Raw genomic sequence first — 72,089 nt, 5'->3', positions numbered from 1 at the left:
GGACCAGAGTCTAGTGCAGAGAGCCCTTCTTCTTGGGACATGGGGCTCCTCCAGAAAGGCGCCCCCCCACTCACCTGACACTGCACTGCACATTCATGCGGAACCTGGTGCTAAACCATTCCTAGTCGACCTGCTTCTGGGTGGAGGTTTCTTTTGTAGCAGAGCAACTCCCTTCCTGCGACCTATTTTTGACACAAGGGTTTGTAAGAAAAAAAAAAATTAGAAACTAAAAAAAAGATAAAAGAAAAAAAAAGCCAAAACTAAAGATAAGTACATTATATAATATTAAAGTCATCAATACAAGAAGAGTACATAATAGTTGCTAACATGTAGGTGCTTAATACGGGCTTCCCACGTGGTGCTAGTGGTAAAGAACCTGACTGCCAGTGCAGGAGATGTAAGAGTCGTGGATTTGATCCCTGGGTTGGGAAAATTCCCTGGAGGAAGGCATGGGCTACCCATTCCAGTACTCTTGCCTGGAGAACCCCATGGACAGAGAAGCCTGGCAGGCTACAGTCCGTAGGGTCTCACAGTGTTGGACACTACTGAAGTGACCTAGCACAACACACACACACATAACATAATATAGGAACACCTGGAAAAGACCCCGATGATGGGAAAGATTGAGGTCAGGAAAAGAAGGGAATGACAGAGGATGAGATGGTTGGATGGCATCACCGGCCCAATGGACATGAGTTTGAGCAAGCTCCAGGAGATAGTGGAGGACAGGGAAGTCTGACATACCTGCTGCAGTCCGTGGGGTGGCAAAGAGTTGGACACGACTGATTGACTGAACAACAACAGCAGGAAGTTGCCGTTTAGCACAGGGAGCTCAGCTGGATGCTCTGTGATGACTTATAGGGGAGAGGGTGAAAGGGAGACTCAAGAGGAAGGGACATATATATACTTATGGCTGATTCACTTGTTGCATGGCAGAAACTAATACAATTTAGTTTCAGTACAACAATACAATACAGAAATTAATTACACTGTAAAGTAAATATATTCTAATTAAAATTTTCTTTAAAAAAAATCATGGTCAATCTTATTATATGTAGGTCAGCTGATTAGCAACCTTCCTCTCTCTACCAACTCAATTCCCCTCCTTATATAAAATAATATATTCTAAAGTTCTGGGGATTAGGATGTGGCCATTCTTTGGTGGCCCTTATTCGGATTATTAAAAAGTATCTTTCAGAAGTATAGTATTTGGAGTCACTTAAGTGCCCTTATATAAAAGAAACAACACCAAAATTTATCATGGCCTCTGGAATGAGTAAATATCATTCTTTCAAAATTACATGCAAAGGCCTTTTTTAGGTGCAAAAGGCTTAAAACTATCTACTCTAGATTTTAACAAAGGATCACAGACTTACTACCCAAAGAATGGTCCTCAGACCAAATCCTGAATGCATTATCATCATCCAGAGGCTTGTTAGAAATTCAGCATCTCAGGGCCAACCAGGACCTACTGAGTCAGAATCTGCATTATAACTACAATCATAGGGGATCCTTATGTACAATGACTTTGGAGAAGCATTGGACTAGAATAGGTATTCTCATCTTCTCCCTTAACCTTGGGGCATGATAGTTATTTGTTTTCTGTTCTATCCCACACATTGTGGGTGTTTAGCAGCACTTTTTCAGATATCACCAAATATCCTCAGGGGAAAAATGATCTCTGGTTGGAAACCAGTGGCCCACAGGGAACTGAGAATATCCTGACAGAATTCCATTAAAGGTTCCCATCCCTCACTCAATTTATATCTTGGGCAAGTCACTAAATTCCTCCAAGTCCAGTTTCTTTAGTGGAGTACATACAGTACATCATAGAATGAACTTTCATAAAGATTAAATACAATCTGCAAATACAAGTTATATGGCTTAAAAAGTGATCTAAATTTATCTGTTAAAATTAACAAACTTTTTTTTTTGATGAGAGACTAAATGACAGCTCTAATTTTACTTACTTAATTTGTGATACAAGTGTAAAAATCCTACTTGTTTAAGCAAAAGTTTCATGAGGCCAAAAGGTACAGTATTCAAAGTTTCATATTAAAAGAGCCCACTTCTTTGCTTTGTTGAAAGGGTATCAGCAATTTTCTGGAGATGTTAGGACTCCACCTATTTGTGCTGCCACCACAAATTAATGCTTTGAAGATCCAAAGGACCTAATCAAGACATGTTCCTCAGTCTTAGATTTTTGAGAAAATGTGGACTTATGGTGGAATAAGGTACTAGGAGGTTATACATCTAGATGGCACAAGAGTTCATGGAGAAGGATTCATATTAATAGTATTCACCTGATGTGTGACCTAGTCTCTTGGGAGCAGAGAATCATTAAGAGGAACTCCTGTCTAGACCAGTGCACGGGGGGAAATCACATGCTTGAGGCTGGAGTAGCAAGAGGGAAACATCCCTAATGACCAGATCTAGGCATCCATAAATATCTCCTGCAGTCCCTCAGCTTCTACATCCTTGAGTCGAAGGAGACATACTTGTTGTGTTGGAGTCCTGTGTCTGTAAAGGAACGGGCACTTCACTCTTTACTGCAGTCTTCTCTGAGAACATAGCTACAGACTTCGTCTTCAACCATGCAGGGAGGAATTCAGACTTCCAGAGACCTTCCTATCAGAATGCGTGTCCACATGAGCCTGGGAACACACAGCTCCTTCAGGAAAGATTCAGAGAGACTGTAAGCTGATAAATTTTACCTGAAAGTCATTAAGAGATTGTAATGAGCATAGCTCAGAGCCAAGACTTGGACATGTGTGTTGGTCAACTAATTTGTAAGTATATTATTAATATGCTAAAAATATACATGTCTTTTAGACTTAGCAATACAGAGATCATTCTTGACAATTAAGTGATGAGAATGGAATTAAGTGGGTAAAATTTGATTTGGAGGCATAAAGTGGTTCCAGTAAAATTAGAATACATTCAGTTCAGTTCAGTCACTTGGTAGAGTCCGACTCTTTGTGACCTCATGGACTGCAGCATGCCAGGCCTCCCTGTCCATCACCAACTCCCAGAGCATACTAAAACTCATGTCCATGAAGTCAGTGATGCCATCAAACCACCTCATCTTCTGTCATCCCCTTCTCCTCCTACCTTCAATCTTGTCCAACATCAGGGTCTTTTCCAGTGAGTCAGTTCTTCGAATCAGGTGGCCAAAGTATTGGAGTTTTAGCTTCACCTTCAGTCCTTCCAATGAATATTCAGGATTGATTTCCTTTAGAATTGACAGGTTTGATCACCTTGCTGTCCAAGGGAATATCAAGAGTCTTCTCCTACACCACAGTCATAATAGCTGCAGTGAATTGAGCAACTGTTTTGTGCCAGGTGATTTTCTATGAGCTCTGAAATTCTAAAAGTTTCATGAGGAATTTCCCTAGTCATGTAAGAGGAAACTGGAGAAGGAAATGGCAACCCACTCCAGTATTCTTGCCAGGAAAATCCCATGGACAGAGGAAGCTGACGGGCCACAGCCCGTGGGATCGCAAAAGAGTTGGACGTGACTGAGTGACTAAACAACAACAGAGGAAACAAGACCTAAAAGTTTTACTATCTGTCCAGAGGGAAATACTCAAGAGATGTATGTAAATTTGTTAAGGCAGAAGCAGCATGGCATTTGACCACCACATTTGATATTGGTCCAACATTTGATCACCTTACATCAGACATGATGTGAGTGAGAAGGAAGATTCTTGATGGAGAAGAACTAAAACGCCTGTGTTCATGTGCATGCATGCTGTATCCCTTCAATCATGTCCAACTCTTTGGGACTCCCTGGACTGTAGCCCATTAGGCTCCTCTGTCTGTGGGATTCTGCAGGCAAGAATACTGGAGTGGGTCGCCATGCCCTCCTCCAGAGGATCTTCCTGAGGCAGGATCAAATCCACGTCTCTTGTGTCTCCTGAATTGACGAGCATGTTGTTTACCACTAGCACCACCTGGGAAAATACCTCCACCTGACTCTAACAATGGACCACAGTCCTGATACTCAAAGACTCTTCCAAAGAACAAAACCTGCAACATCAACAACATCTGGGAGATTGTTACAAACACAGAATCTCTGGGCCACTCTAGTCCTGCCAAATCAGAATCTGTATTTAATTATAAGATTCCCCAGTGATTCATATGCACACTGATTTTGGGAGAAATGTCTTGTGAAGAACTGTGTTTCTCAACCTTACCACTGTTGACATTGTGATGGATACTTTCTTGTGGTGGGGGCTGTCCTGTACTCTAGTTTGCTGATCTGCATCCTTGAATTCAACCCACTATGTCCAGGAACACTTCCCTTTGTGGGAAAATCAAATATTTCTCCCCATATCCCCAAGGGTCCCCTGGAGACAAAACTATCTCTGATTGAGACCACTGGCCTGGTGCAAGAGAATTAAGAAGTATTTTGTATTTTAAACTAAGTGCATCCCTTACTCAGTTCATAACTTTGGAACAACTTCTGAACCACAATTCTGCAAATTTAGAATGAAGCTCATAATTGTTCCATCCCCATTGTTTGGGCTTTTGCAAAAAATGAATGAGACAATACATATAAGTTTCTAAGCTCACCTCATAGTGCATTAAAAGATCTAACCATGTCTTTAATGATTATCATTTTTTTAATAAATAGAGGACTTTATTTGCAATATAGAAAGTAAATAGCTAATAAACCCCAAAATGTATCCAGTATCCCAGGCAATAAAATCATTGCAAAGGAAAACTTTTACCATCTGCCTGTTTGCATAATAAATGCAAATCAAATGCCAACTTTTCATTTATATTAAAAGCATGAAACTCTTGATTGATGTATCAAAAACATCCTTTTTTGTTTTTAAAATCCTTATAAAACAAGAATTACTTTAATGATGATTTTATAGCAAAGGAACACAGTTCCTTTTGAACTATTTTTCTTATTGAAAAATAAATAAAACTTTTCTGGAGATATCAGGAGTTGTGGTCCTACCACAAGTCAATACTTCAGACTCAAAGGACCTAGTCAAGACAGGCTTCTCTGGCTCAGCTTTGGAGAAATCTTTGACTAAATATTGTAAATCAAATTGTTAAAAAGGATCCATGTTTCACCCTTGAAAGCCAGAAGAGTTCATGGAGTAGCAATAAGCACTGGATAGACATGACATCTAAACTAATCTGTTGGGAAGAGCAAATAAGCACAGAAAATTTCCATTTTGTCCAGACGTGCTCCCATAGGGAAATGTACTCAGGGTTGTAGTAATAATGAAAATGAGCAGATACAGTGAATATACAGAGCTTTAAATATTTCCACTGCTGCAATGAGTGAGCAAGTTCAACCTTGAACTGGACAGAGCATAGTTCTTGCATTTGGATTCCTAAATTAATCTCAGGTACCAGTGCTTAACTCCTTCCTTCTTTCTTGTCTGGAGACAAAGCTTCAGCCCCAGATGCTTCATCAAACATCCAGGGAGAAAATTGGACTTCCACATGGAGACCTTCCTCCCAGCCTTCCCATCCAGGTGAGTATAAAAGTCCAGTAGACACTACAGGAAAAAGTCAGAGAGGATTAAACCCAATATTATTTACCTGAGGTCACTTGAAAATCCAAACAGCTGACACAGAGCTGTGAGATCTCCATGTTTGTTTGCTTGATTGGCAAATTAATCTATTTATTTAGTGATAAGTCTCTATTGGACTCGGCAATACAAGAAATACTGCTCCCTAGTAAGTTTTGGGAATGAAAATCTGTTGGATGAGACTCAAGAAGAAACAGAAACTGTGAAATTTTCCAGAATTTTGCAACATGTGGGTGTAGGAAAATAGACAGGTAAGGAAGAATTTGCTTTTAGGTGAGAATATTCTATTTATTTTGTAAAATTTTAACATAGGGTGTATTTGATGATGTTCTGTATTTATTAGGAAGATCCAGACCAATAGAAGTAACTATGAAATTGCAAGTCCAGTTATTGAGATTCATATTTCATAGAGTCTTCTCTCACACTGAGTATTCACTTGGAAAAACTGCATTTACTATGCAAACAGGAAGATGATAAAAAGTTTTACTTTGCAATGATTTTATTACCTGGAAGACTGGATATATCTGAGGGTTTATTAGCCATTTACTTTCTGTACTGAAAATTGTCTATGGATGTTCTTTGCTTTACATGTTGGTGTCTGAGTGCTTTTACTTTTTCTGCTTTACTTTTTTTTTGGTATAATTTCCTTCATAACTTTTTTCATTTCTATCTCTGAGATAAAAGGCCAGGAATTGTGCTCCAACATAAGGAAAAATGGAAGAGTGTGATGTATTTTAAATATCTTGACAAGTCTTCTTGTTGGAAATAGAGATATGTGCCACTTCTCTCTCTCTTTTTAATTAATTTCTTTTTTTTTACTGAAGGATAATTGCTTTACAGAATTTTGCTGTTTTCTGTCAAGCCTCAACATGAATCAGCCATAGGTATATACCCCCTCTCTTTTGAACCTCCCTCCCATCTCCCTCCCCATCTCACCCCTCTAGGTTGATACAGAGTCCCTGTTTGAGTTTCCTGAGCCACACAGCAGATTCCCACTGGCCATCTACTTTACATATGATAATGTAAGTTTCCATGTTACTCTTTCCATACACCTCACCCTCTCTTCACTCTTCCCTTCCCCCATGCAGGTGTGTCAGGCACCATTTCTGTGACTCCATTTCACCCAAAGCTGCTGTAAGCTGTAATCACTTCCACTACCCAGGATTATCAATGCCTAGTCTCCTTTATTCTTATTTTTTTATTTCATTCCTTCAATTTTTAAAACAAGTGTGCTATTTGACATTTAAATCTTGTTTGTATATACAATGTGTGTGTTGGGTTGTGTGAAACTTTATGAATTTTGGGTAGTCAAATCTATCTATATTTTGTCCTCCGTTCCTTGGTTTTACAAGCATAGAAAGTTGTTCTACCTCCATAGTTGTGATAAACCACCTTTTAGATGCTTTGCCATCTTACCTCACATATGCTTTATTACTGTTACCTTTTGCCTTTAGTGATTAGATCTATTTTTTAAATATCAATCATTTGCAGCCATCTTGTGGAACCCATTCTTTTGAATTCAGTCAAAGATTGCGTGGGGGCTTCCCAGGTGGCTCAGTGGGAAAGAATCTGCCTGCCAATACAGGAGACATAGGTTCAATCCCTGCTTTGGGAAGATCCCCTGGAAAAGGAAATGGCAACCCACTCCACTATTCTTGCCTGAAAAGTCCCATGGATAGAGGAGCCTGGAAGGCTACAGTCCATAGAGTCACAAAGAGTCGGACATGACTTAAGCGACTTAGCAAGCATGCATGTATGATGCAGTCTGATATTTTGTGTTTTATTTATTCGATTCTACTTTATTCTTTTTTATTGAAGTATAGTTGATTTACAATATCATGTGGTTGCAGGTGAACAGCACAGGCATTCAATTTCACACACACACAAATATATATGTGTGTATTACATACACGCACATTCTTTTTCAGATTCTTTTCCTAATAGGTTATTACAAAATATGAGTATGGTTCTGTGCTACACTGTAGGTCTTTTTTGTTATCTATTTTATATATAGTAGTGTGTATATGTTAATCCCAACCTCCTAATTTACACCTTTCTCTTTGCAGTTTGGTAATCATAAATTTGTTTTCTGTATCTTTGACTCTGTATCTGTTTTGTAAATACACTCATCATTTTTTATAAGATTCCATGTATGAATAATATCATATGATATTTTTCCTTCTCTATCTGGTTAACTTCATTTATTATGATAATCTCTAGGTTCATCCATGTTGCTGCAAATGGTATTATTTATGGCTGAGTAATAGTCCATTGTATATATGGTCCACATCTTCTTTTTCTTTTTTTTTTTTTTCCTGTATACAAATTCTCAGAGCAGCTTTATTTGTAATAGTTGCAAGCTATAAACAGCACAAATGTCCATCAGCTGATGAACAGTGAAACAAACTGTGGTACATACGATGGAATTCTATTCAGTAATAAAAGGAAATGGCTTTCTGATACACATAACAATGCAGATGAATATCAAAATCATGCTGAGTTAAAAAAAGCCAGACCCAAATGAAAAGGACATAGGATAAGATTCCACTTACATAAAACTAAACATACAAACTCTGGACATTAAATGTTTACAGTTTTTTTGTATTTCAATCATAGCTCAATAAAGTGCAAAAATGCATTTCCCAGTGACTAAAAGAAGATCAGTGGTTAATTTGGGAGGAGGATAAGGTGGGGAGTCAGAGAATAAACAGGGCTACGGAAAAACTTTTGGGGGTATAATGCATGATATATATCTATATATATATATATATATATATCCATATACCTTTTGGGGGCTTCTCAGGTGGTACTAGGGGTAAAGAATCCACCTGCCAATCCAGGAATCACAGGAGACATAGGTTTGATCCCTAGGTTGGGAGGATCTCCTGGAGAAGGAAACAGCAGCCCACTTTATTATTCTTGCCTAGAGAATCCCATGAACAAGGAAGCCTGGCAGGTTATAGTCCATAGGGTTGGACACGACTGAGCAACTGAGTATGCATGCATGCATATATCTATATATCTATGCATCTATATATCTATATATATCTTGATTGTGATGAGTTCATGGGTATATACATATGTTAAAACTTATCAAATTGCATGTTTTAAATATGTGTAATTTATTGTATGTCCATTCCAGTTCAGTTATTGTATTTGAAAAACAGTTTTTAAAATTGCATTTGAAACCAGAAGAATGAACAGTATGAAATTGTGGTGCTGACCTGGGGGGAGCAGTGGTGGGCTGGGTAAGTGAGAACTCCAGGGAGAGACAACAGTGCAAAGTTTGAGGTGGAAGGTATGGCATGTTTGAGGAGTTCATAAAAGTCCTGTTTAGAAGGAATTGAGAGATCCAAGGGGAAAGGGGCAGGAGATGAGGTCAGAGAGGGCAGCAGATGCCAGATCACATGGGGCCTCACATTCATCTATTATTTCAGCAATTATTTGCTAATTGCTTATCACATGCCAGGGACTTCCCTGGTGGCTCAGATGGTAAAACGTCTGCCTACAGTGTGGGAGACCTGGGCTCAATTCCCGGGTCGGGAAGATCTCCTGGAGAAGGAAATGGCAACCCACTCCAGCATTCTTGCCTGGAAAATCCCATGAAGGGAAGAGCCTGGTAGGCTACAGATCATGGGGTCGCAAAGTTGGACACGACCGAGTGACTTCACTTTCACTTATTACAAGTCAGGAGTTGTTATAGGTGGTTGGGTTTATTTAAATTCACTAGGGCTGTGATAGCAAAGTACCACAGCTTGGGGGTGGGGTGGCGTAGACTTTTTTTTTTTTTAATTTATTTAGTTTAATTGGAGGCTAATTACTTGACAATATTGTAGTGGTTTTTGCCATACATTGACATGAATCAGCCATGGGTGTACATGTGTTCCCCATCCTGAACCCCCCTCCCACCTTCCTCCCCATCCCATCCCTCTGGGTCATCCCAGTGCACCAGCCCTGAGCACCCTGTCTCATGCATCAAACCTGTTTCACATATGATAATATACATGTTTCAATGCTATTCTCTCAAATCATCCCACCCTCACCTTCTCCCACTGAGTCCAAAAGACTGTTCTATACATCTGTGTCTCTTTTGCTGTCTCTCAAATAGGGTCATTGTTACCATCTTTCTAACTTCCATATATATGTGTTAGTATATTATATTGGTGTTTTACTTTCTGGCTTACTTCACTCTGTATAATAGGCTCCAATTTCATCCACCTCATTAGAACTGATTCAAATGAATTCTTTTTAATGGCTGAGTAATATTCCACTGTGTATATGTACCACAGTTTCCTTATCCATTCGTCTGCTGATGGGCATCTAGGTTGCTTCCATGTCCTGGCTATTATAAACAGTGTTGTGATGAACACTGAGGTACACGTGTCTCTTTCAGTTCTGGTTTCCTCAGTGGGTATGCCCAGCAGGGGTTTGCTGGGTCATATGGTGGTTCTATTTCCAATTTTTTTAAGAAATCTCCACACTGTTCTCCATAGGGGCTGTACTAGTTTGCATTCCCACCAACAGAGTAAGAGGGTTCCCTTTTCTCCACACCCTCTCCAGCATTTATTGCTCATAGACTTTTGGATAGGAGCCATTCTGACTGGTGTGAAGTGGTACCTCGTTGTGGTTTTGATTTGCATTTCTCTGATAATGAGTGATGTTGAGCATCTTTTCATGTGTTTGTTAGCCATCTGTATGTCTTCTTTGGAGAAATGTCTGTTTAGTTCTTTGGCCCACTTTTTGACTGGGTCTTTTATTTTTCTGGAACTGAGCTGCAGGAGTTGCTTGTATATTTTTGAGATTAATTATTTGTCCGTTGCTTCATTTGAATTGGATGCTTTTTGTTCATTTATTGTGTAATTCTTCTGCAGAAAACTTTCAGTGCTGTGTTGTATAGAACTAGCAAGAATGGGCATTTTTGTCTTTCAACTTAGGAGGAAAGCTTTTACTTTTCATATTTGAGTTTGCTGTTACCTGTGAGGTTGTCATATAATGCCTTCATTATCAAAAACTTTTGAGGTACATTTATTCTAAACCCATTTTGTTGAAAGCTATTACCATAATAGGGCTTCCTTGGTAGCTCAGCGTTAAGAATCTGCCTGCAATGCAGGAGACGCAGGATATGCATCTTTGATTCCTGGGTTGGGAAGATCCCTTAGGAGGGCATGGCAACCCACTCCAATGTTCTTGTCTGGAGAATCCCACGGACAGAGATGCCTGGAAGGCTACAGTGCCTAGGGTCACAAAGATTTGGGCATGACCAAAGCTACTGAGCGTGCATGCATTATAAAGGATGTTTAATTTTGTCAAAAATTTTTTCTCGGTCTTTAGTGATTATATTTTTTATTCTTCATTCTGTTAATTGGTGTATTACATTTATGGATTTATATATGTTGAGACATTCTTGAATCTCAGGGGAAAATCTCATTTGAATTCAGTGTGTAATATTTATCATGTGCTATGGAATTTTTTTTAAACTGGCATTTTGCGGGGATGGAATACTTTGCATCTATGTTTCCCAGGAATATTGTTCTGTAATTTTCTTTCCTTGTAATGTTTTTATTTGCTTTAGGTGTCAGAGTAATGTTGACTTTGTCAAATGACTTAGAAAGTGCTACCTCCTTATCAACTTTTTTAGATTTTGAGAAGGATTGTTATAACTCAACAGTGAAGCCATCTTACATGGGGCTTTTCTTTAATATTGATTCAAGCACCTTTCTAGTCATTGGTCTGTTCAGATATTCTGTTTCTTCATGATTCAGTCTTGGTAACTTGTGTGTTTCTAGGTATTTATTCACTACGTCTCAGTTACTTAACTTGTCGATATGTAATTGTTTGTGATGCTCTCATGATTCTTTGTCTTTGTGTGGTATCAGCTGTTATGTCTCCTCTTTCATGTAAACTCTTCTTAGTCATTCCTCTTTTTTCTTAGTCTAGCCAAAAGGGCACCAACATTGTTTGTCTTCTCAAAAATCACCTCTTAGTTTCATTAATTTTTAAATTGTCTTTCCTGTGTCTTATTCTCTCTACTCCAATACTTATTTCCTTCCTTCTGTTGACTTTGGGATTAGTTTGCTGTTCTTTTGTGGTTGCTTGATGTAGAAATTTAGGTTGTCTATTTGCTATCTTTTTTTTTTATCTTAATTTGCCATTTAGCATGCATGCTAAGTCCCTTCAGTTGTGTCCGACTCTTCGTGACCCTACAGACCATGTAGCCTGCCAGGCTTCTCTTGTCCATGGGATTCACCAGATAAGAATACTGGAGTGGGTTGCCATGCCCTCTTCCAGGGGATCTTCCTGACCCAGGGATCCAACCAGGTCTCTTACATCTCCTGCATTGGAGTCGGGTTCTTTACCACTAACACCACCTGACAAAGTCCTTGGTGTTTAGAGGGCAAGTTTAATCCTTTTCCATCATATGAGGATACAAGAAAACTTTTAATTTACAATCCAGAAGACAGCCTTCTTTGGACTTTGACCATGCCTGCACCTGACCTTACATTTACAGAACTATAAAAAAATAAAAGTGTGTTGTTGGTAGGCTACAAGTTTATGGAATTTTGTACAGCCCCCTGAACTGATGGCAACCCACTCCAGTGGGTAGCCTGGAGAATTTCATGGAAAAAGGAACTTAGTGGCTATAATTCATGGGGTTGCAAAGAGTCAGCCATGACTGAATGACTGAGCACACCTGCCCTGACTTTTAGCCATTTCACAAGACAGCAGCTTAAAAGCCAGCCACAGAATCAGTCCTCCGCTTTCAAACTTTTCTTTTAGGAAGGGCCCAGTCTCTTTTAAGGGCTAACTTGATTGCATCAGGCCAAAACAAGATAACCTCACTCTTGATTAGCACAACAAAAACTGAATTGAGACTTTATTAAATCTGGAAAACATTTTCATTTTTTTCCATAAAGTATATCCTAATATTGAATGTTAAATTCACTTATCTACACTCAAGGGGAGATGCATCTAGAGTGCATAAAGCAGAAACAGGGATCTTGAAGCTGTCTCAGAATTCTGCCTGCTACACTGTGTTAAAGAAGATTCAGCATTGTTATGATGTCAGTTCTACCTAACCTGTTCTACAGATGGAAATTCAACTAAAAATTCTTACAAATTTTCTTTTGGGTAGTAATTGCCAATCATTTCTCATATTTATATGGAAAATGCAAAGAACTGCCAAAGGCAAAAAATTTTTTTGAAAGTTTCACACTAACAGGTGCTCTAAAAATAAAATAATGAAGACACTGTGATTTGGGGCTTTCCAGGTGGCACTAGTGGTAAAGAACCCACCTGCCCATGCAGATCACATAAGAGATGAGGGTCCAATCCTTGAGTCTGGAAGATATTTTGGAAGAGGGCATGGCAACCCACTCCAGTATTCTTTCCTGGCGAATCCCCATGGACAAAGGAGCCTGGCAGGCTACAGTACATGGGGTTGCAAAGAGTCAGACATGACAGAAGGGACTTAGCACATATGCACACAGAAACTTATGGAGGAGTGGAACAGAGTCATGAATAGACATGAGTCATATCTGCTCAACTGATTTTTGACAAAAGCATTAAAACAATGAAGAAAATAATGTTTTGACAAAATGGCACAGGAAGTGGATATCTGTAGAGAAAAATACATAAACATCTATGCATCAATATCAGTAACTATATTAAATTGTGTGTATGTCCCACCCATATCACCTTTATTCCTATCATGTCTGATATTTCAAAGCTCAGTTTTCAACTACTATATCTTGATCTCTTTATCCAAGGGCTTTAAGTGGACAATGAAACATTTTCTCACCATTTGCACAGTTATCTGAGAATTGCAATGAAATATTATAACCTTTCCTGGAATTCTTTATTCTTATGGTAGTCAATCCACACAGTTTCTAAGATTTTTACTTATTTTCTTGGGCTCAAAAATCACCCCAGAGGGTGACTGCAGCCATGACATTAAAAGACACTTGGTTCTTGGAAGGAAAGCTCTGACAAACCTAGATAACATATTAAAAAGCAGAAACATCACTTTGCTGACAAAGGTCCTTATACTCAAAGCTATAGTATTTCCAGTAGTAACGTACAGATATGAGAGTAGGACCATAAAGGAGGCTGAGCATTAAAGAATTGATGTTTTTGGCTCATGGTGCTAGAGACTTTTGAAAGTCCCTTGGGGAGCAAGGAGATCCAACCAGTCCATCCTAAAGATCAGTCCTGGGTGTTCATTGGTAGGACTGATTTTGAAACTGAAACTCCAATACTTTGGCCACCTGATGCTAAGAGCTGACTCATTTGAAAAGACCCTGATGCTGGGAAAGATTGAGAGTAAGAGGAGAAGGGGACGACAGAGGATGAGATGGTTGGATGGCATCACCAGCTCAATGGACATGATTTTGGGTGGACTCCGGGAGTTGGTGATGGACAGGAAGACCTGGCGTGCTGTGGTTCATGGGGTCGCAAAGAGTCGGACATGACTGAGTGACTGAACTGAACTGAACTGAACACCTAACTTCTAACCTGTTCACCTGGGAATGGCAAATCAGCACAGAAATTTTCCATTTTGTCCTGACAAGTTTCCCTGAGGAAATGATGTGTTCAAGGGTTGGAGTAACAATGGAAAATGTGCTGAAAATAATGAGGAGATACAGAAAATATAAGGAACTATAAATATCTCCTCTGCTACAATGTCTGAGCAATTCTATCTTGAGCTGGAGAAGGCGTGGTTTTTCGTTTAGATTCCCAAGTCTGGTTTTGCTTCACTGCTTCCTAATCATCTCTTGTTTAAAGATAGAACTTCAATCAACATCATCAACCATTCAGGGAAGAATTTGGACTTTCACACAGAGACCTTCCTCTCAGACTTCCCACCCAGGTGAGTCCCAGTAAGAAACAACCACTGAAGGAGAAAGTTCCAGAGAATGAAACTCAACGCTATTTATCTGGGGTCACCTGAAAACCTAAGCAACTGACCCAGAGCCAAGAGATCTCCTGTTTGCTTGTTTGCTTTATTAATTTATAATAAATGTATTTAACAACTTAAAAGGAAAGTACCTATGAATTCGGAAATACAAGAATTATAGTTGATAATTAAGTTATATGAATGAAAATCTAGTTGGAAAAGACTCAAGAAGAAATGGGAGGCACAGTGATCAGTGAAATTTGAATGTTTCCAAAGACTTTTGCAGTTGATGGGAGTAGGAAATAAACGATTTGGTTAGAAGTGATTTGTAGTGAAGTGACAACATTTTATTTAATTTTTAAGATGCAATATATTGGAGCATTCATAAGGAAGATCCAGATCAATGGCTGTAGTAACTACCTGGAAATACAGTTCTTGAGACACACACGTCACAGAGTCTTTACTCAGATTTGAGAGTTCACTTGTTTTAAAATTGCATTTACTATACAAACGGGCATATGGTAAAGGGGTTAACTTTGCAATTAGTTCACTACCTATGGGCTGAATATATTTTGGGACTTATTGGCTATTTAGTTTCCCTACTGTAACCTGTCCATGCAAATTGTTTCACATACTGGCTTCTGAGGGTTATATTCTTCTTTTTATTTTTTTCTACACCCCTTCTTTTATAATTTCTTTCACCTCTGGCTAAGTAAAGGCCAGAAACTGCACTCCAACAAGTGGAAGAAGGAGAGCATGAAATGTATTTTAAATACCTTGACAAGTCTTGTTGCTGAAACCAGAGATACAGGCACTTTCTCTGTCCCCACTCTTGCCCTCCCAACACAAGTGTATCAGGCACCATTTCTGTGGCTCCTTTTCACTGAAAAATGCTCTCAACTGCAACAATTTCCCCTACTCCAGATTCTCTATATTTGTCTCTCTTTATTCTTGTTTTTATTGCATTCTTTCAAACAAAGGGTTATCATTTTTAAAGGAAGTTTGCTATGCCCCATTTAATTCTTGTATGTGTGTGTACTGCATTTGTTGGGTTGTATGAGAGTGCATAAATTGGAAATGGTCAAAACTATCAGTTGGTCATATTTTTCCCTCCCTTCCACTGCTTTTCAAACATAGAAATTCTTCTGCCTCCTTAGTAATAACAAACCATCATTTATGTGAATTGCCATCTTATTCACATGTTTTTGCTTAGGGCTACCTTTTGCCTTTTATGAGTAGATCTGTTTTTAACATGGCAATAATTTGTTGCCCTTTTGTGGAACACATGCTTTTGCATTCAACTAATTTATTGCTTATTTCTTTTTCATAAACATGTTTGAATCCATTTAAATGTATTTAGGGCTTGCCTGGTGGCTCAGATGGTAAAAAATCTGCCTGCAATGTGGGAGACCTGTGTTTGATAGAGATCAGGAAGATAGAGGTCAGGAAGATCCCCTGGAGAAGGGGATGGCTACCCATGCCAGTATTTTTGCCTCTAGAATTCCATGGACAGAGGATCCTGACAGTCTACAGTACATGGGGTCGCCAAGAGTCAGACACAACTGAGCAACTTTCACTCACATATGTGTTTAGGTTGAATCTATGTTTCTACACATTGCTTACTATAATGATTTTTAAAATTATAATGCATATTCTTTTTTTTTAGGTTTTTGCTCATTACATTTCACTTGTGTAAATTTGACTATTGTTATTTTATATATTATTTCTTTCAAAAATTCATCTTACTATCTTATTCAATTTTGTTTAGCTGTTTTGTACCCACTATATTTAGCATGCTATCCTATTTATTTCATAAACTTCATTTTCTAAAAATCTGTTTTATATAAATGAACAACTTTATGAAGCCACAAGAGCAAGGAAAGCAGGTGAGGTCCATGCTTTACAGATCTCCTTTTTTTTTTTCATGGATAAAGAAGATTACAATAAAATAAATGTGTGTATTACAGAATGTCCATAGGCATAAACCAAATGAAAGAAAAGGTAGATTTTGTGGCATGTATAGGATTTTATAAATCACCCTGTGAGGTGGCTTCCTCATCTGGGACAAGAATCAGAAAGTGAACTAGAACCTGAAAAAGAATGGATATAGGTCTCTGTTTGACTTAATCATTTTGTTGTATGCCTGAAACTAGTACAGCATTGCAAATCAACTATAATCCATTATAATTTTTTAAAAATTTAAGTAAGTAAAAGAAGTGAAGTATAAAAAAGAGAAGTAGAGTGTGACCAATGGGTTTTTCCAAAAAAAAGAACAAAAACAAAGCCCCGACATAATAAAGAAAATGACACATAAGAAAATTAACAGAAGGGTCAGCTTCATCCACTATTGAATCACAGGTGCTTAGTTGCTCAGTAGTGTCTGACTCTTTGTAACCTCATGCACTAGCCCACCAGCCTCCTCTGTCCATGGGGATTCTCCAGGCAAGAATACTGGAGTGGGTGGCCAAACCCTTCTCCAGGGGATCTTCCTGACTCAGGAATTGAAGCAGGGTCTCCTGCATTACAGGCAGATTCTTTACCAGCTGAGCTACCAGAGAAGCCCACTGAACCACATAGAAATAGATGTAGTCAAAAACACAGAAACAAATATGAAATAAAAATTCGATCAGGGGCTTCATGTGGATACTGTGATGTTGTAAAAAGAGGAAAAGAAGTGTGGCCAGTGTGGTCAGTGTGGTATCCCTTGAGTATGAGATCACTTCAGTGCCCATGCTGCTGCCTGTTCTGTCTGTAACCTGCCTCTTCTGTTGAGCTCTTTATTTGTATTGCTTTCCCTCAACAAGATTGCTTTCCCTATCCTTGCATTTATCTCAGTGGATAAGAAACTTCTTTGAAGTGTCCAAGCTATCTACATGCCTTTAACATCTAGCATGTATGCAAAGGCAAGCAAAAAATAGATACATGTGCATATGTGCACACACATACAGACACAAACACATCTGAACAAGTGTGTTAGTTGCCCAGTCATATCTGACTCTTTGCAACTCCATGGACTGTAGCCTGCCAGGCTCTTCTGTGCATAGAATTTTCCAGGCAAGAATACTGGAGTGGCTTGCCATTTCCTTCTCCAGAACATCTGAACAAAGAGAACCAAAAAACCTATATTATGTATGATGCACTTTGATATTTTCTTTTGTGTTTTACTTAGTCTATTCTATTTTATTCTTACAAATTACATAGTCTGACCCATTAATAATTCTGGATCTCCGAATATGGAAAATATTCTTCAGCATGTTTCCATACCTATGTCATTATTTCTTGGCTTCTTTTTCTTCTTTCAACATCAGCAACTTCTGTGAGAACATATTATTTTATTCCTTTATGCAATGTATATTTAACTCAGCTACTATTCCTAACTAAACTAAGTCTGGGGTGTTGAGGAGTATGTGTGATATTAATAAATGCCTCAAAGTACTCACATTCTAGATAGGATAATAGGCATATAATTAAGCAAAATTTACAAATTATTGCAAGAGAAATACTTCTTTATATGTGGGAATATTGTTAAAAATGATTCATGAACAAGATTACATAGGCAGTCTAATAAAGAAGATGACATTTTGAAGATAGTGGTAAATAAAAAGTTCCAAATAGACCAGTGGTTGACTCTCCAAGCAGAGGGAAACAGATGCACATAGACTCTGAGTCTTGAGCCTGTGATATTCAGTGATACTGTGACTGAAGATCAATATTTATGAGATTGATGTGGGTGAGGGTAGCACAAGGAGATGAAGCTGGTGATTCAGATAATAAGAGTCAAGCCTAGAGTTTGAAATTATGGGGTTTGGGGTTCATCCTTCAGTGGGGAGACACTGGGAGATGATTAAGTCTGGGAGTTGGGCAGCCTGCTTTGTAATATAGAAAGGTTTCTATGGGTCAGTGAAAATATTGGCTGCAGGGGTACCAGACTGTGAAAGACAGGTGGCATTGGGAACCTCAATAGGAAAGCAATGGAGACATTTGAGAGGAAGAAGAAAAAAAAAAAAAAACAGTCAAATCTCATTGCCAGAGGTAACCATTTACTAACAGGAAGTAGCTGTAGCATAGTACACGTGCCTGCTCAGTCGTGTCTGACTCTTTGAGACTCCATGGACTGTAGCTCACCAGTCTCCTCCATCCATGGGATTACTCCGGCAATACTAAAGTGGGTTGACATTTTCTTCTCCAGGGGAATCTTCCCTACCCAGAGATCAAATCTGCATCTCCTGTGGCTCCTGCATTGACAGGCTAATTCTTTACCACTGGGCCACCAGAGAAGCCCACCACCAGGAAGGAACTATGCAAAGCTTTTTATGTGTACTGATTAAATCTGCCAGGCTTCTGCGACTTAGCGACTAAACCACCACCACTAAATCTGTCAGCTACTCCAACAGGATGGATACTGCTATTCCTATTGTTTGGGTGAAGATATTAACTTTTAAGATATTTCCAGTGACTTTCCAAAATCAAACAGCAAATATGTTCAGAACCAAAACTCAAAACCGGAGTTTCAAATTACAAAAGGTTTACATTTGATATCACTTAGAAAGAGCTTCAAATTATAAAAGTTTTGCATTTGATCTTATTTAGAAAAATATTTCAGCAGATAGCTTTTTAAAATCCTCCATTTTTGTTGTAGTTTCAGTACTTTCCTTTGTGAATTTTTAATTTATTCCTCTTGTCAATTTTTCTAGTAGGATGTTCTACATTGATCATATAAATATATCATCCTTTCTTTTTGGTAAAATGCTTTTAGCTTCTTTACTCTTCTGGGTATCCAGGATTGAAAGATTTCCAGGACCAAGTATGCTTATCTTTATCACAAAAAATTAATACACCCATTAAGTCTCTTTTTTATACCTGATTTTTTTAGCTTTACAGAGCCTGTCATCTGATAATTTTTATAATTTCTTATTTGCTTCTATTCTTCCTTCATCATTGAACTGTATGAACTATTGTATATTAGCACTGTATGCTCTTTATCCAGAAGTTAGTCAGTCTTCAATTTATACTGCCAAATATGTGACATAATTTCTCTTCAAAGTTTAGAATAAATGATTTTATGGAGAGAAGATTGAATGTGGAATGAAGTATTCAGAGATAGCACATGGAATCACTTGAGGGAAATTTTTCATATAAAAATTATAGATATTAATATTAAATGAAAAATATGAATTGTAGAATTTCAACTATGTTTACAATGCTAATTTCTGAGAAAACTAGTCATGTTATTTTTGTTTCTTGATAGTCACATTCACCACATGGAACCAGGGAATGATACAAAAAATTTGGAATTCCTTCTTCTGGGATTCTCAAAAGAACCAGAGCTGCAGCCCCTCATATTTGGGCTTTTCCTCTCCATGTACCTGATCACTGTGTTTGGAAACCTGCTCATTATCCTGGCTGTCAGCTCAGACTCCCACCTCCACACCCCCATGTACTTCTTTCTCTCCAACCTGTCCTTTGTAGACATCTGTTTCACCTCCACAACCATCCCAAAGATGCTGCAGAACATAAGGACACAGAGCAAAGTACTAACCTATGAAGACTGCATCACCCAGATGTACTTTTTCATCCTCTTTGCAGTGCTGGACATGTTTCTCCTGACCGTGATGGCCTATGATCGATTTGTAGCCATCTGTCACCCCTTGCACTACATGGTCATCATGAACCCCCAGCTCTGTGGTCTGCTGGCTCTGGTGTCCTGGATGATGAGTGCCCTGAATTCCTTGTTACAAAGTGTAATGGTGTTGAGATTGTCCTTCTGTACAGACTTGGAAATCCCCCACTTTTTCTGTGAAATTAATCAGTTGATTCAACTTGCCTGTTCTGACATGTTTCTTAATGAGATAGTGATGTATTTTGCAGCTGCAGTATTGGGTGGTGGTTCCCTCACTGGGATTCTTCATTCATATTCCAAGATAGTTTCTTCAATACAAAGAATCTCATCAGCTCAGGGGAAGTATAAGGCATTTTCCACATGTGCATCTCACCTCTCAGTTGTCTCTTTATTTTATTGTACATGTTTAGGAGTGTACCTTAGCTCTGCTGCTACCCACAGCTCACATTCAAGTGCCATCGCCTCAGTGATGTACACAGTGGTCACACCCATGCTGAACCCCTTCATTTATAGTCTGAGGAACAAAGACATAAAAAGGGCTCTGGAAAGAATCATTAGGAAGGGAGGTATAAAAGTGTTATCTGTTCTGGGGTTGAAGAACTACCCATGATTGCAGGATTTAAATAAATTGCTATGTTTTAACCAGATTTTGGAAGGAAAACTTGTCCATTTACTTTTAGGAATTTCCTTTTATTTGAATTCAACTCATCTACACAGTTTAAGGAACTCAATTTGTTGAGTTTTATTATGAATAAAGGTTTGGAAATTTTGATAGAGGGTGCATGAGTCTGTAGAATGCTTTGGGTAGTATCAGCATTTCAATAATATTAAGTCTTCCAAGTCATGGACACCTTATATTTTTTCATCTATTTGTCTTCTTCAATTTTTCTCATCAATATCTTACAGGTTTTAGTGTAAGATATTTAGTGTACAGATTTTAGTGTAAGATATTTTAGTCTTTCCCCTCATTGATTTTTGTATCTACATGATCTATCTAACCCCTCTGAACAACAATTCTGAAAATTTAGAATGAGGTTTCTGATTGTATAGTACTCATTGGATGGACATCTGTAAAGAACAAATGGGACAATCAGACTTAGCTTTGGAGAAATCTTTGTCTCAGGGCTGTAAAAAGTTTCAGTGTTTTAACTTTGGAATCCAGAAGAGTTCATGGAGTAGTAATAAGCATTGGATACACTTAACATCTAACTGGTCTCTTGGGAACAAATCAGCCCAGAAAACTTCCATTCTGTCCAGATAAGTTCCCATGAGGGAGATGTGCTTGGGGTTGCAGTAACAGTGGAAAATGTGCTAATGAGAAAATACAATGGATATGCAGAGCTGTAAATATTTCCACTGCTGCTAGGTCTAAGCATGTTCCACTTTGAGCTGGAGAAGTCATGGTTTGTGCATTTGGATTCCTGAGTCTGGCTCAGGGACCCTTACTTCACTTCTTACTTCTTTCTTGTCTGGGAACAGAGCTTCATTCTCCACCATCAATCACCTGGGGAAGTTTTGTATTTCTACCCAGAGACCTCCATCTCAACCTTTCCATCCAGGTGAGTCTTAGAGCCCAGTAGACACTTCAGGAGAAAATCACAGAGAATGAGATCCAAGAACATTTACCTGCAGTCACTTAGAAACCCAAATACCTGGCTCAGAGTCAAAAGATCTCCCTGTTTAAGTGTATGGTTGATAAACTGATTTATAATCAATTTATTTAATATGTTAAAAGAGAATCACCTATCAGATTCAGCGGTACAAGAGTATTAGTGATAATTAAGTGATAGGAATGAAAATATACTTGGATGAAATTCAAGAAGAAATTGGAAGCACAATGGTCTCAGTAAAATTTCAACATTTCCAGGGAGATTTGGGGTAGGAAAATAAACTATTACATGAAGAGGAATTTGCAGTGAAATGATGACACTGTTTTAATTTAAAAATTTTTTAAGATGGGATATGAATTTGAGGAAATTCTGGGAGATAGTGAAAGTCAAGGAAGGCTGGTGTGCTGCAGTCTATGGGGTCACAAAGATTCAAATCAACAGCATAACTTCAACCTGAAAAGTACAATTTTTGATACACATTTCACAAAATTTTCTCTTACATTGAGCATTCACTTGAAAAAAAATTAAATTTAACATGCAAACAGACAGATGATAAAAAGCTTATCTTTGCAACTGTTTATTACCTGGGAGACTGGATATATTTGGAGGTTTATTAGCCATTTGCTTTATCACAAACTGTTTATGCATATTCTTTGCTTTATACACTGGATTCAGATTGTTTTATTCTTTCCAGGTTTTTTTTCTGTATCATTTCTTTTATAATCTATTTCATCTCCAGCTCTGAGAGAAAAGGCCTAGAATTATACTTCAACAAGTGGATGAGGGGGAGAATGAGATGTATTTTAAATACCTTGACAAGCCTTCTATGCTGAAATAGATACACACAACTTCTCTCTCCCCACTCTTTCCCTCACATATAGGTGTCTCAGGTACCATTTCACCCCAAACTGTTCTAAGCTCCAACCACTTTCTCTTTCTCCATTTATTCTTGGTTTTTTAATTGCATTTCTTTAAACAAAGATTTACAAATTCTTTTAAAAGAATTTTTGCTCTTTGCAATTTAAATCATGTATGTATATGTAATATAACTGTTGTTGGGTTGCATGAGAGCTTATAAGTTTGGGATATTTAAATCTATTAATTGGTCATATTTTATCCTCTTTCCCACTGATTTTTTAAACATCAAAAGTTCTTATGCATCCATCAGTTCAGTTCAGTTCAGTTTAGTTGCTCAGTCGTGTCCAACTCTTTGCAACCCCATGGACTGGAGCATGTCAGGCTTGCTCAAACTCATGTCCATCGGGTCAGTGATGCTATTTAACCATCTCATCCTCTGTTGTTCCCCTCTCCTTCTGCCTTCAATCTTTCCCAGCATCAGGGTCTTTTCCACTGAGTCAGCTTTTTGCATCAGGTGGCCAAAGTATTGGAGCTTCAGCTTCAGCATCAATCTTTCCAATGAATATTCAGGACTGATTTCATTTATGATTGACTGGTTTGATTTTCTTGCAGTCCTTCTATGCATCCATAGAAGTGATAAACCACTTGTTATAGGCATTACCATATTATCTCACATGTTTGTTGTTGTTGTTTTTTTCCTGCCACCTTTTGCCCTTTGTGAGTAGTCTATTTTTAAAAGAGAAATTATTTGCTGGCTTCTTGTGGAATATGTGCTTTTGCATACAATTAAAGATTGCTTCCAAAAGGGGATCAGTTCTCAGTGTTCATTGGAAGGACTGGTGCTGAAGCTGAAACTCCAGTACTTTGGGCCACCTCATGCAAAGAGTTGACTCACTGGAAAAGACCCTGATGCTGGAAGGGATTGGGGGCAGGAGGAGAAGGGGACGACAGAGGATGAGATGGCCGGATGGCATCACCGACTCGATGGGCATGGGTTTGGGTGGACTCTGGGAGTTGGTGATGGACAGGGAGGCCTGGCGTGCTGCGATTCATGGGGTCGCAAAGAGTCGGACACGACTGAGTGACTGAACTGAACTGAACTGAAAGATTGCTTATATGTTTTTCATTAGCATACCTTAATCCATTTATGTTTGTGTAACTTGAAATTAAAATTTTAGATACAACTTCCTGCACTGTTTTTTAAATTGCATTTTCTATTCTCTTTTAAATTTTTACCCATATTATTATATTTAAAACCTGTGTTAATGTGACTATTGTTACTTTACATTTTTCTTTCAGAAGTTCATTTTATTATCTCATTCTATTTTGCTTAATATCTTTGTTTTGAATCCAATACATTTAATCTGGTTTTGTTTCCCTTGGTGGTCTTTTTATTTTGTAAATTTAATATTCTAAAATATTTGTTTCTGTATAAATGCACACCGTTATGAAACCATTAGCGTGAACAAAGCAGGTGAGGTCTCTGCTTTGGATCTCATATTTTCATGGAGAAAGAAGAGTATAATAAATAATGCATGTATAACAAAAGTGTCCTTAGGTATAAATCAAATGAGAAAGGAATAAGTAAGTTTTGTGGCACGGGTAGGATTTTATAGATTATATTGTGGGGAGGTCTTTGCTTTTGGGACAAGAATCAGAAACAGAAGTGAAATGTGACCCATGGTTTTAGCAAAAACAGATCCAAACTCAAAGTCCAAGAATGACAGTGATACCACATGAGAAAACTGAGTGACGTGACATCCTCATCCATTATCTTATTACCCCATTCTTTGAAATGTATAAAAATAAGTGTAGTCAAATGCACAGGAATAAATACAGAATAAAAATTCAGTCAAGGTTCTAATGTGAATATCATAATGAGGCAAGTGGAGGAATAAAAGTGCAGTCAGCATGTGGTCCCTCCCTGGAGTCTGACTTCCGCACCCACGGAGCTGCCTGTTCTCTCTGCAACTGAACTCTTGCCTTGAGCTCTATTCACATTTCTTCTCACCCATTTAAGGACTAGCCTGTCTTGTAAGTATTCTTGCATTAACTGCAGTGGATCAGAAGCTTTCCAGAATGTGTCCCAGAGTAAAGCACACCTTTCACATGTGACCCCACTTGTGTGCACAGGCAACAAGGAATACACCTGTGCATGTGACTTCCCAGCTGGCGCTAGTGGTAAAGAACTACCTGCCAATGCAGGAGACATAAGAGATGTGTGTTTGATCCCTGAGTCGGAAAGATCCCCTGGAGGAGGGAATGGCAACTCACTCCAGTATTCTTGCTTGGAGAATTCCATGGACAGAGGAGCCTGGGGGGCTATAGTCTGTAGGTTCACAAAGAGTCAAACACGACTGAAGTGACAGCACACATGCATCCATGTGTATGCACATACACACACAAGAACAGCTGAACAAAAAGAATCAACCCTTACATGTATTAATACAATGTACTTTATTCTTCTGTGTTTAATTTGCTATATCCTATTTTATTTTTACAAACTATAGTCTAATACTGTAATAAATCTTAATCTCGGCATATGGAAAATATTCCTCCAGCATGCCTCCCATGCCTACATTAGCATTTACCTGCTTCATTTTCTTCCCTAATCATCTGCAGTTTCTGAGAGAACATATTCTTTTATTGTTTTATGCAATATATAATGAATTTATTCAGCTATTTTTCCCAACTAAACTAAATTTGGGGGGATTGAGGAGTATGCATGATATTGATACATGCTTCAAGGCACTCACAGTCTAGATGAAAATATTGAATTAATAAAAATCACACAGTGATAACCTTTTATCTAAATTATCACTAGATAAACTGTCCTTTTTCTGTGGGAATAATTTTAAAGTTCATATAGGAGATGTCCAAAACTCCATCTCTAAACAGGAGATGGAGTTTTTAATACACAGATAAGTGAAAAAATTCCAGATAGACCAGTGATTGAGTCTTCAAGCAGAGGGAACAGGTGCATATATGCTCTGAGACTCGAGCCTGTGGCATCTAGTGAATCTGTGGCTCAAGTTAAATATTTATGAGATGAAGGTGAGTAAGGGCAGCAGTGTAAAGTTGGTGGTTCATTCAGGGAAAGTCAAGGCTGGGGTTTGAAGGTATAGAATTTGGGGTCCATTCTCTATTAGGGAGTCACTGGGGAGAGTTAGGTAAGGGGGTTGGACAGTCAGCTTTGTAATATAGAAAGACTTCTTTAGATTAATGTGAATATTGGATAGAGGGTCCTGTACCAGCCTGTGATAGGTGGGAAAGATGATTGGAAACTGAAAGAAGGCTGGGGATTGGGGACCAAGATGTGGGAAAGCAATGGAAACATTTGAGAGGAAAAAGAGAAAAATCAGTCGAATCTCATCACCAGAGGTGATGTAAATCACTCATTTACTACCAGGAAGGAACTATTCTAAACTTTTTGCATATATTGACTAAATATGTCAGCTATCTTATTGCGAGTACTGCTATCCCAATAACTTGAGTAATAATATTAACATTTAGAAGGTTCCAATGGCTCTCCATGTTCAAACAGCAAATATATGCAGATCCAAAATGTAAATCTAGAATTTCAAACTACATAAGTTTTACAGCTGATATCACTCGGAAATTCTTTTACCAGATCATTCTTTAAATTCTCCACTTTTGTTGAACTTTATTTCACTTTGTGCATTGTGGGTTTATTCCCTTTGCTCATTTTCCTAGTGGGAAATCTGTCAGATATTTGATAACATAAATACATCTCTTCTTTCTCTTTTAGATAAAATGTTTTTTGCTGCTTTGCTATTCTGCATAATATGGGGATAGAACAGGGGCTAGAATGTCACCAAAACTAAGGAAGTTTTATACTCACCACAAACTCTACAGATTATCTAAATTTATTAGAACTTTTTCCCCCTTACATGTCCTTTTCTCCCCCTCTCAGTTTTTTTAAGTGGTATTTTATTTTTCTTTGAATACTGGACATAAAATGGTCATGTCAAAAAGGAGGCCCACCCATGTTTTCAAGTCCATGGGAGACTTAGCGACTGGAATTTAGGTACTATCACTACAATTTTGCAGGAAAGATAATCACTGACATTGACAAAACATTGACAACTTGCATTGTGTGTCCTGATTATTGCGGCTGAGAGTGTACTGGTAGTAGCATCACTCCAGTAGGGGTGTGTATGCATGTGTGTGAGTGTGCAAACATGCATGTTGTGGAGCATGAACAGTTCCCAAGGCAGAAAAGGGATACCTGAAGCCATGTATGCATACGTGTGTACTAAGCTACTTCAGTCAAGTCCTACTCTTTGTGACCCTACAAGCAGTAGCCTGCCAGGCTCCTCTGTCCATAGGATTCTCCAGGTAAAAATATTGGAGTGGGTTGCCATTCCCTTCTCCAGGGGATCTTCCTGATCCAGGGATTGAACCCGTGCCTCTTATGTCTCCTGCATTGACAGGGGGATTCTTTACCACTGGCGCCACTTGGGAAGCCCAAGTCCACATATAAGGGCTTCGGTATGAGGTCCTCATACTATAAACCAATATATAAAAATAAATTATAAAAAAAGAAAATAAAATAATAAGGGAGGGATTCATTTCTAACCACTGGATCTCTTGGAAACAAAATTAATAAAATGCAGGTTAAAATACGGTGAACTAAGATCCCTGTGACATGAAGTCTCAGCTGTAGCCGGAAGGACACCTCGTTCCTCCAAATTCTCTGACACTTTTTAGTATCACTCTCCATCTTGCACATTCGCTGGACACAGTGGTTTACATTTTAACCTTGACTTTCTAAAACAACTGCTTTTTAGGTCCTTCACCCTGGCTTTTCACTCTGACCAGCACACACTTCAACCAGATAACCTCATGTCTCCCACCCTCTTTTCCATGAGGTCTCCAATCAAATATTTTCCAGTCTAACTCAATGACTGAGTAAAAAATAATATACCTTTAACCATTTTGCTATACTTGATTTTTTTTGTTTATTTCATCTGTTGCCATCTAAAAATTTCTATGATTTTTTTCTTTATATTTTTTCTCCATTATTGAAGAACAGTAGAGACTGTTGTACTTTTTGCCTAGATATTGGTCAGACCTCAACTGACATTCTTCAAATGTGTCACATTAACTTCTTATTAAAAGTGTAGAATACCTGACCACCTGGACAAAAGGCTGGATGCACAATAAGAAGGCACAAGAGCATGCCTTGAAGGGGAAAGTTCCATACCAAATTATGGATACTGACTTCTAATGCAAAGTATATATTGTAGAATTCAATTAGATTTCCAATCGCAATTTTTGAGAAATTTAGTCATGTTGATTTTTTTGCATGGTAGCCATCTCCACCACATGGAACCAGTGAATGATACACAAATTTCAGAGTTTCTTCTTCTTGGATTATCAAATGAACCAGAACTGCAGCTTCTCATATTTGGGCTTTTCCTTTCCATGTACCTGACCACTGTGTTCGGAAACCTGCTCATCATCCTGGCTGTCAGCTCAGACCCCCATCTCCACACCCCTATGTACTTCTTCCTCTCCAACCTGTCCTTTGTAGACATATGTTTCATCTCCACCACCATCCCAAAGATGCTGAATAATATACAGACACAGAGCAAAGTTATAACTTATGAAGGCTGCATCACCCAGATATACTTCTTCCTATTCTTTGCTGCACTGGAAAACTTCCTCCTGACTGTGATGGCCTATGATCGTTTCATGGCCATCTGTCAGCCTCTGCACTACATGGTCATCATGAATCCCCGGCTCTGTGGACTGCTGGTGCTCCTGTCCTGGATGATGAGTGCCCTGAATTCCTTAAGCCAAAGCTTAATGATGTTGTGGCTGTCCTTCTGTAAAAACGTGGAAATCCCCCATTTTTTCTGTGAAATTAATCAAGTGGTTCGACTTGCCTGTTCTGACTCATTTCTGAATGACATGGTGATGTATTTTGCAGCTGGGATGTTGGGTGGTGCTTCCCTCACTGGTATTCTTTACTCATACTCTAAGATAGTTTCCTCCATACGAGGAATATCATCAGCCCATGGGAAGTATAAAGCATTTTCTACCTGTGCATCTCACCTCTCAATTGTTTCCTTATTTTATTGTACTATCTTGGGAGTGTACCTTAGCTCCACAGGTACCTACAGCTCACACTCAAGTGCAATCGCCTCAGTGATGTACACAGTGGTCACACCCATGCTGAACCCCTTCATCTACAGTCTCAGAAATAAAGACATAAAGAGGGCTTTGAAAAGAATCACTGGAATGTCAGTTATATAAGGTCCAATTGTCCTGGGGCTGTCCTCATGATTGTAGGGCTCAAAACCTCAGAAGCAGAAGGTGCTATTCTTCCTTTTTTTAAATTTATTTGAGTGAAGTATAGTTGATTTACAATGTTGTATCATTTTCTACTGTACAGCAAAGTGATTGTTATATATATATGTATGTGTGTGTGTGTGTGTGTATATATATATATATATATATATATATATATATATATATACAGCTGCTAAATAGCTTCAGTTGTGTCCGACTCTGTGCAACCCCACAGATGGCAGCCTACCAGGCTCCTCCATCAAAAACCATGATGCAAAAGAATATTGAATATAGTAGGTTTCCCATGTAGCTCAGCTGGTAAAGAATCTACCTGCAATGCAGGAGACCCTGGTTCAATTCCTGGGTCGGGAAGCTCTTCTAGAGAAGGGATAAGCTACCCACTCCAGTATTCTTGGGCTTCCCTGGGACTCAGCTGGTAAAGAATCCACCTGCAATGTGGAAGACCTGGGTTCAATCCCTGGATTGGGAAGATCCCCTGGAGAAGGGAACGGCTACACATTCCAGTATTCTGGCCTTGAGAATTCCATGGACTGTATAGTCCATGGGGTTGCAAAGAGTTGGACACGACTGAGGAACTTTCACACACATTGAATATAGTTCCCTGTGCTCTATACTATAGGACTTTGTTGTTTATCCATTTAATACATAATAGTTTGCATCTGCTAACCCCAAACTCCAAATCCATCCCTCCCCAGAACCCTCTCCTCCTTGGCAACCACAATTCTATTCTCTATTTATGTGAGTCTGCTTCATAGGTAATTTTAGATTCCATGTATAAGTAATATCATTTGGTATATTTCTTTCTCTTTCTGACTTACTTCACATACTATGATAATATCTAGGTTTATCCGTGTTGCTGAAAATGGCATTATTTCATTATTTTTATGTCTAAGTAGTATTTCATTATGTATTTTGTATATGTGTGTGTGTGTGTGTGTGTGTATACAGTGGTGTTGGTGGTGGTTCTAGTTTCTCAGTCATGTCCAACTCTTTGTGACCCTATGGGCTGTATCCAGTCAGGCTCCTCTATTTGTGGAATTCTCCAGGCAAGCATACTGAGGTGGGTTGTCATTCCTTTCTCCAAGGATATATATATATATATCCTTGATATATATATATATATATCTTTGATATATATATATAGATGCATCTCTAAAGATGCACATGTGTATATTTACACCACATTTTTATCCATTCATCTGTCAATGGAGTTTTAGATTGTTTCCATGTCTTGGCTATTGTAAATAGTGCTACAATGACTATTAGGGTGCATGTATCTTTTCAAATTACAGTATTCCTTGGATATATGCCTAGAAGTAGAATTGCTGGATCATATGCCAATTCTGTTTTTACTGTTTTGAGGACCCTCCATACTGTCTTCCATGGTGACTCCAATAATTTACATGCCCATCAACAGTGCAGGAGGGTTCCCTCTTGTCCACACTCTTGCCAGTATTTTTTATTGGTAGACTTTTTAACGATGCCCATTCTGACAGTGTGAAGTGGTACCTCACTGTTTTGATTGTTGAAGTAGAAGTTTCTCCTTCTATTTATTTACTTCAATAACCATTTCTTTGAATTCAACTCCTCTACACAATTTGTCATTCACTTTATTAAGCTTCTACTCTGTATGTTATATAGACATTTCCCCTTTGTCCATATTCACACATGCCCAAAGTTTTTCCCAAGTTTAAATCAGAAATGTTTGAAAATTTTCCAGTATCTTACACAGGACAGCTTTGATTTCTTAAAAATAATTTCTTCTCAAAGACCTGTTTCAGTGGACTTGTGGACACAGTGCAAGAGGGAGGGAGTGGGACGAATTGAGAAACCAACATCAACATATATGCACTACTGTGTGTAAAATGGATAGTTGATGAGAAGTTGCTTTGTAACGCAGGGAGTCCAGCCTGCACTCTGTGATGACCTAGAGGGGTGGGATGCGGGGAGGGAGGGTGACTGCAGAAAGATGGGACACAATAACTGCAGATATAAAGTGCACAATTTGATGAATTATAAAAGTTATAAAAAGACTAACAGAATGTACTGCATATTTCCATTTGTGCGTAATAATACAGTGCACATATATTTAACTGCTTTGCATGTAATTGTGAAAACTTTAAGCTCCCTGAGGCTCAATTTCTTTACTTCTGAAGTTAATGTGGAATACTAACTAAAACTTCATACGGATGCTGTAAGAAATAAATGAAATGTGTGGAAGTTCATATTTTGTGCAAATAAAATATTTTTGTGTTTATATGAGTGTGTTTCATACAGTTTTCTTTGAAACTGGCATAGTCGTACACACACATATACACATACAAACACAGTTAGGATTCTATTTTTTATGATAATAGGAAACTTGACAGAATGTTGGAAAGGATAGATATGAAAATAATGAATACCTGAATTACCAAGAAGCATAAAGATGTAGAAATAAAAGCACAAAGATTTAAAGTCAAATGGGTAACTTTGTTTTCATAATAGATTGCTTATCTTATCTTAAAGTTATGAAGACATCATAGTCAGGCAAAATTAATATTTATGCAGTGAAGAATTCACTAATAGCACAGAATACCTTTAATTTGATTTCAATTTTTTTCTACTTAATGTAGATTTTCAACATAAAATGCCCTTACCCAAGGTAAGCCAATGAAGAGGCTTAAAGTTAATTCTAGCAAGAAAATTTTATTGGCAAAATGTCTATATTATGAGAAAGAAGACTGAAGCTGGAGGAATCAAGCTTCCTAATTTCAGGTTATTCTACAAAGCTACAGTCATCAAGACAGTATGGTATTGGCTCAAAAAAGAAATATAGACCAATGGAACAAGATAGAAAGCCCAGAAATAAACCCATGCACCTATGGGTACCATATTTTTGACAAAGGAGGCAAGAATATACAATGGGGCAAAGACAGCCTCTTCAATAAATGGTGCTGGAAAAACTGGACAGCTATATGTAGAAGAATGAAATTAGAACACTTCCTAACATCATACACAAAAATAAACTCAAAATGAATCAAATACCAAAATTTAAGACCAGAAACTATAAAACTCTTAGATGAAAACATAGGCAGAACACTCAATGACATAAATCAAAGCAAGATCCTCTATGAACCACCTCCTAGAGTAATGAAAATAAAAACAAAAATAAACAAGTGGGATTAAACTTAAAAGCTTTTGCACAGCAAAGGAAACTATAAGCAAGGTGAAAAGAAAATCCTCAGAATGGGAGAAAATAACAACAAATGAAACAACTGACAAAGAATTAATTTCCAAAATATACAAGCAGATCATACAACTCAATATCAGAAAAACAAACAACCCAATCAAAAAGTGGGAAAAAGACCTAAACAAACATTTCTCCAAAGAAGACATTCGGATGGCTAACGAACATATGAAAAGATGCTCAACATCGCTCATTATTAGAAAAATGCAAATCAAAACTACAATGAGATATCACCTCAAACTGGTCAGAATGGCCCTCATCAAAAAGTCTACAAACAATAAATGCTGGAGAGGGTGTGGAGAAAAGAGAGGGTGTGCACTGTTGGTGGGAATGTAAATTGATACAGCCACTATGAAAGATGGTATGGAGATTTCTTAAAATGCTAGGAATAAAACCACCATATGACCCAGCAATTTCACTCCTAGACATATACCCTGAGGAAACCAAAATTGAAAGAGACATGTGTATCCCATTGCTCACTGCAGCACTATTTACAATAGCCAGAACATGGAAGCAATCTAGATGTCCATCGACAGATGAGTGGATAAAGAAGTTGTGGTATATATACACAATGGAATATTACTCAGCCATAGTAAGAAACACATTTGAGTCAGTTCTAATGAGTTGGATGAACCTAGAACCTATTATACAGAGTGAAGTGAGTCAGAAAGAGAAAAATAAATACCGTGTTCTAACACACATATACGGAATCTAGAAAAAATGGCACTGAAGAATTTATTTACAGAGCAGCAGTGGAGAAACAGACATAGAGAATAAACTTGTGGAAATGGGGAGAGGAGAGCAGAAGGTGAGATGTATGGAAAGAGTAACATGGAAACTTGCATTACCATATAAAAAAGTCTATATTATGTTCCTACTCCAACTCTAGTTGCTTAAAGTAAACAAATACATACTCTTACAGTTCAGATATCAGAAGCTTGAAATGGGTCTTATTTGGCTAATATTAAATGTTTAGGGAGGTGGTTCAAGATGGTAGCATAGGTAGATTCTAAACTCACCATGACCCACGAACACACCAAATCAACAGCTGTATGTGGATCAATTTCTTCTGAAAAAGATCCAAAACCTAGGTGAATATTTCCTCCATAGCAAAGACTCATAAGATCCCATAAAAATGGCAGGAGAAGCAGAGATGCGGTCTCTTCGAAGACCCCACTACTGGTGTTGGTAACCCACCAGTGGGCAGGATCTCACGTTTTCACTAAGAAAAATGGGTTTGTACCTTACATCATGCACACGAGCCCTTGGGATCTACACCAGAGAGATGTCACCAAAGTGCATGGATCTAAACACCGATGGGGCTGCTTTTCAGGAGACCCTAAAGTCGGTAGGGAAGGGAAAGTCTGCTCTGAAAGAGCTTCTGCACATTCACTGACCCCAGGGCCCAGCACAAAAGCAGCAGTTTGAAAAGCACCTGCTGCATGCATGCTAAGTCGCTTCAGCCGCGTCCAGCTCTTAGCTACCCTATGGACTGTAGCCCGCCAGACTCCTTTGTCCACGGAATTCTCCAGGCAACGATACTGGAGTGGGTTGCCATGCCCTCCTCCAGGGGATCTTCCTGAATAGGGGATCGAATCTCTTATGTCCCCTGCACTGGCAGGCGGGTTCTTTACTAGCACCACGTGAAAAGCACCTAGAAGGTGTATAAAGGAGATTCATAGTTAATTAAAGCATCTGCTGGGGGTGCAGGGACTTGAAATGTTCTCCAGGAACAGAGGCACTTGCAGGCATCATGTGTGCGCTCTCAATCCACCGTGCTAGCTCATCACCGGCAGGTGCCCGCTATTGCGCTCCCTCCACCTTGCTAGCTCGTGCCCATGGAATGCCCTATCTTCATGTTTTTCCTTCACCTTGTGAAGTCAGCAGGTTTTCCTGGAATTTGCACTTTCTTTGCCCCACTAAAACTAGAGAGCTTGTCCCCACACTCTCCCATGCCCATTCTATGGTCAGTGGGTTTGCCCCACCCATGTGTCTCCCACAGCCACACTGCCCTTGGAGGGCTCATTCGCCCGTGGATACCCACATACCTGCTGTAACCAGTGGGCTTAACCTGGCTTCAGGCACTCCTGCAGCCCTGCTGGAGCCAGAAAGCTTGCCCTGCACCATGATCTTCCTAGGCCCTGATGTAGGTAAGGCTTCCCCTGGTCCAGGCTCCTTTGAGAGCCTCGCTGAGAGTTTGCCCTACTCATGTGCTCATCCATGACCCTGCTTCAGGTGAACTTGCCCTATGCTCCTGCCCCTCCACCTACAGCTGGTGACGTTCTTCCAGACCTGGACACCCCTGTAGTCCAACTGCACACTTCTGGCACACACAGCGCACACAGGAGGTGCCATTTGAACACCTGGCATTGTGAACAGGTGGCCTGTGTTTAGGGGTCCTAAATCCCCACTCATTCATGTCCTACTCTTTGCCACCCCATAACCTGCCAGGACCATAACCTGCCAGGCTGCTGTGTCCATGGGATTCTCCAGGCAAGAATACTGGAGTGGGTAGCCATTCCCTTCTCCAGGGGATCTTCCTGACCGAGGGATAGAATCTAGGTCTCCTGCATTGGCAGGAAGATTCTTTACCTTCTGAGCCACCAGAGAAGCTCAATCACAACTAAATTTTGTCTTAAATTAACTGTTTAGGAGCCCTGATAAATCTGAAATACGAATCTTCCCTTGTGACAAAAAATATCATATTTGAAGTTAATTGGGATTGAGATGTGGAAATACTTTGGAGGTCCTTATTCTGCCTACTACAGAATCTTTCTCAAAAGTGGATCATTTTGTGTCATTCAAGAACCCTCATATAAAAGAAACCTGTTGGTTTACCACAGCCTCTGGAATGAGTGAATAAGTTATTCCTTCAAAATTACATGCAAAGTCAGTTTTTGGTGCAGAAGAACTAAAACTATCTACAACTGACTGTATCACAGGCTGACAGTCTTCCTACTCAAAGAGTGATCCACAGACTGGGACTACCAGCATCAAAGTCATCCAGGAGCTTGCTAGATATTCAGAGTCTCTGGGCACACCAGGACCTGCTGAATCAGATTCTGCACTTGTTGTAGGATTGCTACTGATTCCCAGAGAGATTGAAGTTAGAGAAGAACTTGTCTGGAGTAAATTTTTCAACCCTTTACTGTTGACATTTGGGGCAGGATGATGCTATTCTGGGGGTACTTTCCCATGAATTTTAGATGTTTAGCAGCATCATTTCAGACATCATCGTACATCCTAGGGGAAAAATCCTTTCTGGTTGAGAACCACTATCCTAGAGTTTGAAAGATAGAGGCATCCTGACATGTTTATAGTCAAGGCACATCACATACTCAGATATTAACTTTGGCCAGATCACTAAACCCCTCCAAGCCTCCTTTCTGCAGTTGATAATGGAATTCTTAATGTACTTCCTCATAGATAAAACATTTATAAATAATAAATTTAAAAAATCTGTATAACATGCTAAGCTATGGCTTTAGTAAAAAAAAAGAAAAAAGAATCTAAATATATTTCAGATCACGAGTAAGTATTTTATGAAAGTGAAAATGTTAGTCACTCAGTCATGTCCAACTCTATGTGACTCCATGGACTGAAGCCACGAGGCTCCCCTCTCCATGGAATTCTTCAGGCAAGAATACTGGACTGAGTTGCCATTCCCTTCTCCAGGGTATCTTCCCAACCCAGAGATCAAACCAGGGTCTCCCATATTGTAGGCGGGTTCTTTACCATCTGAGCCACCAAATATTTTATAATGTAGAACTAAACGATAGCTCAAAACTAGAGATGTAGATATGAAATTCCTAACTGATACAGCAAAAGTGTTAGGAAGACAATTGCGTGCAGAACCCATGTTTTATTATCAAAAGAACTCAGTATCTCCCCCCTACACACACACACACACACACACACACACACCCCTTGTTGAAAGCATAGAAATTTTCTGGAGATTCAGAAGGTAAGTCCCCACCACAAGTCAATGCTTTGAAGATATAAGAGACCTAATCCAGATGGGTTCCTCAGTCTTACACTTGGAGAAAATTTGAGATGAGAAACTGGGAGATTTAGAGATCTCAAAAGAAGGCAATTTCACGGAGAAGGAGTGAAAAAGGAAAACAAAATTGGATTCTCATGACTTCTACCCTTGTCTCATGTGAATAGAGGATCATTAAGAAAAATTTCCTTCCTTCCAGAACAGTTTTCCACAAGGGAAATATATGTTTAAGGGTTGAAATAACTAGAGAGAAATGAGCAGATATAGGAAATAATAAATATCTCTACTCTGTAGCCTCTTGGTGTTTATAAACTTGGACTGGAAATGACCTTTCTTTTCCTTTGTTTGTTTGTAATTCTAAATCTAACTGGGGAGCTGTAGCTTCACTCCTTCCTACTGTCTTGTCTGGGGAGAGAGCCTTAGCCTCCATCATCTACCATCCAAGGAAAAATTCAGACTCCCTGTTGGAGAATGACCTCTCAGAGTTAACATCCAGGTGAGTCCAACAACACAGGTTACAGTGCATGAGAAGGTCAGAGACAAAGGAAGCCAATTAAACTCAGCGCAGAGAAAAGCAAAAAGCTCTATCTCTTTGCTTGATTAATTAATTAATGTATCTATTTTGGTTGTTACATAATATTTCACAATGTGACTGTGCTACTTATACTTTTGATGTCTTTCATATTCTTTACCATTAAATTGCTACTATGTCGATGCTAGAAACAAATATGTTGAGACTGTTAACTTTGAATCATGGTTCCTATAAAAGACAATCCCTCCACCCCACTCAGGAGACACACTGAGCAATGTCCAGGGACATTTTTGTCATGCTGAAGAGAGGTGGGTGGACACCATGGATACTGTAAACATCCCTCAATGCATAGGACAGAGCACATAAAAGAGAATGATCTGGCCTAGAAAATTCACAGTGCTGAAACTGAGAATCCCTGGGATAAGAATATCTGTATTTGTAATATTTATTGCTGTCTTCAGGTTGTTTTTCAATCTTGTAATCCTTTGTGTTTCTGCCAGCAAAACTAGAGTATTGCTTTTGCTACCAGTTGAAAAGTTCCAACCTCAATCACCATGACAGTTCTTTTTTACCAGGCTGATGAGTGTAACGCATTTCTTGTTTTCTTAAACTACTGCACAGTTTCAGCAAAATTTACGTATATTGAATATCATTACTGTTTGCTTATTACTACTATGTGCCCATATATTACTTGCCCATTTTTCTATTACCTTCAGCATTCCAAATGATCTCTACTGATCATTCTTGCTGAGTGGAATTTTGGAGGGAGTATACCCCTTCATTTTTTTTTTAATGATGTCTGAGATATGGGACCAATTTCATATTCTTCCAGATAGATAACCATTTACTCCAGGTTTTAACAACCCACACTTTTTCTACTAAATTGAAATATAATCTGGCCATATGGTAAATGTCCATATACAATGAGGTCTAAGTTTGTGAGGTCAGTTCTATCAATCACATTATGTTTTCTCCTACTACTTTTTATACTTGAAAGATTTCTGTATCCTTATTAGGAATGACATCCTTTTATATTTATTGTGTTCTTCTTAAAACATTTGCTTTTCCTTACTGCTACATTTTAGCCTTTTGTGGTGAGATCTATTTTGTAAAATAGCAATCACCTCATCCCCTCTTGTGGGAGACATTCTTTTGCATTCAGCCAACTACTGCCTCTTTCTCATTGGAATTCATTTATGTTTATATAGGTGAAAAGTATAACATTAAATACTGTTCCTTCAGCTTTTCAAGAAGTATATTTTTATAATTTTAATTCTTAGATCTTTGTCATTTTACTCTTTAATGAGAGAATCATGTTGATGTGATTAAAATTTTACTCTTCAAGGTATTATTTCAGAAATAAGTCATAAATTTTTATTAAATGTCATTAAAAATAATTATTTTAATCCATTAGATTTGCTTTTATTTTCCTCATTATTTTTTCTTATTTTATGAATTTTCTTTTGTATAGTTTTTCCTATACAGATGCACACATTTTGAATCAACAAAAATGAAACTATGGGGTCTCTTTTCTGGATTGTAAACAACAAGGGAAAGGCCTAATACAATAAAATAAATGCATGAATCATAAATAAATCATTTAAATATATGAATCTTCATAGCCTGGAGGACTTCAAGGAATATGACTTGGTAGGACTTTATGGAATATGACCTAGGAGCACTTTGCATGCTGAACAAGGAGGGTGGTGGGAATTGCCTTTTATAGGAACCATAGTTTAAATTTAACAATCTCAACATATTTTTTCTATCATTGACCTAGTAACAATTTAATGATAAAGAATATGAAAGATAGTCAAAATTATAAGTAGCATAGTCACATTATGAAATATTATGTAACAACCAAAATAGTTACATTAATTAATTACTCAAGCAAAGAAACATAGGTCTAGAGTATACCCATTGGATGTGTCAAAAAAAAAGATCAAAAACCAAAGCTCAATATTAGCGGAAAATAATGTCACAAAGAAAACTGAGATAAGGACCAGCACATCCACTTTGCACATATTAAACAACTGTGGTCAAATGTGCATGGATATGTACAGGAATAACAGATCAGGAAGATAAGGTAGATATCACTGTGAGGCAAGTGGAGCAATAAAGGTTCAGTCAGTGTGTGGTCCCTAGAGTCTGAGGTCACTTCAGAATCCACACTGCTGCTTATTCTTTCTGCAACCTTACTCTTCTATTGGGCTCCTCATTCATGTTGTTTACCTCTCATTACCAGGATTTCCCTTTTTAAACTAGTCTTGCCTTTACTGAGGTAGATTCTTGAGATCTAGACTATATCTAAAATCTATGCCTTTATTTTGTGGTCCAGCATGCTTGCTCATAGAAACAAAGAAATACAACAATATGCACACACTTGCATGACTAAACAAAGAGAACTATGCAACAACCTTGCATGTTCCCCTTACTATGCATTTGTGATCATCTCTGAGTTTTTCTTTTGTAACTTATTGGTACTACTCTATTTGATTCTTAATATCATAGTCTGAAACCCTAATGGGTCCCAATCTCAGTATATGGACATTTCTCTGACATATCCTCCTTACTTGTGTTAGTACAATTGATCCTCTATATCTGCAGCTTCCACATCTGTTGGTTTGCTGATTTGCAAATCAAAACTATCCAGAAAATTTCAGCAAGTTCCAGAAAGCAAAATTTGAATACACTATGCACCAACAACTATTTACAGGACATTTCTCTGTTATTAGGTATTATAAGCAACATAGAGATGATTTAAAATACAGTACACTGAGGATATATGTAGGCTATGTGCAAGACTACACTATACCATTTTATATGAGACTTGCTCACCCTCAGATTTTAGTATATGCAGGAAGCCAATGCTCCATGGATAGAGGGACACATTTCTGTGCTTTCTTTCATCATTGCCAATTTTTCTGAAAATAACTTCCCTCACTCTTTCTTGCAATATATGTTATCTATTCAGTTACCTTTCCAAGCAAACTAAATCTGATGTGGAAGAGTGGTGAGTAAGTATAGCATTGCCATGTTCCTCTGGGAACTCACAGTCTGGAGATGGATAAAAGACATGGACATAAATAAAATTTTCAAAATGATAACACTTCTATCAAAATTAAGTGCACAAAGTGTCTTTTTTCTATGAAAATATTAAGAAGAAAATAAAGCTTCATAAAATAGATAAATCTTGGCAGTCAAAAAGTGTAGATGGAGATTTGGATATGAAAAGGAGGTAAAAACTTCCAAATAGACCTGTGGTGAGACTCCAAGAAGAGAGAAACAGGTGAGTAAAGTCACTGAGCATCAGTGCTGCAGGGTCAGGGGAAGCGGTCAGTCAGGTTCAGGGTTTGTGAGATCTGTGTGGATGAGGGCAGGGCAATGTGAAGGTGGAGCTGGCAGACAGGTCTCAGAGATTCAGGCTTCAGGTTTGAGGCTAAGGGATTTTGTCTTCATTCTCCATTGAAATGTCACAAAGGGGAGAGGAAGTTTGAGGATCAGCTTTGCAATATAGAACATTTATCTGGATCAAAGTGAATATAGGGCTAGAGAGGTGCCAGTCAGTGACAGATGGAAGAGACAACAATGAATAGGAAAAAAAACAACTGTGAAACTGGGGACCAAGAAGTGAAGAAACGGAGACACTGGGGGAGCAGAAAAAAATGCGCCTCATTTTAGCCTAAGTGTTAACCATTCATTTACCAACAGGAAAACTTCAATCTGTCAACTACCTTAGGATGATTGATACTGTTCTCCCCACTATTTGAACGATGATATTAACATTTTGAAAGGTTAAGTTGGCACTCTCCAGGTTTAAAAAGCTAAGGAGTGGTAGATCTGAAATTCAAATCCAGATTTCCTGATTCAAAAGTTTTGCATTTCATATCATTAAGTAAGTTCTTCTCATATGATCCCTTGTATTTCAGCAGCATCAGCTGTAATTTCTCCTTCCCCATTTTTGATTTTGTTGTTTTGAGTCCTCTGCTTTTTTTCTTGAGGAGTCTGGTAAAAGGTTTATCAATTTTATTTATCTTCTCAAAGAACTACCTTTTAGTTTTATTGATCTTTGCTACTGCTTGCATCAATTCTATTTTGTATTTTCTGCTCTGATCTTTATGGTTTCATTCCTTCTACCTAAGGGTTTTGTTTGTTCTTCATTCTCTAGTTGCTTTAGGTGTAAGTTTAGATTGTGTTTTTTTCACTTATTTTTATTAGTTGGAGGCTAATTACTTTACAATATTGTAGTGGGTTTTGTCATACATTAACATGAATCAGCCATGGAGTTACATGTATTCCCCATCCCAATCCCCCCTCCCACCTCCCTCTCTACCCGATCCCTCTGGGTCTTCCCAGTGCACCATGCCCGAGCACTTGTCTCATGCATCCAACCTGGGCTGGTGATCTGTTTCACCCTAGATAATATACATGCTTTGATGCTGTTCTCTCGAAACATCCCACCCTCGCCTTCTCCCACAGAGTCCAAAAGTTTGTTCTGTACATCTGTGTCTCTTTTTCTGTTTTGCATGTAGGGTTATCATTACAAATAGATTGTTTATTTAAAACTTTTCTTGTTTCTTGAGGTGTGATTGAATTACTATAAACTTCCCTCTTAGAACTGCTTTTGCTGCATCTTCTAGGTTGTGGGTCATTATGTTTTTGTTGTCATTTGAATCTCTGTATTTTTTTAAATTTCCTCTTTGATTTCTTTAGTGATCTCCAGGTTATTTCAGTAGCATGTTGTTTAGGTGCCATGCATTTTTCTAGCAGTTCTTTTTCCTCTTGTTGATATCTATCTTATAGGGTTGTGGTCGGAAAAGATGCTTGATACAATTTTAATTTTCTTAAATTTTCCAAGGCTTGATAGATAGATGTCATCTATCCTGGAGAATATTTCACATGTACTTGAGAACAAACTGTATTTTGCTGCTTTGGGGGGGAAATCTTTAAATTTCTAATTTGTGGCCTATAATTGTTCATAGTAGTCTTTCATGATCCTTTGTATTTCTCTGGAATCAGTTGTAACAACACTTCTTTCATTTCTGATTTTTGTTTATAAGTGTGCTGGCCATTCTTCTGCTGGCATACACTTCCACACACAACCCTGTGTGTCCGTCCTATTCTTAACTGAAGTCACTGTTCAAATGTCAACTTGTTTGCCAGTCTTGCCTAAACACTCATTAAAACCACAATGCATTATTCACTCTCGTGTTTAGATTTGTTTTCCATTGTTGTCATATCACTCGTCCTCATCTGAAGTGGTGTAGAATTTTATTATTTCCTTATATACATTTTCTCCATCAATGAATTGTAGGGATTTTTGTGCTTCCGCATCCATTACTCACAGTCTAGTTAGTGCCCAAAATGTGACCAGACTTCAATGTACTTTCCTTACATACAAGAAGGATTTCTTATTAAAAGTATAAAATTCCTGTCCCCTTAGAGAAAAAGCTGATTGGGACAGAAATTCCATATCATAAGTGACACAGAATATCCCAAAACAAGGCTCTGTAACAACCTAGAGGGGTGGGATGGGGAGGGAGGTGGGAGAGAGGTTCAAGAGCCAGAGGACATAGGTATACCATGTTGATCTTTGGCAGAAATCAACACAATATTGTAAAGCCATTATCATTCAATCAAAAATAAATAAATTTAATTATAAAAAAGAAAGCCAGATCCATACAATGAATATCAAAATTAATGTATTGACTGAAAAGTACATGTGGTAGCATTTAGAATATGTGACTAATGTAAGTTCATTTGAATATTAATCATATTATTTGCTTCTCTCCTCAGAGTCACAGCCAGCATATGGAATCAAGAAATAAAACAAGAATTTCAGAATTTTTACTTCTGGGATTTTCAGAGGAACAAGGAATAAAGCCCCTCATATTTGGACTTTTCCTTTCCATGTACCTGGTCACCGTCTTTGGAAACCTGCTCATCATCCTGGCTGTCAGCTCAGATCCCCACCTCCACACCCCCATGTACTTCTTCCTCTCCAACCTGTCCTTTGTAGACATCTGTTTCACCATTACCACCATCCCAAAGATGCTGTGGAACATCCAGTCACAGAACAAAGCCATAACCTATGAAGGCTGCATTATTCAGATGTATTTTTTCATACTCTTTGTATGTTTGGATGACTTCCTCCTGACCGTGATGGCCTATGACCGTTTTGTGGCCATCTGTCTGCACTACATGGTCATCATGAACTCCCAGCTCTGTGGACTGCTTGTGTTGGTGTCCTGGGTGATGAGTGCTCTGAATTCCTTGTTACAAAGCTTAATGGTATTGCGGCTGTCCTTTTGTACAGACTTGGAAATTCCCCACTTTTTCTGTGAAATTAATCAGATGGTCCGACTTGCCTGTTCTGATACATTTTTTAATGACATGTTGTTTTATTTTGCAGCTGGCGTGTTTGGTTTTTTAACCCTCACTGGAATTCTTTACTCATATTCTAAGATAGTTTCCTCCATAAGAGGAATCTCATCAGCTCAAGGGAAGTATAAAGCATTTTCCACCTGTGCATCTCATCTTTCAATGGTCTGCTTATTTTATTGTACAAGCCTAGGAGTGTACCTTAGCTCTGCTGCTACCCAAAGCTCACACTCAAGTGCAACAGCCTCAGTGATGTACACTGTGGTCACACCCATGCTGAATCCCTTCATCTACAGTCTGAGGAACAAAGATATAAAGAGAGCTCTGGAAAGAATCATTGAAATGGCAGCTACAAAAGGTCCAACTGTTTTGGGGCTGAAGTAGTACTGTGATTTCAGAACTGAAATAAAGGGAGGCAGAAATTGATATTTTTTGTCAGATTGTAGAAGGAGAACTTCCTCCTTTTCTCTGTTTCCTGGAATTTCCATTTGTATGAATTTAACTCCTATACACAATTTATGTAACTCACTTTATTGAGCTTTATTGTGAATAATGCCTTTAATTTTGATGGGGATTGCAATGGATCTGTAGAGTGCTTTGGGTAGTATGGATATTTTAATAATATTAAGTCTTCTAAACCGTGGACATTTGATAATCTTTTCATTTATTTGTCTTCTTCAATTTCTCTCATCAGTCTCTAACAGTTTTTAGTCTATATGTCTTTCAACTCCTTGATAAAATGTATTCCTAAATATTTATTTCTTTTGAATGTTATTAGATAAGTCCTGGGAGCTTATCTAGTAGCTGTGTCATACTGCAGCTAGCAATATGCTTATTTGACATGATTGTCTTTGAAATGAATGACTCAAAAATCTAGAACTTAATTTTAAGTACTTTTATTACTGTCAAAAAAAGGTTAATGGTAATGCACTTATATTGCAAATATGCTACTGTCACTTATAAATGTTTTCTTGGTTTTAGGTTATGTTTAAAATGCTGTTGCTGTTGTTCAATTGCTAAGTCGTGTCCAACTCTGTGACCCCATGGACTGCAGCATGCCAGGCATACCTGTCCTTCACTATCTTCTGGACTTTGCTCAAACTCATGTCCATTGAGTCAGTGATGCTATCTAACCATTTAATGCTCTGTCACCCCCTTCTCTGGCCAGTATCAGGGTCTTTTCCAATGAGTTGGCTCTTCACGTCAGGTGGCCAAAGTATTGGAGCTTTAACTTCAGCACAAGTCCTTCCAAAAAAGATTCAGGGTTGATTTCCCTTAGGGTTGACTGGTTTGATCTTCCTGCTGTCCAAGGAACTCTCAAGAGTCTTCTCCAGCATCATAGTTCAAAAGCATCAATTCTTTGGCATACAGCCTTCTTTATGGTCCAACTCTCACATCTGTACATGACTACCAGAAAAACCATAGCTTTTGACTAAATCGACATAGTCACTATAAAAATTATCAAATATATATCTCCCAGTTATGACTACATGGGAAGATAAGTGGGATTAAATTGACCTAATGATGAAAGGTTGCTGCTACCAGACATGAACAATGCCAGGATTCATGACCTCCAGAGGAGATGAATTCAATCTGGGGCCGGAGACAAGGCTTAATTACTCAGAGATTACTCAGAGATTTTTTGTGTAATAAAGTTTCATTAAAGTATAAAAGAGAGAGAGAAAGTTTCTGACATAGACATCAGAAGGGGACAGAAAGAGTGCCCAGTTGCTAGTTTTTAGCAAGGAGTTATATACCTGTAAGCAAGCTACTAACTAGAGAAAGGAAAGCCTCAAAACTGAGAGAGTTGCACCAGGCCCCTCATTTACAACATGCATTTTGAGAAAGCATTCACACAAGGTGAGTCATCTGGGCTCACCCAGAATTTTTATTTTATTTTATTCATATCAATGAAACAATTCACATGAATCTTGAAGAAAGGCAGATATCCAAGCAAATACTTAGTTCATTAATGTAGCTTAAGAAATACATTTCCATGAGAAAAACACATTGGTCAGCTCAAGGTTTGAGATAAAGTTAAGTTCTGGTGGAACCAGGTGTCTCCATGGCAACACAGGATTAGAAGAGAAAAGAAAAAATAAAAAGTCTTCCACTTGCAGTTTATTTCCTCTTGCAGCTTGGGGATCTAGGACCTCCCTTGTGAGGCTACTCTCAATAGAAGCTTAATGTCAGAGAAAACCATAAAAATGAGTAACTAAAATGTCAAACCAAGTATTTTGTTAATATGCATAATATTTCTTCATCATGCTCTACATCTATTTATTAAAGCATGAAATATTGATGACCATAGGTTAGGAGACACATTTATTGAGATGAAGAACTGGTTTCTGTATTTTATGTTTTATTACTGAATTATCTTCCTGCTTCTGCTTGAACTGTTAATGCTACCTACGACTTCCACGCTTCCCTGGTGGCTCAGATGGTAAAGAATTTGCCTGCAAAGCAGGAGACCTATGTTTGATCCCTGGGTGGGGAAGATCCCCTGGAGAAGGGAATGGCAACCCACTCCAGTATTTCTTTCCTTGGAGCAGCCATGGACAGAGGAGCCTGGCAGGCTACAGTCTATAGGTTCGTAAAGAGTTGAACATGATTGAATGACTAACACTGCTCCTACTATGTGCTCATCCATAGCCCTGATTCACGTGAGTTTGCCCTATGTTCCTACCCCTCCCCCATATAGCTGGTTCACTCACACCAGACCTGGACTCCCCTACAGCCCATTGTGTCTATCAGGCAAACACAATACACACAGGAGATGCCCCTCAAGCACCCAGCACTGGTGGTGAGGCAACCGCTGTTTGGAGGGCCATGGGACTGAAATAATCGGAGAAACAGTTCTGAGCAGGTTACTACCCACAAGGCACAACATACAAAGTTGCCCGAAACACTTTTCCAAGTCTTCCTTGGAAAAGGACTATTCACTTGTGCTGGAGCTTTAGCCTGAGTTGCATGTTTCATATCTAGAGGCTACAGAGGAGCTCATGGGAGACAAAGCTGGGGGAATGGAATCTCAGTGCTCTTCTTTGGCCTCACTATATCTCACAGGTACCCCCCAAAAGGAGCTTATGCACTCATCTAGATCTCCAATTTTTGCAACTAGTCAAGAGGACACCTACTGTGCTTCATCAGTAAGCCAGCAGGGGTGTCCATCGTGTTCCCACAGAACTGTAAGTAACTGCAATATTTAAATAACTGCTGCCTGAGAATCTATCTTCCAACTAGTCTGAAACCATATATTGACAGTGGTCCCTCCCTTTGGCACACTGATAGGGCTTGCTTGGAACCACCTCCAACACTGGGACCAAATAGAAGTCACAGAACTGAAGGACACAATAACTGAACTAAAAAATATACTAGAGAGGTTTAACAGCAGACCAGATGATGCATAAGAACAGATCAGCAACTTGGAAGACAGGATAGTGGAACTCAGCCAAACAGGGAAGCTAAAAGGAAGAGAAAAAATAAAATGAAGACAGTTTAGAACATACACAGAGCAACATCAATTGGAATGATGTTTGCATTACAGGGAGAAGAGAAGAGAGAACAAGAAGAGAGAGAGAGAGAGAGAAAGGGACAGAAAACTTATTTAAAGGAATAATTGCTGAAAATTATTCTAACCTAGAGATGCTGAGAGACTGTGAAACAAAAACTCAAATAAATCAAGAGCAAGACACATTATGATTAAAACAACAAAACTTACCATAGAATTTTAAAAGCACCAAGGGAAAAACAACATATTACATACACGGGCACTCTTAGTGTATTAACAGATTTCTCAGAAGAAATTTTGCAGGCCATAAGGGAGTGACATGATATACTCAAAGAGGTGAATAGGAAAAAAAGAAATATCAAACTAAAAATACTCTACCCAGCAGTGTTTTTATTCAGAATTGGAGAGTCAAAAGAATTTTAGAGATAAGTAAAAACTTAAAGAGTTCATCATCACTAGGCAGGCCTAACAAGAAATAGCAAAGGGACTTCTTTAAGCTGAAAAGAAAGATCAATATTAACAACAACAATGGCAACAAACATATGAAAGTATACATCTCAATGGTAAAAGTAAATGAGTAATAAAAGTAATGGATTAATTACCAATAAGCTAGTATGAAAGTTAAAAGAAAAGTAGTAGAAAAAACTGCAACTAAAACCATTAGTCAAAAAACATAAAAATGAGACATGCAAAATGTGACTTTGAAAACATGAAACATGGGAACAATTGAAAATATAGAGTTTTAGGAAAGCATTCAAATTTAGACTGTTAGCAACATAAAATAGACTATTATAATGATAGGTTGATTTAAGTAAGCCTGATATAAAAAGGACACATGATTTAAATAGTTTTCTAAAAGAATATATAGAATGAAACAGTGACAGAAAATGATGTTTGAACATCACAATTTATTAGAGAAATACAAATCAAAATTGCAATGAGGTATCACCTCAGATGTGTTAGAATCTACCACTACTGCTACTGCTGCTGGAGTGGGTAGCCTTTCCCTTCTCTAGGGGATCTTTGCAATCCAGGAATCAAACCCAGCTCTCTGGCATTGCAGGCAGATCCTTTACCAGCTGAGCCACCAGGGAAGCCCTGTGTTAGAATAGCTACTATCAAAAAGACAAGAAATCACAAGTACCGATGAGGATGTGGAGAAAAGGAAACCCTCATACACTGTTTTGGGGAATTCATCATATATAAGTGCAGCCACTATAAAAACTATGGATATCACTCAAAAAAAAAAAAAATGTAAGTAGACCCACATACTCCACTTTGAGGATTTTATCTGAAGAAAATAAAAATGTATTTGAAAAGAGGTATACATCCCTGTATTCATTACAGCTTTATTTACCATAGACAAGATATGGAAACTACTTATCTATCAATTCATTAATGGATAAAGAATATATGAGATACACACAGTGGAATACTACATGCACTCACACAATGAAATACTACTCAGCTATGGAAAAGGAGTCACTGCCATTTGAGACAACATGGATGGACCTCGCGAGTATCATGCCATATTAAATATGCCAGACAGAGAAAGACAAATACTGTATGGTTTCACTTATATGATTACACTTATATATGGAATTTAAAAAAACAAACAAACAAAAACTCGTAGATACAGAGAAAGTCTTGTTGGTTATCAGAGAATGAGCGAACTGGGGTGGGTGGACAAAATGGGTGAAGAGGGGTCTGTTGCAGTCCTTTAATGGACTGGAACCTGGTGGTCTGGAACCGACGATAAGAAAGTGAAAGAGAAAGAAGTTGATACTCCCTGGTTTAGGCAGACAACCAGTAAAACCCTACAACAGGGCTTGCACCACTCATGAAGGCACAGGGTGCCCTCTCGAGGGGGTCTTGAAAGCCCGGGCAGGAGAAGGAGCTCGGCGGGTTTCTAACGCTCCAGAGAATTAGCCAGAGGGAGAAAGAGAGAGAGAGAAAGAAAGAAAGACATGGGGACCCAAACTCTGATGAAGCAAAGGTGCTTTAATGATCTTTCTGTGAGTACATATAGGCTATTGTACAAGGAATTTTTTTCGACAATGATAAAGATCAGAAAACCAAACGTACAGCAACCATTACCAAGGTAACAAGAGATTAACAATGGTCATAAGGTCAGGAGAAAATCCATATCTCAAGAAAGAGGATCAAGACTAAGCAGTTTTGTCATAAGGAGAATGTTTACTGAAGGAGATTCATGCATGCCTCATCCTATGACATCAGTCCTGGGAGCAGCATGCTGTTCCACTTGTTTCTGTTGCCAGAATAAGGACAAGGAACAGAGGATTCCCCTGATAAGAAACAGGATTTATGAGAAACAGCACGTAGGAATCCTCCTGTTAAATATTCCCTGACAATTCCCCCTTATTTATTTATTATATTTTTTAAAAGGATCTTGACCATTTGAGTTTATTCAGTTTTTATAATTTTTTGTATAAAGGCAATAATAAACAACAAACATAATTGTCAAGACAGTCACCAAAGTTACAGTTCTAGATCCGATGCGGTGAGTAATGTTCTAAAACCATCCACATAGGTCTAGCCCAGATAATTGATTAGCTAGTTGTTTAGCTAAAGTTTTCAAATTAGAGGAAGAGGGCAGATCTTTAGAAAAGATTTCAAAGATTTCTTTTTGTAATAATTGTACATTCAGAGAGGCATTATCATGTATGTTTGGGAAATGAAATTTGGTTTGTTCCCAGTTGTAAGCACTATAATTGAATTGAACAGAAGTAACACAAAATTGAGTAGAATTCCAATCATATTTTAGTACCACCTGTTTTTGTACATCTATTAATTGATCTCCAACCCATTTGATGGCTGTTTTTAGTTCCTGTATTTCGTCTTGAATATCCTCATCTATCTGAGCCTGAGTGGCCCATATAGTATGAACATCTTTAGTCTAATTTTGGATAAAATTGTGTGTTTGAATTGAGGTTTGTAAAGTAATGCCAGTGATGGCAGCAGTGTTGCAAATAGCTATTAATCCCCAAATGCCAAGAATCAGCCATCTAATGAATCGTTTCGATCGCTGGAGCAGTTTAGTAAGTAACCGGGAAGCAAGTCCAGCCATGGGACCTACTTCCCAGGGCCGCTGGAGATTTATTGGTAAACACAGACTACGCTGAGATCGAAGAATCAAAAGGGATTCATTTCTTAAGGAAACAGAAGAGTTAAGACAAGTATATAAATTGCAATTTATACAAGTTATAAAAAGCAAAATCTTAATGAATTGTAAACTCCCTATAGCTAGAACAAAAGGAAGGGGAACACAAGCTTGTATGAAATATGATTGGTTATAACAAAAGAAATAGTTACTATGACTACGATTGGTTCCTGTGAAATGTCCAGTCTAAGTCCCAAGTTCTTCAGTTCTCATAGCAAGTTTCCAGATGTCCCATTGTTTAGGCCCAATCTGTTTATTGAGGACAATTCGAGGACGAGGGAGAGGGGGCATTCCACCATCAAGCCACCCAAGAAGTCCTTTGTCATGGTAATGCTCCATTGTAGTGTTAGTAACCTTCTATGCTACAGTAGCATAGTCACACATAGTGCTGTTAGCATCATCTGAGCAGTTAGATAACCATATACCATGGGGTCTCCAATCAACAATGGTGTAATTGGCCATAAACATTAATTTCCCTTATTTAGCTTGACATTTATCTCAATAAACAGGAGTATATTTAAAGTCTTTATAAGTAAACCCCTTACATTCTAACTTTTGTCCTTTTCCTAGAGTTTGGTAGTATTGACATGGTTTTCATAAAACGACAGGGCAGTAAACAGTCCAAGCAATGTGTGGAAGTTCCTTTTGGAGGCAGGATGAAAGTGCATGTTTGTCGACTAACATTAATACATAATTTTGTTGGGCCCATGCATAAAGGAAGGATTTCATAGCCTAGAGAAATGTTAATTAGTCTTCTTTCTTCCTCAGGATGAGAGGGCCCCTCTGAGTTTTAAGGAGGAGGCATATGTGTTGAGTTATTAGTGGATACGATTGATCCTATATCTGTCTATTCTACAACCTACAATAAAAGGCGGGGTTTGGTATATAAGCCCAATAAGTGTAATCAATCAAGTCAGCCTAAGTGAAGGAAGCAAAAGCAAGCAAAGCAAGAATAGCAACAAAAATATTTTCAGGATTCAGAGGCATTCCCTGTTGAGAAATCAGATTTTCAGCTTGATTAGTAAGGGTTTTTACTTGTCCCCAAGTAGGGAGATCATAAAATCAATGACATCGAGTGTGGCATTTTTTGGAAATTTTTAAAGCCGACATGGCTTGTATTGTAATTTCTTCCTCTTGGAGTTTTTGTTGTTTCGTCTCTAGTTTGAATGCTGGGGGCCCCCTTAGGTTGAATCTTCCGAAGAGGAAACCATATGAGTTCGTTGGATCCACCTGGAGAAATACAAGTATACCCCTTTCCCTGTAAGATTAGTTTCTTAGATTCCCATTGATTAGTTAACCCATCTTGATACCAAATGGGCAGAGGAAAGGAGGTATCCTTCAATGCCTCGAAGTGTTTTTCTGCTTTTGTCAAAATATCTCCTTGTGGTAAGTTCAAAAAAATTTTAAACAAATAAAGCTATATTAACAATAGTTATAGGCTTAAAGAATATATTGCATTGGAATCTAGTAAGTCTGTTTTGGATAAGGAAGATAAAAGTGTTCATGTGTATTCCCCCTTTTTAAAATTTTTTTGTTTGTAGTTTCAGAGTGTGATGTGCTTATTTAACTATGTCTTGTGTTTGTGGATTATAAGGAATGTCTGTAATCTGTTTAATAGAGAATGAATGTAAAAATTGTTTGAACTGTCTAGAAATATAGGCAGGGACATTATCTGTTTTTACAGAATTAGGTGTTCTCATTATTGTAAAGTAGGCTAACAGGTGGGTTATAACATGTGTAGGTTCACCTCGGAGAGGTGTGGCCCATATAAAAGAATTTTTATCGACTGAGACATGTAAGAAGGAAGAGAAAGAAAGTTCAGGGCAATGAGTCACATCCATTTGCCATAAAATTCTCTTCCATTTGTTGTAAACATTTTTTACACTTTTGTATTCATCATTCTACTTGTTATTTCTTATATGTTTTTATTTAAAAACATATATCTTATTTTTCTTTAGCAACCATGAAGTATCTTGTATACTAGCATTTTATAGATTGGAATATATTTATTACATTATATTATATATTATAACATATATATTCATTTTATATATATTAATATTCATATATATATTTATTAATAGTCTAAAATCTCTTTAGTTTTTTCTGTAAGAAAAACTTTTTCTAAGAGGAAAGTAGTGTTTAGTAATTAATGTTTTAAAATCTTATTTTATTTGTAAATGACCTAGCAATTTAATAAACTTTTATCATTTAGTTTAGTACAACTCTAGAAATTTAAGTTATTCCAATACTAAGAGATTATTTTAGATAGACATTTTTAAAATGTAATTATTTTTAATAGAGTTTATCTAAAAGTTGTCATCTCATTTACATATTTATATATATATAAAGAGCTACTTTTTTGTTGACAAATTTAGTTTACCTTAAATCTAAGCATAATAAAACTATTATACAATGTTGATGATTTAAGATATGTCTTAATTAGATTAGCAAACAAACATTGTATTTAATATTGAATATTTTTCAGTTCATGTGAACCTGAATTTAAAAAGAGCTTATTTATAAATTAATTTCATATTATCTAAAAACAAAGACATACATTGAGACAGAGATAAACTTAGATAGACAGACAGACATAGTTTTCCATTTGAAATTTAAAATATCCTTTTGTCTCGTCTTGTTGTTGTTGTTGTTGTTTCAGTTTTACCATTTTGTTTATGGTTGGAGTCCCAGATAGAGTGAGCTGTGTATCCCAAGGGCATAATAAGAGTTAACTTTAGGTTTTTTCTTAGGCCTGTTTTTGTTTCCTAGGCAGAATTGGAGCTCCAAAAAAGTATTTTAACAAGTCAACTTTTTCCTAATTGCACGAGTAAGAAGGACCAGTTTTGTAATTTCAAAAAAGATTCTATTTTAATCAGGTTTTTTTTTTTTTTTTGAAGTCTAAAGAATATCATGGCCATTCAGTGTCAAAAATGTTATTTCTCTTTTTTGTAGTCACAGCATATCATTAATGATATACACATGAGGGAATTGCTGTCACATTGGGTATAAAGCCTTGGCTACAAAATTTTGACAAATAGTAGGACAGTTAAGTATACCTTGAGGTAACATGGTCTACTGAAATCTTTCATGAGGCCTGTTGTGATTAGAAAAAGGGAGAGAGAAAGTGAATCTCTCTCAGTCTAGAGGGTGTAAAGGTATATTTAAAAAGTAATTTTGTAAGTCAGTAATAATAATATGCCAATTTTGAGGAATAGTAGTAAGTGATGAGATCCCTGGTTGCAATGTACCCATAGGTTTCATAAACACATTAACTTTTCTAAGGTCTGTTAAAAGATGCCAATTGTTAGATTTCTTTTTGAAAGCAAAAATAGGACAGTTCCAAGAAGAGCAAGATTCCTCAATATGTTTCAATTCTAATTGTGTGTCTATAAGTTATTTAGTAGCCTTTTTTTTTTTTTTGGTAAGGGGCCATTGCTCTGTCCAAATAGGTTCGTCATTCTTCAAAGTTACTCTAATAATTGGTTTGTTTGTTAAATGAGCAGTGGCCCCCAGGAAAAATGTGGAATGTATATCTGAGTTTGCCATTGCATAAGTAAGTCCCTTCCTATTAGATTAAGAGGTGCATCTATCACATAAGGCATTAACGTTGTAGGTTGGCCTTTTGGTCCCTGACATGGGTAGATTTGAACATTTTGATATATTTCTTGTATTTTGGTTTGAGAAATTCCTGCAATTTTGCAAAAGATTTTTTGTATAGGCCAGGACTTGGACCATAAGTGTTTGGAAATAATCGTAATATCAGATCCAGTGTCTAGGAGACCAGAAAATCTTTTATGGTTAATTTTTATATTTATATTTGGTCGGGCAAATACAGATACCAATGATGTCCATAAGGATTGTTTTTGATCTGTACTGCTGAATCCGCCTGTTCATACATCATTAGAGGAGTTAATAGAGATGTAAGGCAAAAGAAGTAATTAAGCAATTCTGTCCCCCCTTTTTGAATTGTCATAGAATCTGAGATGACATCATGATTTGAATTTCTCCTTTATAAATTGAATTAATTACTCCAGGGTGAACAGTAATTCCTTTAGAAGTCAAACTAGATCAGCCAAGTGAAAGACTGAAGGTTTGTGGGGGCAAGGGCCCAAAAAGCCTGGTAGGTATTTTTAAAGGGACTGCTTGAGGGTAAAACAGAACATCATTTAGGGCTGGTATATCGATAGCAGCACTGCCGGATGTTGATGGTTTGAGGGAAAAGATGGAATTTGCCCCTGGTTTTTGTTGAAGGGGACCCAAGGGGTCCCCTGCTTGGAGTTTTCTGGAATAGGTTTTCCTTCAATATCAAATTTAGATTTACAATCTTTGGCCCAATGTATTCCTTTACAGCAGCGAGGGCAGATTTGTGGAGGTCTTTCATCAGCCTTCTTAGGGCAATCCCTTTTTAAATGGTTCTTATCTCCACAAGTAAAACATCCTTCATTTTCCTTTCTAAAGGCAGCAGCCATTGTTTCAGCTAGCATTTGCATCTTTTGAGTTTCTGATCCTAGATTGGGAAAAGCCTTCAAATAATCAATAATAGTCCCAGTCTCACGAATTGGAGTGATAGCTTTTTGACATTCCTGATTTGCATTCTCATAAGCAAGTAATTTCTTTAGCTGTTTTTTTTTTTTTTTTTTGGCTTCTTCTTCAATTACAGTATGGGAAATAGCAGTTTCTAATCTAGCTAAAAAATTAGCATAATTTTCATTAGATCCTTGTAATATTTTAGTGTAGCTACTTGTAGGTTCTCCTTGAGGAGTAATTCGATCCCAAGCTTAAAGGGCCACTGTTTTTAATTGTTCATGCAACAAGGGAGGGCATTGTATTTGAGCTTCTATGGCATCAAATTGTCTGGTGCCAGTTAACATTTCAAAAGTAATTTGGTTTAGGAGAGTGCCAGCTCGAGCATTCTTGTTAGTGTGATCTCTGGCTATATCATGAAACCACATTGTCCATTGAAGATATTCTCCTGGTTTAAGAAGAACTTTTACTAAAATTTCCGATCATAAGGAATAAAATTTTTAATAGAAGATGTCATAGCATTTAGAAGTTCTTTAATGAAAGGTGAATGAGGGCCGTACATAGTTATAGCCTTTTTCTTTTTTTTTTTTTTAGCCTTTTTCATTTATTGTATGCAAGAAAAATTAATGTCTTCATATTGAGGTATTAGTTGCCTTTGAGCATTAACATTTTTTAACATAGGAAAGGCAAAAAGATCATTGGCCTCAGAGACTTGAGATTGTAAAGCCAGCAATTTAGAGAGCCTCTCGCAAATGAGAGCAAGTGAGTGTCAATTTTTTGCAAATATGAGCCTGTGTTAAGGACTTATCATTATTATCTTTAAAAGCATTGCCAGTTTTGGTGTCAAAAGGTGTCTCAGGAGAGTCGTTGTCAGAATTATTAGGTTCTAGCAAAGGAGAGACTTTTGGAGTTGTGCCTGTTGGCAGAGGAGGAGTATTTGGAGCAGCCGGGGTAGGATTAGTAGGAAAATTTTGAAATATTTTATGTTGTTTTAATTGGGCCTTTTGTAAAGTTTCATCGTCTAATTTATATTCATGTTTTGTCTGTTGTCAAATATCAGGAGGGCTAGAATTACCTTGAAATGGCAGAATTACAGCTTTATTGAGAGCCCATAGGGACCAGAAATCAATTGGAATATTTTTTCTCCATCTGGCGGCTTGTTCAACATTTTCTTTGACATGGTGCCAAATTTCTAAATCAAAACTGTCTTTATTAGGGAACCAAGGATTGCATTCAACCAGTGTTTAAAGGCAAGCCTCTATTCATTGGCGGAAACTAAAAGTCCCCGAGCTTTAAACAAATGGTGAAGTAAAGTAGAGAAATGATGGGGCTTTCCAGACGTTTAACCCATGTTTTAGTACTTACCGACCACAATAGGCCCTGAGTCACTCCATCTGAAATGCCACGTATACCAGGTCCCTGTTCGGGCGCCACTTGTTGCGGTGCTTTAACAGACTGGAACCTGGTGGTCCAGAGTCCACAATAAGAAAGTAAAGAGAGAAAGAAGTTGATACTCCCTGGTTTAGGCAGAGAACCAATAAAACCCTACAACACGGCTTGCACCGCTCACGATGGCACAGGGCGCCCTCTTGAGGAGGTCTTGAAATCCTGTTTAGGAGAATGAGCTTGGCGGGTTTCAACACTCCAGAGAATTAGCTGGAGGGAGAGGGAGAGAGAAAGAGAGAGAAAGAAAGACACAGGGACCCAAGCTCTGATGGAGCAAAGATGCTTTAATATCTTTCTGTGAGTATATACTCACAGTATATAGGCTGTTGTACAAGGAATTTCTTTCAACAATGATAAAGATCAGAAAACCAAACGTACAGCAACTGTTACCAAGGGAACAAGGGATTAACAATGGTCATAAGGTCCGAAGACAATCCATACCTCAAGAAAGAGGATTGAGACTAATCAATTTTGTTGTAAGGAGAATGTTTACTGAAGGAGATTCATGCATGCCTCATCCTATGACCTCAGTCCTGGGAGTGGCATGATGTTCCACTTATTTCTGTTGCCAGAAACTGATAAGGAACAGAAGATTTATGAGAAACAGCACGTAGGAATCCTCCTGTTAAACATCCCCTGACAGGGGTCAACTGTAATGTGACAGATGGTAACTAAATTTATTATGTTGATTACTTTGTTGGTGTGATAAAGCTATTAGTTTCTACACCTGAAACTGATATATTTAGCAATTTCACCTCATTAAAAAGGAAAAGTTTCTGCAGGGTTAATTTCCTCCTAGATGTTCAGAGGATCACCTGCTTCCTTTCTATTCCAGTTTATATTGCTGGCCTCCTGCATTCCTTGTCTCATGGCCCCTTTTCCATCTTAAAAGCAAGCAATGTAGCATTTTCAAAATCTCATTGACAGCAACTTTTTTGCCTCCCTGTTGCACATTTAGAGGGCCAGTATGATTACCTTAGTCCTACCTCAATAATTACAACAAAATTGTATCTTAAAGTCAACTGATCTGACATAGTCAAATGTATACATGTATCCATTCTCCCCCACAAACTCCCCTCCCGCCCAGGCTGAGCAGAGTCCCATGTGCTCTACAGCAGATTCTTGTTAAACAACTATAAAGTGAAGTGAAAGTCATTCAGTCATGTCTGACTCTTTGCGACTCGATGGACTGTTGTCTGCCAGGCTCCTGCATCCATGGAATTCTCCAGGCAAGATTACTGGAATAGGTAGCTGTTCCCTTCTCCAGGAGATCTTCCCAACCCATGGATAAAACCCAGCTCTCCCACATTGCAGGTGGATTCTTCACTGTCTGAGCCACCAGGGAAACCCAAGAATACTGGAGTGGGTAACCTATCCCTTCTCCAGGGGATCTTCCTGATTCAGGAATCGAACCAGAGTTTCCTATATTGCAGGCGGATTCTTTACCAGCTGAGCTACCAGGGAAGTCCCAATACAAAATAAAAAGTTAAAAAGTAAAATAAAATGGATAACCCCCCCAAAAAAAGACAAAGAAAAAATAGAGTAATCTGATTAGCAACCCTGATAAATCTGGTGTTTTAATTCTCTCTTGCTACAAAAAGAATATCATATTCAAAGTTAATTGTTATTGAGATGTGGAAAGATTTTGGAGGTCCTTATTCTGCCTACTACAAAATCTTTTTCAAAAGCATATCAGTTTGTGTTGTTCAAGAACCCTTATATAAAAGAAACAAACAGAATTTGCCACAGCCTCTGGAATGAGTGAATAAGTTATTCCTTCAAAATCACATGCAAAGTCTGGTTTTGGTGCAGAAGAACTAAAACTATCTACAACTGACTATATCACAGGCTGACAGTCTTTCTACTCAAAGAGTGATCCACAGACCAGGACCACCAGCACCAAAATCATCCAGGAGCTTTTTAGGTAGGTATTCAGAGTCTCTGGGCACACCAGGACCTGCTGAATCCGATTCTGCATTTGTAGTAGTAGTGCTGTTGTTTACCAGACACATTGACATTAGAGAAGAGCTGGTCTGAAGTAACTATTTCCACCCTTTACTGTTGACATTTGGGGCAAGATGATGCCATTGTGGGGGTTCTTTCCCATGGATTTTAGATGTTTAGCAGCATCATTTCAGATATTGTCTAGCATTCAAGGGAGAAACACTTCTAGTTGAGAACCACTGGTCTAGTTTGAAAACTAGAAGTATCCTGACAGATTTACAATCAAGACTCATCACATACTCAGATAATAACATTGTCCAGTTCACTAAAGACCTTCAAGCCCCGTTTCTGCAAGGGAGAATAAAGTTCTTAAAATGCACTTCCTCATAGATGAGACATTTGTAAATATGCAATTGAGCAATCCATATTCGGTACTAAGCTCAGGTTTTAGTAAAAAAAAAAAATATTAAATATATCTCTTATCATTAACAATTGTTTTATAATGAAGGGCTAAAATGACATCTCTGAACTACAGATGTAAGTATGAAATCCTTCTTGTGTCATGAAGACAATGCATGTAGTGTCCAAGCTTTATTACCAAAAGAGCTCAGTTCCCCCCCAACACACACTCTTTGTTGAAAGGAGAACAGAAATATTCATAGAATTTAGGGCCTGTGTCTCCAGCACAAGTCAGTGATTTGAAGATGCAAGAGACCTGATCCAGACAGGTTCCTCAGTCTTAGATTTGGAGAAAACTCTGACTCAGAGTTGAGATAAGGTGCTAGGAGATTTAGAGATCTGAAAAGGAGGAGGAGAAGGAGTGAAAAACAGAGAACAGACTTGGATTCACTTGACTTCTACCCTGCTCTCTTGTGAATTGAGAATCATTAAGGAAAATTTCCTTCCTTCCTTAACAGTTTTCCACAGGGGAATTATGAGGTTTAGAGCTTGAAATAACAGAGAGAAATGTGCCTAATGAGCAGATATAGGGAGTTATAAATATATCCATGTTTGCAGTCTCTCAGCATGTGTAACATTGGGCTGAAAGGGCCCTTTTTCCCCTTTGTTTGGAGTTCTAATTCTGGTTGGGGGCTGTAGCTTCACTCGTTCCTGCCATTTTGTCTCCATCACCAACCATCCAAGGGAGAATTCAGATGCCCCCATTGGAGACCATCCTCTCAGAGTTCCCATCCAGGTGAGTCAAACAACCCAGCTGACCACACATAAGAAGGTCAGAGAGAATGGAAGCCAATTTAACTCAAGCCAGAGGCAAGAGATTGCTGTATCTATTTATTTGCTTGATAAATTAATTAATGTATTTATTACCGTGATTGCATAATATTTACAGTGCAGCAGTGCTATTTACATCTTTGACCATCTTTCACATTCCTTATCATGAAATTGCTATTATGTCAATGCTAGAAAAAGATGTTGAGATTGTTAAATTCACACTGGTTCCTATCAGGGGTGATTTTTGCCCAGGGGATACATTGAAAAAATGTTCTGGGACATTTTTGGCTGTCACCCTGGAGGAGGGTGAATGGAGACCATGGATGCTGTAAACATCTTTCAATGTACAAGACAGAGCATAAAAGAGAATGATCTGGTCCAGAAAATTAATAGCCCTGAGACTGAGTATCCCTGGGGTAAAGCATATGCCTGTTCAGTTGTGTCTCTCTTTTGCAACTTCATGGGCTGTAGCCCACCAAGTTCCTCTGTCCATGTTGCTATTTCCTTCTCCAGGGGATCGACCCAGGGGTCAAAGTCACATCTTTGGCGCTTTCTGCTTTGGTCAGTGGATTCTTTACAATTTAGGACCACCTGGGAAGCCCAAAGAATATCTGTATTTGTGATATTTATAGCTATCTTTGGGCTGTTTTTTAATCTTATAATACTTTGTGTTTATGATAGCAAAATTAGAGTACTGCTTTTGCTACCAGTTTAAAAGTTTCACCCTCAATCATCAGAACAGTTCTTAATCCCAGTCTTTTTCCCAGGCTGATAGGTAAAGACGTTTCATGTTTTCTTAAAATATTGCTCAGTTACAGTAAATTTTACATATATCACCTCTTGGTTTTATTATTATCATTATATGCCCATATAGTATTTATCTATTTCTCTATAGTTTTCAGTGTTTCAAAATATTTTCACATCACTGTTTCTCAATGGAATTTTGGAGTTTATTTTTGTATGATGTCTGAGAGTGGGCCAATTTTATATTCTTTCAGACAGACAGCCATTTATACCAGGTTTTATTTAACAATCCAATCATTTCCTACTAAACTGAAATATAATCTAGCCATATGGTAAATGTCCATATACACTGAGACCTAATTTTGTACGATCGGTTCTATCAGTTGATCACATTAAATGTAGAGAGATTTTTTTGCATCCTTACTAGGAATAATATCCTTTTATATTTATTGTTAAACATTTGCCTTTTCTTGTTGCTACCTTTTATCTTTTTGTGGGTAGATATGTTTTGTTAAATAGCAATCATACTACCCCATCTTGTGAGAGACATTCTTTTGCATTCAAATAACTAGTGCCTCTTCCTCATTGAAATTCATTTATGTTTATATAGATGAAAAGTATAACATTTGATACTGCTTCTTCAGCTTTTCAAAACTATTATTTTTATATTTCTCATTCCCAGGTCTTTGCCATTTTACTTTAATGAGAGACCCATGTTGATGCGGTTAAACATTTTATTCTATGTTTTATTTCAGAGGTCATAAATTTTAATTAAATGTCATTTAATATAATTGACTCCATTATGATTTAGCCTTTGTAGATTGTTATGTCTCTATACATTTTTTATTGCTTCTATGTTATCCAATTTGTTGGCATATAACCATTTATAGTAGTCTGTGTGATCCTTTATATTTCTTGGGTACTGTTACTAAAAGTGGGGGTGGTCTGGCTGCTCATTACTTAAAATCTGATTAAGAAGTCAGGTTGGTGGAAAGGAAATTTTGCTTTGTTTCAGATGCTGGCAACTGCGGTGTGGGGAGGAGTGCTGACTTCTGTCCAAAGGCAGATTCCCCCTCACTGAGAATCAGTGGGTAAGAGCTTTTATAGGCAGAGGGAGGGGACTACATGTAGAAAAAGCACAGCTATCTCTGACAGCTAACTTGAATGTATGCAGTGGTCTGACCAGCGTCATCCTGATTATTTTAAGTACAGTTAATCTTCATTTCCAGGGTTGGTCTGTTCCCGTGTCCTTGAGGCCAGTTCTTGGAATCGTGGCAGCTTTTATGTCATGATTACAGTCTGGTCCTCATGTAGTTGACTTCTTTCACCTGATGAGGGTTTCAGTATCTATAAGACAACTCACAGGATGCAGATCAGAATATTATCTGCAAATCTTGAGAAGGAACTAAAGGCCCTTGACTGATTGTGCTTAATGACTAAACTATTATTATTTAGTCTGTTGGACTGGTTTCCTTTGTTTCTGCATTTTCTCACTGCTCTGATTTAAGTTCTTCTCCAGTTCAAGTTTTTCTACAGACAGAAGACAGGTGGAACACAAGGTGAAGGTGAAGAACATAAGGTTCTCCTCCATTTCAGTATCACTTGTAATATCTCCTCTTTCAGTTCTGATATTATTTATTTGAGTCCTTGCCATTCTGTCTGCTGGGTACACATTTACACACATAACTTTGCATCTCCCTCCCATTCTTACTAGAGGTTATGATTCACGTGTCACCATGTTGCACATGAAAAATAGAAGGCTGTACTCTTTCCGTTATACTGGTTTTCTTTCTCATCATACCACTTGTCCCCATCAGAAGTGCTAGATAATCTTATGTTTGCTTATATATTTTTCCATCAGTGAATTGTAGGGAGTGTTGCTTTTCAGCATCTTATATTCATAGCCTAGACAGTGCTGAAAATATAGTCATACTTCAATTTACATTCCTTCAATAGATGGGTTTCTCATTAGAACTGTAAAATTCATCCTTCCCTCCTGGGGAAAATGCTGATTGGGAAAGCAATTTCATATCAGAAATGGCACAGGGGGATTCATTAAAGAAAATCAGATCCATACAACAAATACAAAAATTAATTTATTGACTTCAAAGTATACATTATATAATTTAGAATATGTGAATGATTCAAGTTTGTGTGAATATTGGGGCTTCCCTGGTGGCTCAGAGGTAAAGAATCTGCCTGCAATACAGGAATCGCAGGAATCACAGGTTCAATCCATGGGCTGGGAAGATCCCCTGGAGAAGGGCATGGAACCCACTCCAGTATCCTTGCCTGGAGAATTCCATGGACAGAGGAGCCCGGCAGGCTATAGTCCATTGGGTCACAAAGAGTCAGATACAACTGAAGCAACTTAGCACACGGACCCGCATATATTTGTATTAGCCATGTTATTTCCTTCTTTCCTAGAAGCTACTTCCATCATATGCAACCAGGCAATGATACATGGATTTCCGGATTTCTTCTTCTGAGATTTTCAGAGGAACCAGAAGTGCAACCTCTCATATTTGGGCTTTTCTTATCCATGTACCTGATCACTGTGTTTGGAAACCTGCTCATTATCTTAGCCGTCAGTTCAGACCCCCACCTCCACACCCCCATGTACTTCTTCCTCTCTAACCTGTCCTTTGTAGACATTTGTTTCACCTCTACCACCATCCCAAAGATGCTGTGGAACATCCAAACCCAGAATAAAGCCATAACCTACGAAGGCTGCATCACACAGATTTATTTTTTCACACTCTCTGCAGTGTTGGACGTTTTTCTCCTGACCGTGATGGCCTATGACCGCTTTGTGGCCATCTGCCATCCCCTACACTACACAGTCCTCATGAACCCCCGGCTCTGTGCACTGCTGGTTCTAATGTCCTGGGTCATATGTCTCCTGAATTCCTTGTTACAAAGCTTAATGGTATTGCGACTATCCTTCTGCACAAACTTGGAAATCCCCCACTTTTTTTGTGAACTCAATCAAATGATCCAACTTGCCTGTTCTGACACCTTTCTTAATAACATGGTGATGTATTTTGCAGCTGTCCTGATGGGTGGCAGTCCTTTCACTGGTGTCCTTTACTCCTACTCTAAGATAGTCTCTTGCATATGTGGAATCTCATCACTTCGGGGGAAGTATAAAGCATTCTCTACCTGTGCGTCTCACCTCTCAGTTGTTTCCTTATATTATTGTACAATGCTAGGGGTGTACCTTAGTTCTGCTGGTACCCACAGCTCAAAATCAAGTGCAACTGCCTCAGTGATGTACACTGTGGTCACACCCATGTTGAACCCCTTCATCTACAGTCTGAGAAATAAAGATATAAAGAGAGCTCTGAAAGCATTCTTTGTGAAGCAAAATACAAAATGATCAATTGTCAGAATACTGAGGAAATGCACATGATAGCAGAAGACAAAGCCCCAGAGTCAGAAATTTTGATTATTTAATCAGATTGTTTAAGTAATATTTTTCTCTGTTATTTCCTGAACTTTTTATTTCTTTGACCTCAAATTCTTTATGAAATTTAAATAACTGACTTTATCAACCTTTCTGCTCTTTCAGGTATCCAACAGCTTTGCTCATTGTTGTTTTCATGTTTCCCCAAATTTATTTCCAACCATGGCTCAGAAATACTTGGAAATCCCCAATTACCTAATGAAACAACAGTTTAGAATATTTCAAATTATATACATCATATTAAATACTTTTTCTTTTGTTTTACTACTGGAATTGTCATGCATTATAGTACTCTGATAGAAAAAGGTACAACTGATGATTAAAGCAATTTATATAACTTAATAATAGAAGAAAATCTGAAATGACTCTTCGCCTTTTTATCTAGTATTTCTTTCTATAGCACTACCTTAACTGCTCCTACTTACGATATAGATTTTAACCGAGTAATGTGTTAAAGCTGGTCACTTGGTATTATTCTCCTCTTTAGAATTCTGATACTGTTTTCTTATTTTTCTTTTTCATTTTCTTAGTTCAGTGACCAAAATGCTAACCTTAGTCACTGGCAAAATTATTATCAAATATATTTATTCAAGAGGAATATTTATTGCAAGATAAACTTTAATAAATATATTGACCTAATATGACCTTAGATTCAGTTCAGTTCAGTCGCTCAGTCATGTCCGACTCTTTGTGACCCCATAAATCGCAGTACACCAGGCCTCCCTGCCCATCACCAACTCCCGGAGTTTACTCAAACTCATGTCCATCAAGTCGGTGATGCCATCCAGTCATCTCATCCTCTGTCATCCCATTCTCCTCCTGCCCTCAATCCCTCCCAGCATCAGGGTCTTTTCCAGTGAGTCAACTCTTCACATGAGGTGTCCAAAGTACTGGTTAGATTCATAGATGACTTTTAAAAAGATGAAGATTTTTTAAATCATATACTGAGCTGCTTTGCAAAATATTTATTTTTCATACTGCACATTTATTCATTGGAATATGGATGTTTTAGGTGTTGGTTGGTTGTTAGTAGTGTCCAAGTCTTTTGTGACCCCATGAATTGTAGCCTGCCAGGCTCCTCTATCCGTGAGATTTCTCAGGCAAGAATGCTGGAGTGGGCTGTCATTTCCTTCTCCAGGGGATCTTCCCAATCTACATCTCCTGCTTGGCAAGTACATTCTTCACCACTGAGCCATTTGGGAAGCCCAGAATATGGAGAACTGTTGTCCATATAGAATAGGCCTTTTATATATGGGTGAAAATTTGTTTGACACTTTTTATAGTTTTATTGATGTATCATCTTTTTACCACTACAAAACATTTAATGCTGCCTATAGTATGACTCCTTTTATTGCTATAAAGGAAATATGTCCCCCTCTCCTACACTTTTTCATGAACACTAAAGTGATAGTGGATGAATATTATCAATGTCACCAATGATATGTTTCCATTATGCACAGGAAGCTTTTCATGTTTATGTTCAAAAAGTGACTCAGGAGAGCATGGATTCCTATCAATTCACATGAATCAAGAGCACTAGTATTCCCACACACACACATGCATGTCCTTTCAACTGCTTCCAGTGACCATAAGCACTTTATAATAGAGTCATCTGAAATAACAGAATGATCAAGAGTACTGTCTTCAAATATAAGAAAAATGCCAAGAATAATTAGCAGATTATTGTCTTCATTCTTACTTCTATTTACTTTGCTCATTGTATCAGTTAGCTATTGCTGCATAACCAGCTATCCTTAGAGCAAATGATATAACATAATTCCTTTCTTACCAAATGATAATATATGATGTGATATATATTACACATATATAATCGGAGCTCCACTGCTCTCTTCTGGAGCATAATAGTGAGCTAGGAGAATTCACATCTGTTTCTAAGGTTTGTTAATAATATGTGTGGTCAGGTTGCACTTCTTCCTACAATCAGTTTATCATGTTTTTATACCTAGATTCATCTTTTATTTTAGAAAAGAAAAAGTATCAAATGTGAATTTAATTTACCTATATCATTCCTGTATCTGTATGTGACCACTTGTTTCTTCCCAGGTAGAAGAGATATTTCCTATCACTGCCCAGTCTGAATCACCTACTAGTCCTCTAGATAATACTCTGGTGCCTTCATTGTTACATTTTCCCTTCTGTAAAATGTATTGGACTTTAATTAAGTATAACACAATATACACTATACATAATTAAAATGTAAAATTCAATAAATAAAATAAGCCATACCAAAATTACAGTACCTACTTCATGTTTCCATTTGTATATAATTCAAGAAAGTGCACAATAAATTTCAGTCTTTTTATGTGATTCTTAAAAATATAACATTTCTGAGCCTCAATTTTCTTATTTGTAAGCGTCATGTAGTATTGTAAACATAACATCAGGCAAATATTACATGAAATAAATGAAATGTGCAGACATATTTTCTCAGGCCCAAAGAAAATATTCAAAAGAAAGTTGTGTGCATGTATATGTAAATTCATTTATATAAATTTTTATTGCAAATAAACATACTCACACATATTTGTACACAAAAACAGACTCCTGATCTCATATTTTGTCTTTAAAGGAAACTTAGGAGAGGATTAAAATATAAAAAATGAATCTAAAAATTAACATGAAATTGAAGAGTGTAGAAATTTACACAAAGATTTAAAGTAAATGGTATAAACAAATTTAAATGATTAATGACTTTCTTTACTTAATGTCTCAAAAATGAGAAATCCAAATCACATTTACATTTGTACATGAGAAATATTCTACTGGGTAAAGAGACTGAATATCTCCAAATTGATTTTTAATTTCTTCTTCTGCTTAAGATGGGGGTCTCAACATTAAATGCCTTTACAGGGGAAGTTAAATGAATGAACTGGGACATTTAATATCAATTTTCTGGGCAAACTTTTACTAGTTAAATGTTTATATTCAATTCACAATGCTGATTTTAAATACCATACTAGTGATAGAAAGCAAACACATGTATATATCTTTCCTTATGTTTGGTAAATGTCTTTATTTATTTATTTTTTATTGGGGCAGAGTCACACCACAATTTTGAGTTAATTTCTACTGTACAGCGAACCCCAACCTTAACCCTATACTGCAAAGTGAATCAACCATATGCATATGCACATCCAAGGAACTCTACTAAATGCTCCGTGGTGACTTAAATGGGAAGGAAACACGTGTATGCTCTTACAATTCTAGGGTCAGAAGCCTGAAATGAGTCTCATTGGGCTGAAATCAAGAGGTTTGAGGAGTGTGGCTAAAATGGCAGAAAAGAATGACCCTGAGCTCATCTCCTCCCATGGCAAAACCAAAACTATAATTCACAGAGCAGTTATTGATGAGAACTATCCATGAGAAGACTAGCTGAAATGATTTTCATGACTAAAGATATAAAGAAGGAAACACAGCACAATGAGTAAGAAGGGAGGAATGCAATATATACCCAAGATCTCATTTCCAGGGAGGTGACTCACACAGGAAGATAATCACAACTTCAGAGGTTCTCCCCAAGAGTGCTGGTGAGAACCCCACAACAGGCTCTCCAGACCAAGAGTCCTATTAGTTGAAGACAAGTCTTCAAAACATCTGTCATTGGAGTCCAGTGGGGCTTGCATATGGGAGAGTCAAAGGGCTACAGAATAAAGACTTCCCTCTTAAAGAGTGCATGAAAAATCTCAATTGCTCTGAGTGAGACAGCACAGAGACAGTTATTTGAGAAAAGACTGGGTCAGACCCACATGCTTAACTTGACGAGCTTCTCATAGTCAAGAAACTCCTGGGACTGCCACTGAGGACATAGACACCAGCAACACTCATACTGGGGACCTCATTCTAACATGAGGACACTGTTGCTGGCAAACACCATTTTGGAGTTCTCTCTCTAGCATTCTAGCACAATAGTCTTACCTATCAACCAGTGGACCAAACCAGTCAGCTTCAGCCTCAGATCCAGCCACCCCAGGATTTGGTTCTGTTATCTAGTAGGCCTCACCAACCCAAATAATCCCTGGGTTTTAAAGCCAACAGTACTGTTTATGTGCTGTTTTCCTAGGAACTCTGTACAACCACACATGCCAGGATCCAGACATCCACACAAGCAGCCTGGTATTAGCCCTGGAACCACACAATCAGTCATGCTGGAACCAGACCATATAATTCTAAAATTTGTGTGTAGAGAGACACGTGCATCCCAATGTTCATCACAGCACTGTTTATAATTGCCAGGACATGGAAGCAACCTAGATGCCCATCAGCAGATGAATGGATAAGGAAGCTATGGCACATATACACAATGGAATATTACTCAGCCATTAAAAAGAATTCATTTGAATCAGTTCTAATGAGATGGATGAAACTGGAGCCCATTATGCAGAGTGAAGTAAGCCAGAAAGATAAAGACCAATACAGTATACTAACGCATATATACGGAATTTAAAAAGATGGTAACGATAACCCTATATGCAAAACAGAAAAAGAGACACAGATGTACAGAACAGACTTTTGGACTCTGTGGGAGAAGGCGAGGGTGGGATGTTCTGAGAGAATAGCATTGAAACAAGTATACTATCAAGGGTGAAACAGATCACCAGCCCAGGTTGAATGCATGAGACAAGTGCTCAGGGCTGGTGCACTAGGAAGACCCAGAGGGATGGGATGGGGAGGGAGATGGGAGGGGGGTTCAGAATGGGGAACACATGTAAATCCATGGCTGATTCATGTCAATGTTTGGCAAAAACCACTACAATATTATAAAGTAATTCAGTTCAGTTCAGTTCATTTGCTTAGTCGTGTCCGACTCTTTGCAACCCCAAGAATCGCAGCACACCAGGCCTCCCTGTCCATCACAAACTCCTGGAGTTTACTCAGATTCATGCCCATCGAGTCGGTGATGCTATCCAGCCATCTCATCCTCTGTCGTCCCCTTCTCCTCCTGCCCCCAATCCCTCCCAGCATCAGGGTCTTTTCCAACGAGTCAACTCTTCTCATGAGGTGGCCAAAGTATTGGAGTTTCAGCTTCAGCGTCAGTCCTTCCAATGAACACCCAAGACTTATCTCCTTCAAGATTAGCCTCCAACTAATAAAAATAAATGAAAAATAAAAATAAAATTCGTGTGTAAACACAAATGTCCCTACATAGCTAAGGCAATTTTGAGAAAGAAGAAGAAAGTTGGATGTAACACGCACTTTCATTTCAAACAACACTACCAAGTCACATAATCAAAACATTATGGTTCTGGCTCAAAACAGACATATTGATCAATGGAACAGAATACAGGGTCCAGATATTAACTCACACTGGTATGGACAGCTAGTCTATGGCAAAGAAGACAAAATGTACCATACAGAAAAGAAAGCATTGTCAGTAAATGGTGTTGGAAAGTTAGACAGATACATGCAAAAGAATGAAATTAGACTACTGAGAAGCCAGACCATGTACAAAAATGAACTCAAAATGGATTAAAGACATATGCAAGATCTGAAAGTATAAAACTCGTAGACAACATGGACTATATGCTCTTTGAATCTTATCTGAGCAGTATTTTTTTGATCTATCTTCTTGGCAAGGCAAATGAAATAAAAAATAAACAAATTTGCACGGTGAAGAAAACTTTCCAAAAAAATGAAGAGGTGTCCTACTGTGTGTGTGTGTGTGTGTGTGCATGTGTGTTTCTGATCAGTTGTGTCTGATTCTGCGACCCTATGGATTGTAGCCCACAAGGTTCCTCTGCCCATAGGATTTCCTAGCAAGAATACTGGAGTAGGTTACCATTTCCTCCTCCAGGAGATCTTCTCAACACAGGGATTGAACCTGTATCTCCTGTGTCTCCTGCATGCAAGTGGGTTCTTTACTGCTGAGCCACTAGGTGGGAGAAGATAATTGCAAACGATATATTTGAAGAAGGGTGGATAACCAAAACATAGAAAGATCTCATATAACCTAACATTTTTAAAAAAGCAATTAAAAATGGGCAGAATTGGCAGTTTTTCAAAGACACACACTGAGGCCAACAGGCATATGAGAAGATGTTCAATATCAGTGCATTTGTGCTAAGTCATTTCAATTGTGTTTGACTCTTTGTGATCCCATGGGCTGTGGCCCACCAGGCTCCTCTGTCCATGGGATTCTCCAGGCAAAAATACTGGAGTGGGTTGCCATGCCCTTCTCCAGGGGATCTTCCCAACCCAGAGATCAAACCTGGGTCTCTTACATCTTCTGCTTTGGCAGGCAGATTCTTTATATGTAGTGCAACCTTGGAAGTCAATATCAGTAATTACCAGGAAAATACAGATCAAAACCACAATCAGATACCACTTGACACCTATCAGAATGGCTACCTTCAAAGAGACAAGAAATAATGTGTTTTGAGGATGTGGAGAAAAGGAAATCTTTGTGCCCTGTTGGTGGGATTGTATATTGGTGTAGCTATTATGAAAAACAGTATGAAGTTTTCTTAAAAAAAAAAAAAGTTAAAAATAGAACTTCTAGGAAGAACAAGATGGCAGAGGAGTAGGTGGATGTGGAGTACATCTCTCTCGATGGATATATCAGGAATGCACCTTCAGACACAGAACTGCATGCATAACACCAGTTGAGAGCTGACAGGAGTACATGACTGGTGGAAAAGAATATATAAAACCAAACAAAACTAGGTATGATGAAGGAACTAGGGGGGGAAATAGGAGTGTTAGTGGGACTGGACCTGCCCTTGGCGAACTGGGGAACTGAAGCAGGGGTCTGATCCCCAAATCAGGACAATTGTCTGAGTCAGAAGAGAAACATTTAAGGCTGCAGGTGAAACAGCTGATCTGTTGCAGCCTAAATGGAATGAGAATCAGATAGTTCTTGCCACAGCCATACATATCCCTGAGAGGGATACAGTTCCCCTAGAAGGCACAGTGGCTGGGAGCTGGAGTTTAGGGATTGTAGAGCAATCTTAGGGCAAGGGCTGCTGTTGACTGCGGAGAGATGGATCGAGTGGATGTGAGGGAGGAGATTGTGGTGGGAAATGCCTGTGGAGGAAAGCCAGGCAGCCATGGAAGGAAGGCGATACTGGTAGTCAAGCATAGAAGGTGGAGCCATTACCATAGCCTCTCTCTCCCCACATGCCAGCATCGGAGTTGAACAACAGAGAGGCTGGCACATCAAAAGCCTGACCCACTGAACTATAGAGTAGGACCCCATCCGGGGCGCTCTTTTAAGTGATTGATGCACAGAACTACAGAGTAGGACCCCACCCAAGGTGGCCCTTTAAGTGCCTGATGTGCCAATCTACAGAGTAGGACCCCAGCTAGGGGAGCCCTCTAAGTGCTTGAAGGGGTGATGCTATGGAGAAAGACTGGCCAAAGAGGCCTTCTGATTGCCAGCTACAAGGGGCTCAAAAAGACTCTGACAGGGCCTTAACTCCTGCGGTGGAGGCAGTCCATGTCCCTGCACACTTGGTGCTGCCAGAGTCCCCGCAAGCCAAGCAGCTGTGCTACCTTCATGTTCAACCCTCACTGAGGCAGAGCTGCCACAGCCAAAAAAATTCTTGCGTCTACACATGCAGGGTGGTTTTGATCATGTCTGACACTTTGTGACCTTGTGGACTGTGGCCTGCCAGGCTTCTCTGTCGGGGGTTGGGGGGGGGTGGGGGGCGGTGTGGCGTTCTCAAGGCAAGAATAATGGAGTGTGTTAGCTAATACCAGTTGTTATACCCTTCTAGAACACTATATTTCCTGCTTCCCTAGCCACCAACTCCCCTGAGTGCCTGATGCTGCCAGAACCCTTGCTACACAAACAGCTACACCACCTCCACACCTGGCCCTCACTGGGGTAGACCCAAGTCCTCCAGGGCAGCCTCAGGAGCAAACCCCACTGGATGACACACATGCAGAGGTGGGAATAAAACCATAATTGAAACCCAGGGGCAGTGTGACTAAGGAAGAAGATTCAAAACCTTCCCACCAGCTGTACAAGCTGCAGATTAAATCCACACGATCAACTAGGCAGACTCTGTGTCTATGGAATATATAAAAGGACCTTGAGAGCTCCCACGAAAGAAAATGCACTAATTCTGATAGCTGTGGACATTGGAGGCAAGAACACACAGGAGTAGAACCAGATTAGAATCTGAGCTGCCCCCACAGCAGGTCCAGAGGCCAGCACAGTGCTGGAGGGCATCCTAGGGAATTGAGGTGGACTCTGACTCCCAGCAAGGAAAGGACACTGGCAGCAGTGACTCAAGAAACACATTTATTATTCTTATGTTTTCACTTGTTCTGTAGAGTCTTTTGGATTTTTTTCTTTCTTTATTTTCCTTGTTATCCCCCTCTGTTGTAGATACCAATTCTACTGGCACTATGAAATCTAATTAAGCTTTTGAGTTTTTTCCTTTGCCTCACATTTTATATTGTTGTTATCAACCTCTGCCTCTAAGTTGGGCTCTCACAGTTCTGTGGAGTTTTCCTTTTTTAAAAATTTTCTTTCTTCTTTCTTTTTTGTTTTTCTTAAATTTAATTTTTTAAACATATTGTGTTTTTCTACATTTATTCCTTTCTTTGCTTTTCCTACTGTTCTTTTCCCCTTGCAGTTAATCTTGAATGCATATAAATCTTCTTCATCGACCTCTAACTTTGCATATCTATCCTCTCTTTCTTTTCTTTCTTTCCTTTCATTTCAATATATTTGTTAGTTTTGCTTTCATTCCATTTCATTGCTTTATTCCCAACTTAACACCTGGATTTAGTTTAGTTCTTTAGCTTGAGCTTTACTTAGTTCTGATCTTAACTGATAAATATAATTTTTGATTTCCTTTGACCACCAGGTCAAGCTACTGTACTTTTTTTTTGTTGGACTGTTTTGATTTTGCTTGTGGGTATATATGTATATGTGTATATTACATTATTTTAATTATTATTTGCCTGATTTTGTAACTGCCATTTGTCTGGGGCTTATCTTTGGTTTCTCATTTTGGGGTATTTGTTTTAATCTCACTTAACGCCATAACAAACCA

At 38.3% G+C, this 72,089-nt stretch overlaps 4 protein-coding genes across 4 annotated transcripts; all 4 read left to right on the top strand.

Moving 5' to 3' along the window:
* The first annotated feature begins 19,673 nt into the window (after positions 1–19,673).
* Positions 19,674–20,678, top strand: LOC122440627 (olfactory receptor 7A10-like). The gene has a single exon (XM_043467107.1). It carries the CDS (start codon positions 19,674–19,676, stop codon positions 20,676–20,678), a length of 1,005 nt encoding a protein of 334 aa, XP_043323042.1.
* Positions 20,679–27,873: 7,195 nt separating this feature from the next.
* Positions 27,874–28,818, top strand: LOC122439334 (olfactory receptor 7A17-like). Its single transcript, XM_043464409.1, has one exon. It carries the CDS (start codon positions 27,886–27,888, stop codon positions 28,816–28,818), a length of 933 nt encoding a protein of 310 aa, XP_043320344.1. The 5' UTR covers positions 27,874–27,885.
* A 12,389-nt stretch (positions 28,819–41,207) lies between these two features.
* On the top strand, positions 41,208–43,401 carry LOC122439333 (olfactory receptor-like protein OLF4). The gene is made up of 2 exons (XM_043464408.1): positions 41,208–41,219; positions 42,433–43,401. The coding sequence occupies exon 2, from the start codon at positions 42,448–42,450 to the stop codon at positions 43,399–43,401; it is 954 nt and encodes a 317-aa protein (XP_043320343.1). The 5' UTR covers positions 41,208–41,219; positions 42,433–42,447.
* Positions 43,402–62,025: 18,624 nt separating this feature from the next.
* On the top strand, positions 62,026–62,979 carry LOC122440626 (olfactory receptor-like protein OLF4). Its single transcript, XM_043467105.1, has one exon. It carries the CDS (start codon positions 62,044–62,046, stop codon positions 62,977–62,979), a length of 936 nt encoding a protein of 311 aa, XP_043323040.1. The 5' UTR covers positions 62,026–62,043.
* The last annotated feature ends 9,110 nt before the right edge of the window (positions 62,980–72,089 follow it).

This window comes from Cervus canadensis, chromosome 4, assembly GCF_019320065.1.
Source record: "Cervus canadensis isolate Bull #8, Minnesota chromosome 4, ASM1932006v1, whole genome shotgun sequence".
In the NCBI taxonomy this organism is placed as follows: domain Eukaryota; kingdom Metazoa; phylum Chordata; class Mammalia; order Artiodactyla; family Cervidae; genus Cervus; species Cervus canadensis.
This window is presented reverse-complemented; position numbering and strand designations above follow the sequence as displayed.

What these genes read in the sequence shown, in the direction of transcription:
- LOC122440626 (XM_043467105.1), top strand. Translation starts at nt 62,044, where the DNA reads ATGCAACCAGGCAATGATACATGGATTTCCGGATTTCTTCTTCTGAGA.
- LOC122439334 (XM_043464409.1), top strand. Translation starts at nt 27,886, where the DNA reads ATGGAACCAGTGAATGATACACAAATTTCAGAGTTTCTTCTTCTTGGA.
- LOC122439333 (XM_043464408.1), top strand. Translation starts at nt 42,448, where the DNA reads ATGGAATCAAGAAATAAAACAAGAATTTCAGAATTTTTACTTCTGGGA.
- LOC122440627 (XM_043467107.1), top strand. Translation starts at nt 19,674, where the DNA reads ATGTTATTTTTGTTTCTTGATAGTCACATTCACCACATGGAACCAGGG.